General features: G+C 47.1%; 1 protein-coding gene across 1 annotated transcript; it reads right to left on the bottom strand.

Annotated features, from left to right (window-relative positions):
• Positions 1 to 38319: 38319 nt before the first annotated feature.
• Positions 38320 to 49231, bottom strand: R3HDML (R3H domain containing like). The gene is made up of 5 exons (XM_032767402.2): positions 48971 to 49231; positions 44138 to 44256; positions 42485 to 42617; positions 39774 to 39889; positions 38320 to 38585 (listed from the first exon to the last, which is right to left on the bottom strand). Exons 1-5 carry the CDS (start codon positions 49229 to 49231, stop codon positions 38453 to 38455), a joined length of 762 nt encoding a protein of 253 aa, XP_032623293.1. The 3' UTR covers positions 38320 to 38452.
• Positions 49232 to 72089: the final 22858 nt, after the last annotated feature.

The raw sequence follows: 72089 nt of genomic DNA, 5'->3' as shown, positions 1-72089 counted from the left end.
TTTGACTGACACACTGACCCATCCTGGGCTAAGCACATAGACCAGGTCCAGTGAATGGGTGGCCTGAGAGGGGACTCCTTAAAACATTATTTAATGGACCAATCTCTTCCTTTTTATGCTGATTTGAATTTTTCTGCCCCACTTAGCAGATGTTTCCCTTTTAGTACCAGTCAGAGGGAGGGACAAATTCTGATCTCACTGGTAAAAATCCAGAGCAAATCCACTGACTTCAGAGAAGTAACCCCACACTAGGGCTGACACAATGCCCTTTGAAGTCACAGGAAATATTCTCATCAACTTCAATGGGTCCAGGATCAGGACCATTGACACCAGTGCAGCTGAGAGGAGAATATGGCCCAGTTTTAGCAAGTAGCAGCAGCTGGAGGAAAGAAGGCAGAAACTATGGAGGGTTTAAGGGTGGAAACCGGGCTGGACAATGGGTCTCTCCATGTTCTGTCCTGATGATGAGAGTCCCGGTGAATGGCAGCTCCACATGCACTGAGCAGAGCCCCAGACAGAATCCAGTTGGTTAGGGAAACTTCCTCCTACCACCCCATCAATCTTTTTCTCCACCTGGCTTCTCAGCACTTCATACTATGTGAGACAGCTGTAATAGGAAACTGTTAGAGTTCCAGGAACTGAGGTACCCTGCGCATGGGGCAATCATTTGATTTTATCAGAGAGCAGTAAATTCTCCTGCATTTTTCCTCTTAGAAAGGTGACATGAAACTAATCCTGCCCCATATACAGGCTGACAAGCTTGGCAATTTCTCTAAGAGGAAAGGAGATTCCCAGCAAATAAGACACACACCTCATTAAATGAGGAGCAGGATACAGGGCAATTAATAAACATGCAGGGGAAGGATATAATCCTCCTGTGTGCATAGAGACAGAGAGAGACACACTCAGAGAGACACAGGAGCGGTCTGTCTGTACCACTTGCACAGAGCCACTGAAGTTATAACATGGCTGTCTGCTGATCCAGTTACAATTTATAATGTGAACACGAGAAGAGTTGAACACAGATGATACCTGTCCACACTGCAGATTGTAACTGGGTCACTTGGCCTGCTTATATGTGTGGTGTGGCTGAGCCCAAAATCTATAACAGGCATAGACTGACAATTTTAAATTGTTACTTCTATTACAAATAAATGTAACATCCCCCTTCTAAATTGCAAGGAAGAATAAGTTTGGAAGAAGGGTAAGGGATGCAGAACTATCTTCACAGTCAGTGGAAGTGGCAACCCATTGAATTCAATGGAGTTATACCAGCAGAGAACTTGGCCCCAGCCGTATAACCCCCACTGCCCGATGACTAACGTGGAAACCTCTTTTGTGCAGATATTCAGGGACATGACCTTTGGCAGCATTTGCATATATTGTCCTGTTAATGGAGTTATTGAAAGTGGGTTGAAAAATCATTGTTGTTCTTTAGGGAGAAAGGAAAACCCCAGTAACTTCTTAAAACACAATCGGTCACCATTTGGAAGCCATAGCTAGATGGGAGGCATGAGAAGCAGTGTCCTTGTAGTGAGAGCAATGAATTGGGCATTAGGACTCCCATTCTGCTGGCTTACTCTGTGACTTTGAGCAAGTCACTTCACCTCTGTGCTTTGATTTATCATCTGTAAAACAGACAAAGGCTGAAATAATTAATGTTTGTAAACTCTCTGAGACCATTGGCTGATTGAAGGTATTTGCTGATAGACATGCAAGGCAGTTTATTATCCAGTAAGCGCTATCAGTAACAGCAAAGAATGCAGGGGAAGCAATTCTTCAGGCCTCTCTTTCCATTCAGCATGGAGATGGCCTTCCTCACATCCAGGAAGCCTGAGGCATGTAGTAAGCAGAAGCGTTTGGAAGCAGAAAATGATATGGCAGAATAATTTTGTGAGGAATATTGGCTCAAAAGCACTGCATTGAGGCTCCATAATCTGTTGAAAATAGGATTCCAAAGGTGATCTTTGATTCCCCAGAAACCGAAGACAGATACTCTGTCCTGCACTCCCTACAGAACCCAATGGCCATCCCAAGGCACCCTGTTCATTTGCAAGGTTTCCATGCAGAGTCAGATTAGCAGACCAGAAAAAGTGAAGCTTTGTGCTGCTTCAGGAGAGCTAGGTGAAGAGGCATCAGAAAAAGACCAAGGCAAGAGTTACTGCTCTGGGCTGCTGAAAGTAGTGGTAGACATGATGAGTGTTTGCTTCCCCAGTCCCACAATTGGAGAGGGAGATGGGTGAGTCCATGAAATCACTCAGCACAGGACCAAAGAGCCCTCAGAAAAGTGTGTCCTCAAGCTGTCAGTTGCATAGCTTGCAGGGGCGGCTCTAGGCATTTTGCAGCCCCAAGCACGGCAGGCAGGCTGCCTTCGGTGACTTGCCTGCAGAGGGTCCACTGGTCCCACGGCTTCGGCGGACCCTCCACAGGCAAGCCGCTGAAGGCAGCCTGCCGGCAACCCTTGCGGAGACCAGCAGAGAGCACCTGGTGGCTTGCCGCCTCAGGCACGCACTTGACGTGCTGGGGCCTGGAGCCACACCTGATTGCTTGTACCTAAAGCAGACCCTGGATCAGAAAGACCTAGAACACTGGTTCCCAAACTTTTTGGCATCAAGCCCCCTTTTTAATTTTTGAGAAACCTTCATGCCCCTCACCTCTCCTTTAGCATCATCCAACCACCCTTTTAACTAATTCAATTCATAATTTAAAATTAAAAATAAATGCAGAAAGTTGGTATACAATATTTTATTTAAAATGAAAAATAAGCACAAATAGTTTTTCTTGGCACAAAAGTTTAATAAAAATGTAATTTAAAATAACGTATAGCATAAAAAAACAATTTTAATGTGAAGGATGATGCTGTATTTTCTTCACGAGTTGGGAAATTCTAGTTTTGAAAGATGAAAGTGTGCAATGCAAATCGTTTTTGACATCCAGTCGATTCCTTTGGTTCGTTTTTATTATGACTAAACTTGAAAAGCTTTATTCACAGAGGTACGTCGACGAAAATGTTAGAATAATACGTAGCAATTCTTCCCCAACTTTCGGGTAAATTGGGAAATATTTTATTCAAAATTCTTCCAGGCTTAAGTTTTCGAAAATATCTTTTGCACTTGAATTGTATTTCATTTTGAGTGCTTGTTCTTGCAGTACTTCTGGCAATGAATTGACATCAACGTTGAACAGATTACATGCTAATTTATGAATGAGTTTGCCAGAAAAGTTGTTTGGAAAATAGCGGATAAATTCGTCAGCAAGGCAGTCCACATGAAACACAATTTTGTTCTTCTCATCCTCTTTACAAAATTCTTGGAACCGTCATTTTCAGCGAATGATGAAAATGTTGGAAAAGATGAAAAGTTAAGTGTCTGAGCTTGCGTTTGATGTTTCCAAAGCTTGATTCTTTTCCGTAAATGCTTTGATGGCACCGTGGTGCACTATAATGTTTGCAGTGTTGTTTTTTTGCAGCTTCAAATTAAGATTGTTCAAAGATTAAAAAATGTCCATGAGGTATGCCATTGAAAGTTGAAACGTTTGGTCCATAAATGCATGTAAAACTCTTCTTTTTTCTGTTGCTTGAGGAAAATTTTCACTTCGTCTTTCAGTTCGAATAATCTTGAAAGCATGTTCCCTTTGGAAAGCCTTCATACCTTCATGTGAAACAAAAGAATTTTATGATCCACTGTCAAATCTGTGCAAAGAGCTGCAAAAAGTCTCATATTTAAAGTGCTGTTCTTCACAAAATTGACAACTTTGATGGCCAAATTCAATGATTCATGTAGGTCATCTGGAAGGGTTTTAGTAGCCAATGCTTGTCTGTGTATGACGCAGTGAGTCGTGGTTCCGGCTGGACTTTTTTTCTTTTTCCAATGTCACAAATACAGAGCAAGAGCCAAACATCGCTGGAACACCATCTGTGCATACACCAACCAGTTTTCCCCATGAAAGTCCGTTTTCTTCAAAAAAGTCGGAAACCATTTTCATAACATCAGAAGCCTTTGATGTGCTCATCAATGCCTTCAAAAAAAGCAGTTCTTCTTTCACAGTTCCATCATAAATATATCAAATGTAGACAAGCAACTGACAGCATTGTGCTACATCAGTGGTATCGTTGCACTGAATTGTGAAAAAAGGAGACGTTTTAACTGCCTCCACAACTTGAAGTTTCAGATCTTTCACCATGTCATCGATGTGATGTTTCATGGAATTGTTGAAAGCGAAATTTCTGATATTTTTTTCTTACTTTTGGTACCAAGTGCAATGTCAGCTGCTTTCAGCAAGCAAGGTTTCGCAAGAGTTTCTCCTATTACGTGCGCTTTCTTGGCTTAAGTGATGAGCAATGACAGTTCATAAGATGCTTCTACCACTTTGGCCAACGCTTGATGAAAAGTGCCGGTAGTATCCAGCTTCATGCGTTTTAAATTTTGAAGTTTAGCAGCAAAAAACTCTTTTGGTTTGTCTTTCAAAGCCCTGTGGTTCCTTGTCAAGTGTGGCTCAGGATGACTAGGTCTCAAGGCATCACTGCTGAGAACTGCATGGCATATTATGCATTGAGTACGATCAATCCCGTTTTTTTTCCATGACGTTGAAACCGTACTTAATGTAGTCTTCATCGTACCTCCTGTTCTTAATTGTGGCCATAACATACTGATAAAAATATCTATAAAATATTTTTTCTGATTTGTGAATAATAATGGATGCAAGTTAATTTGAGTTATCGCAAACATTTATTTACCACTACTATTACGTACGGATGCGTGCTGCCCTATATATACCCCACCACCAGTCCGGCAAGTAGCCTGTCTTGTGCGGTGAGTGGTGGAGGTAACCACTCCCATGACAGAACAGTTCTCTAACACTCTCGCTAGCAAGCTAAGAAGTTTTTAAAAGTTCCATTGCTTTCTACATCGTTCTTTGGCCTCCCCACCAACCGAAACGGTACTCCTACATGTTGAAAGGCAAAAAAATAAAAAATATTTGCATTTCGTGGTATGAAATTTGAAAACATTGCGGTTATATACTTTTATTTGTAGTTGTATTTTTATTGTTATTGTACTTTATGTTATACCTTTATTCTTGTCTACGTATATTCATAATCAAAAATGAGAAGATTGTTCATTCTTGATTGTAGTTAAATAATATAAGTCTGTAATTGGACAATTTTCTGAATAATTGTTATTATGTATACAGAATATGTATAATTTATTGTCTGTTGGTCTATTAAATAAATAAGTAACATAAATAAATAAATAAATTTGACGCTGATAAAACAAATATTTTATGAACATTTCACAGCCTCGCGCCCCCTTTGGAATTTCTTCATGCCCCCCGCCAGGGGGGCGCACCTCCCAGTTTGGGAACCGATGACCTAGAATAAACATTCCTAAGATCCCTGGTGAAGTTTTGCCAAAGCAGCAGGTAGGGCTGCAGCCACATGGCTTGGAGTAAGTAGTACCTGGAACATTGCATCTCAAACACATACAAGTTTCCAGTAATCATCCATGCTTCACCTTCAAGATCTGTTTTTCAGCTGGGCCTCCCCTGGCTTCTAGGTTTTCATGCACAATGTTGTACCCACAACAAATTTCAAGCCCAAATGGCAATAACTGGATATCTAAGATCCTGAATTACACCTTCAGGTCTAGAGCTAGATATCTAGTTGCTACAATTTGCAGGAATAATTCATAGCTGGTGCAAATGTAGAGGCCATTTCTAAACATTTCGGCCTACATCCTCCAGGCCTCCACTGAGAGCAAAGTGGCTTTGTCATGAATGTATGTAAACCAGAGCTGGGTTCAAACCCAAAATGCTGGCTCTGAACCCACCCCAAATTTTGGAAAAATTCTGTACTGGATCTGTACTGTGAAAGTTTTGTACTGTGAAGCTGGGACATGTGTATATTGCCACACTGAATGTCATCAACAAACCTCTCTCTCTCTCTGTCTGATCTTTCAGTCTCTCATTCACCAAATGAGCTGAGGGAGAAGCGCAAACCGCCTGAGTTACAAGCTAAAGAACAAAAGTCCTGGGGAAATAACGTCAGCATAGTCATCTCCACACCCTGAAAGGTCCCTTCTGCTTTTCTCCCTTTGAAATTTCAAATTCCAGTTTGTGGACAAAGTCCTGTCTATCTGAGAATATAGATCTCCGACCACTGACCAAACTCCATTCCAAGCAACTACCTAGTTATGCTTTTTCCCTGCCTCGCAGTCTCTTCTGTTCACTTGCTGGATCTGCTGGGATCGTACTGAAACTCTCACCAGAATGGTTGTGCACATACAAAGTGGATTTCCACATTTTCATCTTAATCTAACAGCTTCCTTTCAAAGTTGGGAATGGGGAAGAAGATGCTGATCATCTGTAATAAACCAGGTAGGACCCTTATCACCTGCAATTCCAGTGTGCAGCCATTATGAACAGAAAAAGAGAAGAGAAAACAAGGGCTCCCATTGTGCTTATTCTAGCCATTGTAGGTCATTACTTAAATTTAAAAAAAGTCTATTTAAAAGGGTACAGAAAGCAACAGGCAGAATTAGCCCTTGGAAGCAGAAGCACTTCATGTGGTTAACTGATAACTCCAGCTAGCCTCCTCACTCTCTCATTTCCCCAATTTGGCTGAACTTACTTGCATGCTAATCATTTCTCAGCCTGTTTATCCTGCATTAAAAAATTAACAGAGAATAGTTTACTGCATGACTTGCTCACACACAAACCCTGCAAGCTAGCAGGCAGGCTTTAAACCCTTATGCAAGACTTTGGGGTCCACAGCTGAATCTGGGCATCTAGAGAGATTATTTTTTTAAAGAACAGTTTTTCTAAAGTCAATATAAATTCCCCCCCCTTCTGTGCCCTGAGTATATTTGCTCTGTGGCTGTTTCCAAATGGGAAAGATAAAGCCAAGGGCTTGTATTTTGTCATACTTTTTGTAAACAGGGATATTTTGGCTACTTTGTCAAATCCCATTTGCCTTTTGTTGGAATTTGTCCCATAAACAATTACAGAGCAGAGTTTTCTGTGTGTTAATAAGCAGCTCTGAGGAATTTGGCTGGAGTCAGTCCGGGGCGCAGAGAGCTATATAGTTCTCTAACCAATTGAAACAAGCATCAGATAAAGAGCTGGTGTAGATCTAGGGTGACCAGACAGCAAGTGTGAAACATCGGGATGAGGGTGGAGGGTAATAGGTAAAAATATAAGAAAAAACTCCAAAAATCGGGACTGTCCCTGTAAAATCAGAACATCTGGTCATCCTATGTAGATCAACTGACATACAGCAGCTGAGGCTCTGGCCCAGTAACATTTCCTGGAAATATTCTTGACAGGTGGGAGAAGTCTCCAGGGAGCTGTAAGGTTCAGCAGGATTAATTAGGGGTCTATTGTCCCCTTGATCCCCTCACATAACTCACACTAGGACATATACATATGTGGCATCGTGAGGAGGATAAACTGACCTCTAAGGCATAATCTGAAAGCTACATAGTCTGTGAAGTGGTGAATGTGATGAGTAAGGACAACAACAGACTCCAACTCCTAGAGTAGCCCCAGTATTTAAATTCCTAGGAATTATCTATAGATCTGGTCTTGGAACCTGGGCTGGTTGGTTCTGGGGGCTGGTGTTTACAGGAGATGATGCCATGCCTGCATCGCCTGGGGATGGCATATGGCACGTAAAGGCAGCCAAGTCAAACTGGTTGCTGGGCCCCTTGGTGGCCCACGCGTGGTGGCAGATATGTCATTACTTGTGCATTTTGTGACATGTTGCCTGCTAACAGGAATTTGGGGCTTGATCAGGGCATAACAAACTAAACGCACTGCAAGGTGCTTCAATCAACCTCAGGCTAGTTCACCACTGCAGACAAGAGGAGTTCTCTGAAAATGTCCAAGCCCAGGAAAAATCAGTCAGACTTGTCCATAAAATGTGCTCTGCTGCCAAGGATCCACTGGAATGGAATGGGTTAGAGTATCGAGTATTCCAAAGCACTTGGAACATGCGGAATAAGACATGCTTGGGAGTAGGGAAAAGATTCTACTATATCTCTATCCACATATTTGAACTGGAAGCTGCAAAGGACACTCTCAGACAGCCTGAGTTAATTAAAGGAACCATAATAAACAGCTGAAATGCAAAACAGATAGGGAAAGAGAACTGTCAATGCTTAGACACACAGACCGTTTAAACATATCCCACTGTAAGATTAACCCTTACAGTGCCTTTCATCCCAGGATCTCAAAGGGCTTTATTAATGCTGACAAAGCCTCCAAACACCCCCAGGAAGTAATTATTGTTACTGCCATTTTTTTTGTTTGGTTGGTTGGTTTGAATTTTAATAGGACTGTTAACATAGAGAGGCTAAGGCCCAGGTTTTCAGAATTGCATACAACTGCACTCACAGCAATGCCAGTGCAATTGCACATCTAATCTATATGCACAGTCACTGAGTCTGCATCACAGTCATGGTAACTGCATGTGCAAAAGACAGTTATATGTGTTTGTGCACACAATTCCATGTGTGCTGCTTTGAATATCTGGGCTGAAATGATTCACTCAAGATTGTGCAGTGAGTCACTGGCGCAGCTGGGAAGAGAACTGAAAAGTTCCATGTAGTGATTGGGCAACAAAATGGCAAATGAAATTTAATGTGGATAAATGTAAAGTAATGCACATTGGAAAAAATAACCCCAACTATACATACGATATAATGGGGGCTAATTTAGCTACAAACAAGTCAGGAAAAAGATCTTGGCATCATCGTGCATAGTTCTCTGAAGATGTCCATGCAGTGTGCAGAGGCGATCAAAAAGCAACCAAGATGTTAGGAATCATTAAAAAGGGGATAGAGAATAAGACTGAGAAACATTATGCTCTTATATAATCCATGGTACGCCCACATCTCGAATACTGTGTACAGATGTGGTCTCCTCATCTCAAAAAAAGATATTCTAGCATCTAGAAAAGGTTCAGAAAGGGCAACTAAATGATTAGGGGTTGGAGAGGTCCCATACGAGGAAAGATAAAGAGGCTAGGCCTCTTTAGCTGGAAAAGAGGAGATAAGGGGGATACGATAGAGGTAATATAAATCATGAGTGATGTGGAGAAAGTGGATAAGGAAAATTATTTACTTATCCCATAATCAAGAACTAGGTCACCAAATTAAATTAATAGGTAGCAGTTTAAAAAATAAAAGGAAGTTCTTCACACACAGCGACAGTCAACTTGTGAAACTCCTTACCTGAGGAGGTATGAAGGCTAGGAACTAACAATGTTTAAACGGGAACTGGATAAATTCATGGTGGCTAAGTCCATAAATGGCTATTAGCCAGGAAGGGTAAAGAATGGTGTCCCTAGCCTCTGTTCATCAGAGGATGGAGATGGATGGCAGGAGAGAGATCACTTGATCATTGCCTGTTAGCTTCATTCCCTTTGGGGCACCTGCCATTGGCCACTGTCAGTAGACAGATACTGGGCTAGATGGACCTTTGGTCTGACTTGGTATGACCGTTCTTATGTTCTTATGTTACCTTTATACAGAGGCCCCCAGCTTGGCTAAACACTGCAGACTCCATTTCATGTTTTATTTTAATATTGCAAATGAGCTTATTTTTGCTCCCAAATGCACCACATTTTGTGAATATTTCATTAAAAACTCGATTGCAGTGAAAATGAGCCTATTCTGGAGCAAAGCAAGGGCCAATCTTGAGGGGAAAGGTGGTTTCGAAATGAAACATTCAAAATACAGTATATACATTTTGGCAGATTTTCACTTTCAAAATGACCATTTCATCCTCTTTAGTGGAAACAGTTTTGAGGAGAACAAAAGGGCCAGAATAAAGTGGTGCAAGTTTGGAGCCAGATTCTTCCAAGAGCTCTGCACCCAGCAGAAAACACTTTTCTCCTCCCCATGGGAGCTACAGAGTGCTGAATGCACAAAAATCTAGTCCTTTATTGTGCAAAATTCAGCAAAAAAAAGCATCTCCTGGTTGAGCTCTGGTTCCAAGGTCTGAAATGACCCTAGCAGTAATACCCTTCACTGAACAGCAGGTGTGTGAGCTGTGGGACTCCTGTTGGGAGATAAATGCCAGCCATTCTGACTCAGGGAATCGCTGCAGCTCTGCAATGCAGGGATCCCTGCTTAGCATACAGCTCAGCAGACACAGGGACGGCCTTACCACTAGTCCCTGCAGGCCATTTGCAGTTCATTTAGGTTTTATTTGCTTATACTTCATGTTCATTATACACACATGAAAAAGCTCCTGGATAATTCCAGCCAGTGGAGCGATACCCAGAATCGCTGGTGTCAGAGGAGGAGAATTGCCAAAATCAACAAAGGTTACAAAGCATTTTTTTTTGTTTTTTTTGCAAAACAATTCCTCAGAATGACCTGCCTGAGTCACTGTTGGTACCATTTGCATCATCCACTGCCAAGACTGGGAAATGGACAGATGGGGCTAATTGCAAGGGACCATAAGAGATGGTAGACAGCTCCAAAACCCAAATGGATTAGGAGCTGGGGCTGTGTGGGAAAGTAGGGGATCCACTGACCACTATGTTCTGCTGAGAATCTCAGTCCTAGCATGGACAAGGAAAGAGTAGATAAAGTCACTGTTTAGATAGTAGATTTCCCAAAGGACAAAAACCATCTTCCTCAAACAAAAGCCTTCGTGATGGATGTCCCACACAGCATAGCATGCCAGACCTCTTCTGAGCATTGGGCCGTTCACTCTAGACCTGTCAAATGGAGTTAATCCATTAGTGGAGTCCCTCATCTGGGGCCCAAAAATGCTTTGGATGTCTCCTACATCTTCACACAACTGAGACTAAAAAATGAGACCTCCATGGTTCATAGACAGCGGCCGCAATAGCAGCTCACCCAGTTGAACTAAACATCAGCCTCTCCCTGTCTGAGCCAATAAGGAGCTGTAATGAATTGGCTTCAGCTGGAAGAGCCTCTTTGCTCATGCAAGAGGAAGGTTGGTCTTGTGGTGGTGGTGGTGGGTGTTCTGGACAGGGATTCAGGAGAGCTAGGTTCAATTCCTGGCACTACATGGACCCCCGGTATAACTTTGGGAAAGTCACTTAATCTCTCTGTGCCTCAGTTCCCCATCTGTAAGACTTAATTTAAAATGTGTGCGGTACTCAGGTACTTCAGGGGTGGGGCCACTCAGAAGGACAGATCGATCTGACACATTCCACCACACGACTCCATGGGGCCACAACCACAAACGCCTTTCTTAACTACAGTTTCTGCCTTGAACCATAATTTATCCTGCTAGTGTAATGCCATGCCCTGGGTGGGTTGTTGGCAATGTGGATCAAACCTGTGACTTCTGGGTCATAAGTATGAACTTCTCTGCCTGAGCTAAAAGACCCAGCTCTAGTCTATTGACGGCCTCCCAGTACTGGGTAACATCTGCCACATTTGTTTTCATGTTGTTTCTTGTTTATGTGAGACAATCTTTTAGCTATCCTGGGCCCAGGCCATGGAGCACCTTGAAGATAGGGACCAAGACCTGGAACTTGATGTCGAATTCTATGGGAAGCAGGGCCGGCTCCAGGGTTTTTGCCGCCCCAAGCACAAAAACCCCCCAAAAGCTGTGATTGCGATCTGCAGGTCTACCGCCACTGCTTCAGTCTTCGGCAGCAATTCGGCGGCTGGTCCTTCGCTCCCAGAAGGAGTAAGGGACCCACCGCCGAAGACTCGGACCTGCCACCCCTCACGATTGGCTGCCCCAAGCAGCTGCTTGCTGGGCTGGTGCCTGGAGCCGGCCCTGATGGGAAGCCAATGTAAGAAATAGAGGACAGAAAAGTTATATATGCTATGGTAGCCTGTATCTATGAGATGTGCTCCGGCGTTCTGTACTGCTCTTTCTATTATCCAAGATGGCAGCAGGCTTATCAAACTCTGTCTGTGGCCCAAACATGACTACAGGTGAACAGAGCCCCCACTGAGTGAGCCTAGGTTACACTAGGACCATGATACTGAACAATATTTCACCTCTTAACACCGCATGCATCTTCTCCAACAGTTCCCAGCAGAAATGACTTTGTGCTATTTGCTGTTCAAAGCTTCTTGTATTAGTTTGACGCCAAAAACACCTGAAGATTTCTTGTGCAGTTTGGGGGCATCCCAATACAAGATACAGTGATGGGGAAATTGTAAAGGATCCAAAAAAGAGCAAAAGCAGCAGAGAATCCTGTGGCACCTTATAGACTAACAGACGTTTTGGAGCATGAGCTTTCATGGGTGAATACCCACTTCGTCAGATGCATGTAGTGGAAATTTCCAGGGGCAGTCATATATATGCTAGCAAGCAAGCTAGAGATAACGAGGTTAGTTCAATCAGAGAGGATGAGGCCCTGTTCTAGCAGCTGAGGTGTGATCAGGTGGTTCCTCAGTTTCTTTGATAGAGTATGGCATAATCTCTCACTGTGGTCTGTATAGTATGTAGATAGCAGTGGATTTTTTACCTTTAGTCCATTTGGTATGATGTCCATCCATTTGCCTTTGGAAAGGAAGATGATATCTGTCTGTATTTGTGCAAGTTTCTTCATGAGGTTGATGGATTTCCACTCCATACGGCTAAATGCAGTGCCTTGCATGGTGTCAAGTATCAGAGGGGTAGCAGAAAGGGTCTGATGGGAACTGAGAACTGTTCAGAGATATTTGAAGGGTATCAGTATCAAGGAGGGAGCAGAATTGTGTAGAAGGAGTAGATTGACAGAATCAGAGCAAAAGGGAAAATCAGCCTGGACATTAAAAAAAAAGTCTCAGAAGTGAGATTCTGGGATAATCCTGGTTTCTGGAATGGGTAAAAAATAGACAATGCCCCAAGCACTCTCCCACATAGGCAGATTCACTAGATGACCTCATATTTCCTGCCCCTAATATTTATGATTCTCTCATTGGAGAAAGATGTCATCTATGTAATGTTAGGGCACAAGATTCATCAATAATTCCATCACACGAGAGGTTTATAATCCAAACAGTCACATTAACAACACAGATGTGGATGCTGTAGCGCCATCTGGCTAACTTCCAAGATAACGCACGTCACCACAAATCATTAGTTCCCCTTTAAGCTGAACCCGGAACTCAAAGGCAGAATAACATTATTATTTATCACAATTGGTTCCCCCAGCACCCTGGGCTAATGGCCTTTTCTGTCATAAAAGCATTAAAATATATTATGACCATAAACTGCATAAATTGAGTCAACTAAATGTTTCAAACACCGAAGCCATGAACTTTTCTAAATCAATCATCAACAGATAAAAAATGCAATGATTAACTGGGTATAACTCCCAGTACAAGTGCCCCCAAAGCAGGTTTAATCAAAGCATGCTGGCAGAGGATGACTTTATCTAGAGAGATGGCTGACAGGGCACAGACCTGGCTGTTTCTCGGAAGCAGCAGCATGTGTCAGAAGAAGAAACAAGATGGGACTGTTTTACAAAAACACATCCCTCCATAATGTCTTTCTCTCTTGTTTAATTTAAATAGATTTTAGTGCCACTGAAAAGGGGGACACTGCTAGCTCTGCAGACTGGAACCCTTTAGCCAAAGGACAGGCGCAAAACTAAACATGAGCTGCAGCTGCAGTGCGGGCAATGTAGGCAACCCTGACCTGATAGACTGCCTCTATGGAGAGTGGGGAGTTCAATCTCCATGCCCCATTCAATCCTCAGCCTCACTCCTGAGGGTGCCAACAAACCAGGAATTGCACTGTAGACTACCAACCCATCTCACCAAAGGCATCAAAAATTATTTGATGGCAGTGACTACAGAACCATATCTTTATCAGGTGTTGTGGAGATCGATCGATCTATCCTAATCTAAGAATTTACACCATGTGCAATGGCCTAATGTCAGTCTTGGGTTCATGCGCCTTGCGGTCTACAAAATATCAGAATTAAATTCCGGGATGTTGCTAGGAAATGTTGTTGGCAGGAGGAGTGCAGTGCCCCAGCCTGGGATTTACCTAGCACTGTCTGGAGGAAAACTATTTTTTCCCTAGTGAGCTATGAGTGAAAACACAGGGAGTCCTAGGCTAGTTAGTTCAGACTTGGCTAGCTAGGAGTTTGTGTATGTGGCACTCACCAGGCTTCCTGACTGTAGGACTGTCCCTGGGCAGCTTGCATAGGGTGTAAAGGGCTACTAAAAATAATCCCATATCACCTACTTTGTTTCTGACTTCAGAACGGATTTGGCCAGTTTCAACCTATGAAGTTTGCATCTGAAGAGTCTGATATTCCCTAGACTAAGAGCGCCCAACTTGGTTCCTAAAAAGTCTGTCTCTGCTCCATATGGATAGAGCTAGAGGGGATTTGAGTGCATGTGGTGGTAGTGGCATGGCTTAGCAGAGCAGGGAGACACTGAGAATGGAGCAGCACTTTACACTGATGTCAGGATAAAGAAAGAATTAGATGCCACCCAGTGACTTGCAGGTGAAGGGTAGAAGCTTTGTCTCTCAGAACATGATGCCAGGCTTCAATAAAGGTACATCAGCCAGGAGAACAGGGCGTGGCTCTGTTGAGGGATAGTTTCCCAGTAGCTTCAGTGGGAGTTTGTATGGGTCCTAAATGAGGACTGAGCTCTAGAGTTCTCCTCTGTCTCAGCTGGAACTGGGTGCCCTCTGCTTTCCATCCTGGGCCTATAGGGGTACGTCTACGTTGCAGCTTGGAGCGAGCCTCCCAGCCCGGGTAGACGGACTCATGCTAACGAGGCTCGAGGCAGCACACTAAAATTAGCAGTGTGGATGTTGCAGCTCAGGCTGCAGCTTGAGCTTTCGACCTCCCCAACCTCCTGCCCAAGCCACAACAGCCACACAGCTATTTTTAGTAAGTTAGCTCAAGCCCTGCTAGCACAAGTTTATCCACCCAGTGCACATACCATGGGAGACTGACTAGAGGTTACCCCTTTGATTGCATTGATTTGACCCTCCCCCATAGTCCTGTGGGTTGTTTGCCTTCCTCTGCCCACCAGCTTCTGGGCCTGGAGTTCTGTGTAGGGTTTAGCCCAGAGTGAGTGCAAGGTTCCTGACCCCAAGTCATCGGTAGACAGGAAGAATGTTCTGGCGACAAGGGGAGGTGTGTAGGTGAGGAGACCTGAGCAAACGACCAGGAGGATTGCTAAGTCTCAATTCAAAGGTGAGTTTCACTTCAACTACGTTCCCGTCTTCTTCCCTTTCAGTGGACATCCCAGCCCATGGGCATTATAGAGGGAGTGTGACGGAGTCTCTCAGGCCTTCTCCACCCCTGCTGGAGATGTTTGCACCCTAACAACGCTCCGCTCAAGATGAACCCACGGACTCAGACTGGGCTACCAACAAAACTTAGTGGTCCAGTGGCCTAGAAGGGCCAGGAGGAAATGCTGACCAATCAGGAGCCAGCAGACCAGTTAAGAAGGCTTGCCTGCTGCTTCTCAGGACAAGTGTGGGGTAAGACTGGGACAGAGGAAGAGCACTCAGTGCTAACCCAAAATGCCAGGGCCAGGTCATATCCTTGTTTTCAAGTGCTGCAACCAAGCATAAACCTTTGATGTTTGTTTATGAACATACAGGCAGCCAAATTCTGTGTTTGTAACTGCGTAGGGCCTGACGCTGAATTGACGGCCCATGCTGCCCTGCTCCGAGCAGGCAGCCACAACTCGTGAGAGAAGGCAGGGAGAGTCTGCAGTACCAGGCCTGGCCCAACAAGGCATGCTGTGGAGCTGCCACACCTGTGAAAAAGAGTCTCACTTCACAGGTGCATTTTCCACTCAGTAAGCGGGGATTGAATTCTGCAGCCTTGGGTTGGTTGAAAAGCGAGCAGCTTCCAGTTTACACCATGTTCCTGTAACTTCTGTGCCTCTCGGGTTGGTGTGAGGATGTTTTCCCATGCACCCGGGCAGAAGAGGCCGCTTGTTACTCAAATACATTCTCCTAAGAAAATGCCACCTTATATGAGGAGATGCTGTGATTATACACATCATGGTATATCACCTTGAAACGATGTTTCACATGTTCATCTGAAATGGGAGACCCACTTGGCAGGACTTGTGATGTTCAAGTAGAGTCCCCGGTTTCCGCTATGCAGAAAGGGAATCCTAACAAGTCCCTTCTTGGCTGACCAAGATCCTTGGTGGTTTGATACCTTTCTATTGCTATTCCTAGCAGTCCTGTCATTCCAGAGGAGCAGAGACATCACAGTCACCACAATTTAGCCCAGGATCTCACTGCACAGTTCACCCTCAAGAGGCAAAATGCATCGCAGAGTAATCAGGGACTTCTTTGCCTACACTGCAGCTGCCAGTGAATCATCAAGCCTGGCCAGACAGACTTGCACTAGTGGGGCTTGAGAAAGCAGGCTAAAAATAGCTGTGTGCAGCAGAGACTTGGGCTAAAGACCAGAGCTTGAGCCTAGGGGATCTGGTGCCTAGTCCAAGTCACTGCCAGAGTGGTAATGCATGCTAGCTCAAACCCTGCTAGCATGAGTCTGTCTACGTGGGCTGGCAGGTTCACGTCCAGCTGCAGTGTAGACATACCTTTGCAGGCCTGAGATAAGATCAGTAACACGGAGGTGAATTCTCTGAGGTCCTAAACCTATTTTTCAGTCACTTTACATAAGGGAGAATGCCTTAGTCTCAGGTACTCCAGACGAGTAGGAAATGCAGAGTCCTTCTGGCTGGTGGCAGGGGGACCTCCAAGGGACAGACAATTCCATACAAGTTCCAGGCAGTAGCCTAGTGACTGGGATAACAGGGCTGTGGCACTAGATTCAGGTCCTGACCCAGAGACTTCAGGGTAAGAGAGAATTCAGTGCTGGCTGCCAGCAGTTCTGGTCACCCAGAAACAGCTGGCAAAATAGAAAGGGCAGATGAGGGCTGAGGAGAAATGTTGGTTTGGGAGAGTCTTAAACCGGAACAGTGCCATGATAGTTACACACGAGGTACCTGAGATGCAGAACCCCCCTGCCTAGCCCTAAAGGATCCCTTACTGTGCTGACCCCGAGGGATGTTTTCCCAAAGCCACTGCCCAGGAGCTTTCTTGGTGCTCTCCTGTTCTCTCTGGTGGGGGTTTCAGAGCAGTCAGACATGTGGACAGCAGATGTGGGGGAGGGTTATTAGCACAGCTCTGGTGACTTCATCTGGATGAACTTTCACAACACCTGCTATGAAAATACCATTCTTTCCCCACTCGGCTGACTGTAAAGTTAAACACCTAGTATCAGTACCTGGTGTCTCCTGGAGCAAGTTATAGCTGCTGCCATTCATTTTCCAGAGGATCCGTTGGGCCCCAGGAAGAAGCTAGAGAAGTCTCACCCCCAGACAGGGATTTCTACCCAGCAAACACCACAAAGGCTGTGAACAAGGAGCCATGTTCAGCGCAAGTAACCGGGAGGCCAGCCGGAGTGTGGGCTGCAGGGATAAGCTAATCTCTTAATGCTGGTCACAATGAGATTTGATTGGAAGCAGGAGTTCATGCAATGGAGTTACAGCTTTTAAAGAGTACTGACAAATGCTCCAAAATGAATTATAAGGTGGCCCGAGCTCTGCACCCTGCGACCATGACCCTAGAGGTGCCCTGTGCCTTCTGGGCCACCTTTTCAAAGTCTCCTAACCCTGGCCTCTGATCTGGCACCTACGTATCTGCACACACGCAGCTGCAGCTTTTGGGGGTGCACAACCACGTGTGCAAATGCAGAGGCTGCTTATGAAAACATGCCACATTGCGTTTAGCAAAATGACTCGGTGTGAGTCTGTCTCTGCAAGGTAAGGGGGAAGCGAAAGGCCTCTATTAGAAAATATGTCTGTACAAACACCCATAATAAAATACCTTGATACAACAACCTGCGCTTGAATCTCCTGTGCTACATAGAGGGGCACAAGTTCCACAGTCCTAGGGTGACCAGATGTCCCGATTTTATAGGGACAGTCCCGATTTTTGGGTCTTTTTCTTATATAGGCTCCTATTACCTCCCACCCCCTGTCCCGATTTTTCACCTTTGCTGTCTGGTCACCCTACACAGTTCCCATTACAAAAGGATAGGGAGTGATGTAATAATGGAATGCACTGGGCTGCAGAGTACTCTCTGTATAGGCAGTGTTACTAGCACGATTACTGTCAGTGCATGAGAGCATGCTTGATATGTAGCTTTCCATCTTTAGCTGTACCTAATAAGCTCACCTTTGGGACCTCCTATGGGCTATACAGTCCTGGTCTCGTTATAGTGGCAGTGCACTCTATATGGGGCTACTACAGAAAGCTACACACGCTGCAGCTCAGCGCTGCTAGCCAGATGGCGAATGTTTCACTGAACGGGTTTCTTCTTGTTCACTCGCAAGTGTCATATGAAGTGCTGATATTGACCTAGGAAGCCATACGTGGCCGTGGCTACCTGCACTGTTGTAACAGGTGAAATCAGCAGGGTAACCTAGGCTAAGAATCCCTGCAACCAAACATCTCCAGATGGGTGAGTCAGGGAGCTCTTCAGGGTGGGGGGGTCACCTTTTGTTCTGGAATTAGCCCTTTGCTTCAGCACAACCTGCCAGGTGCACAGAATAAGGCTCCTTTATTTACGCAGGCTGCTCGCTGACGGGTTGTATTTATTGTGGGCTGGGATTCTTATCGGGTTGACATTTGACGGCAAGTTCCTTGCATTGGTTTAACCACCAGCCTCTTCCCTAGTGAATCTTTCAGAGGTGATGGTGGAACTGAAATCCAGCTCCTTCAACATGCAACACAATCAAGAGCTTTCAGCTGGAGTGATCACAGGCTGTTCCTGCCCCAGGGACCCTTTGTGGTATGGCATGCAGGAGAGACAGGCATGGTCAGGTCTGGTGGCAAATAAGGGGATTTTCTGGCTGGCAAAGCAGAACAAGACCTTGAGAGAGCCATTGCCAGCCTTATCTCAGGAACCGGGGTGCCGTGGCCTCTATTGATCTTTCTATTCCTGTCTGGCGGCAGTGCTCCTATGACCTTTCCATGCTGGCGGCTTTGTGCAGTGGGACACAGCAGAAAATGCTGAGTTCTGACACTCCACTGCCTAAGCTGTTTGTGTGGTGGGGAGATCCTGATCCCCAGGGCCGGCTCCAGGATCTAGCTAAGGAAGCAGGTACTTGGAGCAGCAAATACTAAGGGGTGGCACTCCGGCCGTTAGTGGGGCGGCACGTCCGGGTCTTTGATGGCAATTCGGCAGCGGGTCCCTCAGTCCTTGTCGGAACAAAGGACCTGCTGCCAAATTGCTGCCGAATTGAGGAGCGGCACAATCACGCTGTCACGGCTTTTTTTTTTTTTTTTTTTGCTTGGGGCGGCAGAAAACCTGGAGGAAGGAGAGATGACGCAAGAGAGAGAGGCAGCAGGGCAGCTCTTCAGTGAAGTCACCCAGACCCCTGATGGGCAATGGTGTTTCATACCCAAAAGCTGTTGTAACGTCCCTGTATTCAGCATGATCCCGGGGCTGGGGCTGCTGGAAATGCCCCACTCCGGGACAAACCTAGACCATGCTTCCTTCTGAGGAGGTCTCCAGAGCACTCGCTTCTACACTTGCTGAGCCTGCTAATCTCCTCCTGGTGGCCAGTCACTGAATCTGAGCAGTCACATCCTTGTGCATGGGGATTTCAGAGCCCAGGTAAAGAGGCTTCCCTGTTACTAGAACCCACTGAAACCCAGTCTGCAGGCTCAGGAGCTCCAAACCTCTCCCTTCTCCACTCATCCCCCACCCCACAGGAATCTTGCCTGCTCTCCTGGATTTCATCACAAATGCCAAACTAAGAGCAGCTTCCCAGAGAGGATCCCTGAGATTCACAGACCTGGGGCTGTTTGACAGTTCTGTGCCCTGATCAAACAGAATCCACAGTATCAGTGTGAAACCAGATGGATTTTGAGATCTGGAAGGTACAAGAAACACAGGGCAAAGAGGGGCCAATTGTACCCATCAGGACAGAAGCCAAAGGACACGCTTGTCACACCAACCTCTGGGGAGTGAAAGACCTACTCTGCTCCTGACACCTATACCAGGACCAGAACAGGACCCGGAGCAACCTCATCCCCATGACTCAGGCTGATTAAAGCTTAGCAGAGACGGGCTGGCTTCCCATGGCTCCTGCATCACTGTTCCTGGAGCACGGCCCATTGCTATTGCCTCCTGCAGCAATATAACCTGGTCTTTCCTTTGCCAGTCTTTCAATGCCTCACAAGAGTGCCCTGCTCAATCCCACGGGGCCAATGCAATGGCCTTTCGCAGGGGTGACGTGCAAGAGACATGGGGGTCACTCTCCTGATGGAGGGCCCTATGGGGCTAGGCCAGGCCAGTCCCTGCCCCCAGGAGCTCCCTAGGTTCTGTGATAAATACAGATGTTGTGATCCAGAAAAAGAGACAATGTCAGGGGAATGGTATATGGGGCTAATGTGCCTGGGGAGTTGGGGCTGAGCAAAGTATTTCGCTTGTGTGCCTATAGAAAGTGCTGCGTCCTCATGCTCAGCATAGCTGAAGGCGAAAACAGAGGTGGATCTTGGAGCTTGTTGGAGCAGCAGTAAAGACTCTCTACTTTAAAACGGTCCTCTAGGAGACAGTCTGCCCCCTAGGATCCCTGGAGCATGTTGCACTCCTGCTTTACTCCCCTCCTCACCCCTGATCACGACCTGCGCAAAGGAGAGGAGAAGCAGCTGGCTTAGAGCTGTCCTGGAGCACCCAGGCCAACTCCTGGGTTTGTCTGCCATCTCCCCTAGCTCCTGCCTCTGTTTCGTGTTCCCTCATCCTGTCTCTCTGGTTGGACCTGTAGCTCTTTGGGGCAGGGTCCAGGGCTTTGTCCAGTTCTGGAATGTCTAGTAGCACTTTTGGGATAAACAGCAAGGACCAATGATAAATCCCAGCCCAGCCCTGCGGTCAGTCCCCAGAACTGTTCTCTCCCGCACCCCTGTGAGCCCAGCTCTGGGCTGTGTACTCTGAGGGGGCCTGCTCGGCTCTTGGACTGATCATTGCCACACTCCGCTCTGTTACGCTCCTTTGTCCTGCTGGGGTGGGATGGACGAATGCATCAGCATTCCTGTATGGCATTGAGGAGGGCCCCAGATGTGAACTCAACTTAGCTTTGTGAAAGCGCCTTCCCCCTTGTGTTCTGCACTGAAATGTAATGCCTGGCCCCTAGATCAACAGAGAGTTCTCTGGACAGGCTCAAATGCTGCACACCCACAGCAAGTCCTGAGCCAGTGGAACTGCTCCCAGGTGCACAGACCAGGCAGCTGGGAGTTATGGGGCTGTAATTCCACAGAGAGCTTAGTGACCTCAGAAACAACTAGAGTGGAGCCTGAGGCACCATCCGGAGAGGAATTAGAGCCCCACCATTCAGTGTGTGTTGCAGGGGATCTGTGCCCAGGGTTCATGCTGTCACTCCCTCTCCAGCTTCATCTTCCACTCCTACCTTGACACTGCCTCTGTCTGCAGCAACAACCACTCCCCTCCTTGCTCTCACTATGCCACTGATCTCAGGTTGCTTCCTGTTGTTGCTACCCAACCATCACAGACAGCTCCAGCTAGGGTGACCAGATGTCCCGATTTTATAGGGATGGTCCTGATTTTTGGGTCTTTTTCTTAAATAGGCTCCTATTACCCTCAACCTCCTGTCCTGATTTTTTACACTTGCTGTCCAGTGACCCTAGCTCCAGCTGAGACCTCCTCCACGATCCCTTGCCTGTGGTGGAGAGGGAATGGCATTTCTACTGCTCTCCTAACTTCTCCTTCACGGCACACCCAGCTGCACAGAACCCCAAGACCCAGGGTCCCACTGGTGGGTTTGCTCCTATCCCCCATCAGCACTGTGGGCCCAGCATCAAGCTGGGCAGCTGCTTTTTCAGTGTCCACTGCCTGAGTGGTGACTGTTGCCAGCAGCCAACCCCAATCTCTAGTATTAACACTCCCTGCCCCCACCAGCTGAGTGGGGGTAAGTGAAGTTAACCTGAATGGAATCCATTTCCTGGGCTGGGGCATTTATTTCAGGAGGTGGCTGAGATTCATCCCCAGGAACATTACTGATTTGGGGCAGATCTCACTCAGCGAGCCGGAAACCAGGGGCGTGACACTTGCTGTTGGTAGCAAGCACTGGCACACCCAATTTCACATGCCATGCTCTGACCACACCTCCCATGACTGGGGGTGGGAGTGGGGGGCAGCCCAGGCTGCTTATCAGTGCACTTGGGTTGCAGTGGAACAAACACCCTTTTAAGCTTTTAAGAGCATATGGTGGAGAGGCTGCAAACTGGTGATTTGAGAGCCGCAGTAAAGCAAGATGTGGAAGTAGGTACCTGGGCTCTGCGAACTCCATTAAAGACTCCAGGCCTTGAGTCATAAACCTCGGGAAACCCTGTGTGGTGGATGTAGTTTATGTGTCGGTAAACACTCTGAGTGGGCCTGACTATTGATTCTGAACATATAAAAGAATGTCGTGCCACTTGTTCAGGTTTGCACAGGTTTTACAGCTCTTGTTCTGAGAAGTGCCCATGTGTTTGGTTTTTGCCTTCTTCCTCTAGGCCTTCTGTTGACACTGGCTCTGCTGAGCAAAGTGTCAATGCCATGCCAGAAGCTGAATTTGTGGCTCTCCCAACACCTTCCCCTTGCCTGGAGGCTATAAAATCTGTGACACACCCATTTTCAGGCACAGGAGGTTTTCTGTGCAGAAGGCAGGTGAAAGATACCTGCCACCTGCAAGCAGGCAGTGTCAGAGAGTGAAGGCTAAAAGGGACCAGGAGATCTGTCTAGTCTAGTCTAGTCTAGTCTGAATATCACAAGCCAGCACCAACATCCAGGACCCTCACACTGACCCCAACGACGGAAATGAGACCAAAGCATTACAGCCTTCAGGAGACTCGACTGTTATGTGCCACAGGCAGAGAATTGGTGGGGCTGAGGTGCCCCAGTGTCCGAGGTCCCCCCAGTGGCAGGGAAATGAAAAGATCCACCCAGATAATCCTGGCAAGTGACCTGCACCCACACACTGCAGAGGAAGGTGAAACCCCCTAAGGTCACTGCCCATCTGACCTGGGGGAAAATTACTTCCCTTATATAGCGATTGGTTAGACCCCCAGCATGTGAGCATAAACCAGCCAGCCAAGCACTGCAGACAGGAAATATTTGGTGCCACCTCAGAGCCCTGGCCCCCCTGGCCAATGTCCCATCTCCAGCCATGGCCATCCCTGATCAGAGGTGCTGGAACTAGGGGTGCTGGGGGTGTTGCCGCACCCCCTGACTTAAAGTGGTTTCCATAATATACAGGATTTACAGTTTGGTTCAGTGGCTTTCCACACCCCCTACTACCAAAATTGTTCCAAGATCTCTATCCCTGATGCTTCAGAGGAAGGAGATTTAAAAAAAAAACCTTCCCAAAATACACTGGCGGGAGGGGAATCAATTTCTGACCCTTGTAGGTCGCCAGCTGAAACCCTGATGCATGAGCTTTTAGGAACAGAAGACATAAACTGGAAGTGAGCCCCAGGGCTGCTAAGCCCTGCCCTTTTCTGTCCCTTTCCCATCCCAAGCAACCTCATCATGCAGTCGCACTCACAGATTTGTCCAGCTGTCTCTGAAATCTAATTAAGTTTTTTGCACCCACAACTCCTAGCAAATCTCACCCTCTGATAGTTATGGTATATCTACACTTCAACCCCTACAGCAGCACAGCTGCGCTGCTGTGGCACTTCAGTGTAGACACAAACCCAAGCTGATGGGCTGGGTAACTAGCCTTTGGGGTGAAGATTTAGTGTAGCTGCTCACGCCATCAGGGTATTTCCACAGACGTGTCAGGTGTGCCCCGGCACGTGCATGGTTCTTAACGTCTGGGCCTCACCGACCTCTTGGTTATTTTCGTCTCCCCTAGAACAGAGTCACCTCCTGCTTCTTTGCACTGCTGTTGACACTGTGTTAGGCTCACTGGATTACCAAGTGCTATAAAGTGTAAGTCCTTCCTGTGCCATTTGTGTATGTATTCATGGATTAACCTGAAGCAGGCACTATGCAACAATATTTACAGCTGCCTCAGAAGAACCTCGCTTACACAATGCTCAGGTGGGAGGGGAGAAGGACATTTCTAATCCCCATCCCATTGTGATGCTGGGAGGAGATGCTGTTCATAACCACCTCAAAAGAACAGTGGGTCCTGCTGAGAGGTCTGGCTGCTGTGGATGTGGGGAGATTGTGTGTATTAGAAAGGAGCCTCTCCTCCTGTCTCTCTGGGATTGTTTTCTACTCCTAGATGTAACCTGACCCACCCTAGCACAGCATGGCTCATTGTACCCCTCTAATGGCTACACCAATCACAGAGGTTTCCTAATCCAGCAGAGGCTCATGATTTTATATACAGAGCTGCTGGGTCCATTCCCCGCAGATGGCCCTTTACATAGCAACTAGCACTAAATCAATCATTTTGCATGGAGTCACTTCCCTTAATCTTTGCAAATTATCCAAAAGTAGATCACAGGTTTTTTAAGTTTCTTCATTACTGAAGTGGTTTGCTGAATACTTTCTGTGGCTAATTCTTGATCTGAAGCTTATGCATAAGCAGTTCCCCGAGAAGAGTTAATACTCAAAATTTCAGCTGGTTTGATTGGACATGTAGGTGACAGGGTATTGTTTCGAATCAAGTTTCTGGTGCAATCACAAACCTTAAATTTGCCTTCCGTGAATATTCTACAACATTCACTGTTTCCACAGACATTCTTGCCAGGAAACTTGTTTGCTAGCATATTTGAGGAAAGAAAACACAACAGGAGCCTGAACAAAAATATTCACTCTTTTTTTCCCTAGTACTTGCCCAGTTCTGAGTGTGGCAGCGGTTGACAGAGACACACACTGAGAGGTGCCTATCGGGATATTCACAGCACCAACACAAAGACAGCGCGGATGTGGCAGGACACCAGGCAGCACAACCTGGTCCAGCTGCTGAGCTTTGTTTAGAGACCTCAGACCACAGCTGGGCTGCCAGTAATGCAGGTTGAAGTCCTCTGTCATGCCACAAAATAAGCAGGGCTAAGCAGCAGCAGTGTGAGCTTCCTTTGTGCCACCCTGAGAATGTGCCCCCCACTAGGATCCACTGGGACCACCAGAGGAGAGTTTTGTCTCCCTGATCATTCAGTCCTTGGGCTTGCAGCAGACTAGCTGCCAGCTTGTGTGTGACAAGTAGGGCCACAAGCACCGTCAGTGGCATTGTTGGGTTTTTTCAGCCATATGCCCACTAGAGGCAGGACATGAGCTCCCAGATGATCTCAAACAGGCCACTGAACTGACTTTCAGTCACTGTCAGCCTTGGCTGGATCAGGACTGACATTGGTGACTTATGGGGGAGACCTTTGTACTCAATTCCCAATATCCCGAACCACCCAAACTCCTTAATAACTTACAGAGTGTGATTCTGTTCCCCATTAGTGCCTGGACACATGGAGGCTGAGGGAGCTTTCCTACATACTGGATATGAGTGCAGACTAGAGACTCATCATTTAAAGGCAGAAGGAAACAGAATAGATGGGTTCCATCCACCCACCCACCAGTGTCAGCAATGATAAGCGTCCCAGAATAGATGAGCTGCTGGCTACTGCCAGCATTTAGCACCCTGTTGATTAGGCCTGCTCTGAACAGGGTTACATGAAAGTGGCAAGTGGGGATCCTGCTGTACTAGAGCTCTCAGCATTGCTAACATGAATGGTGCTGAGCAGGTGTCTCCTGTGGTGAGGCATTTGTAGAAAAAGTCCCTAGTGTAGATAGGGCCTGCAGTCCAAGCAAGGCCTATCAGTGGGAGCCAGACAGTCACGAAGGTTATAGGGAAATGTTATTGTTAGGAGGCAAAAATATTTGCAATACAAATTTCCGCTCTGCTGTTGTGCCTTATGCTGTTCTGTGTCCCGGAGGTGGGCTGCATTTCATGGGGGCTCTGTTTATAGATTGTAAAGTGCACTGAGAGACCACCATTCTGGAAGATGCTGGGAGATATTCAGTTTATATTTAAAAAGCTATTTGACTAGGACTTCCAGCAGCATGCCACGTTGTCCACCCACTTAGTGCTGTTGCTTCCAAACTCACTGATACTTAGGCTTGTCTACACTTACCATGGATTGATGCTGTGGTGAGTGATTCACCAGGGTCAATTTAGTGGGTCTAGTGAAGACACACTAAAGCAACTGCAGATCACTCTCCCCTCGACTCTGGTACTCCACCGGAAAGAGAAGTGTAAGATAAGTCGATGGGAGAGTTTCTGCTGTGTACCCAGCATGGTGTAGACACCGCAATAGGTTGACCTAAGCTACGTTGACTCTAGCTACATTATTCACGTAGCTGGAGTTGTGTACCTTGGGTTGATTTAACCCCGCAGTGCAGACCTGCCCTTAAAAACAGACACTGGTGGAATAAAAGATATTGCTTCGGATTCAGGGTGAGATCCTCTTTTGTCTATGCTATGTGGGAAAGTCGATCTAATCTACGCAATTTGAGTTATGTTAGTAGTGTAACTCAAGTCAATGTAGCTTAGATCTACTTAGGGTCTACACTATGCTATGTCGGTGGGAGACGCTCTCCCGTTGACTCTCCTTACTCTTCTTGTTCAGGTGAAGTATAGGAGTTGACGGGAGAGTGAGCTGATCACTGAATCAACCACCACTGCATCGATCGCTACATGTCGAACCCCCAGTAAGTGTAGACAAGAAGACCTCAAAGTAGGCTTGAAATGGGACTTTAGATGCTGCACAGGCCTCATGCAGTACATGGGTACATTTTACCATCTATGACAGGATACTTTGCTCTTTCACCCCCTTATAAAAATGCCATGGAGTTGTGCAGAACTAGCTCAGAACATGGCAGTCTCACTATTGTCAGCTGCATTGCTGCAAAACTGCACACAACCTGCCTTTCATCTCAAGATCTCCACAACGCCTACAAATGCAGTAAACGAGTTCTTCTTGTGTCCCTGTACAGAGGCACTGCATGTTCTCGGCTTCATCTCCCAGGCATTTCCTTATACAGTGTGGATGTTTTCATGAATAAAGAGCCTCTGAGCTCCAAAGGACAGCACGGTAGCTATGTAAAGAACTATCCTTTGTTTAGTGTTTAAGTAGCTTTGCTTATTCCTTGATGTAGTAAGCCACCCTGATCAGCTGTTTTCTGGCAGGTAAATCCTGCCCCAGACAGTCACAAATCTAATGCTTTGGGGTGCTCATTCCCAGTTTGACAGCTGACTTTTTGGAATGAAAATAGAAACTGATCGTAAGCAATCTGGAGCAGGAAGCATATCCACACCTATATTTGTATAGCACCTGATGGTCCAGATCTTCATCATGACCTCAGGGCACTACCATAATGTCACTCATGCACTCAATCAATCATAATCATAGTAGTCATTTTTTTTTAATTTAGGTGTTCAACTTCATGTGCGATTGTTTGCCTAATCTGTGTGCACAGTTACTGATTCAGCACCTGCAGATGAGGTAATTGCCAACATCATTAGTACTTTGTTATTCCTCTCTCCCACTGTGGTACAAGGAAAAGAAAACCCTTGACACAACTGTCAATCCTAATAATATTAGCACTTCTCTAGCACCTCTCCCATAAGGATCTCCCAGTCTTTCACTTAGCATTACACACAGATTACAGATGGGCATGGCCAAGTTCAATAGTGGCAATATCAGTAACAGACCCCAAGCCTCCTGACTTCTGCTGCAGATCCCTGCTCTAACCACTAGCCCTCACTGACTCTCAGGACAGAGAAATGCTGCAATAACAGTTACTGCCATGTGTGGAAAACTAGCGTGCTCTGCTCTGTGAGAAGTCAGGAGATGCCTTGCCAGTCCCCCCTCAAACAGCCCCCAAACAAAGGCACCAGGGCATCATTGGAGTCTTTTAAATACAGCTAGGCAGAAACCAGATTTTCCATTTTGCGGGAAATTCTCCAATTTCGAATTTTTTGCCATTGCAAAATGGAAAGGAAACAAACAAACCTTCGAATTCTCCTACAAAATGAAATTCGGGAGTGGGGGTGGGAAATAATTTGGAATTGATTGAAATATTTTGTTTATGTAAAACCAAAACATTTTGTCCCAGTTTTGGCCTTTTAAAACATTTTTTTAAATTGAATTTTGGTACAACAAGTCATTTTGAAATGAAAAATCAAAACTCTCCATTTTGAGAAGATTGAACCAGATGTTTTGATGTTATCGGAACACTTTGCTTTGGGATTTTTCCTCAGTTCCATTGCAACTGACAAAAGAAAGGGAGCACAGGGTCTGAGTTACCCATGGAGGCTGAACCCACCTCTCGTCCTGCAGGACATTGCTTCAAGATGTGGGGAGCGATTCGGTGCATATTGGTGCACATGGCTGCTGTCAATGCTGCCCATGTTCTGGGGATGAATGGGATCAAGGCTGTGGATGAGGCACCTTTCAACAGCCTGAAAATGTCTCCAAAAAGATCTCCAGATCTCCACTGAATGAAAACTCCCCTAGGATAATGTGGAGGGTGGGCTGCCGGAAAGCTGGCTGTGGCTCCCAGATCCTGCACCACCCTGCTAAGAAACAGCCCCAACTTATACTGGTGGCCAAGTTGAGCCAGCACAGACTCAGTGTAGCACACTCCGTTTTGTTGCATCCCCTCCAACATGCCCATTTCCTCACCAGCTAAGCCACCTTCACCAGTTTTGTAGTGGGAAAGAGTTCCCCTGCCCAGGGGCACTGCTTCTGTGGCTATGTCTGGCCAGTACACCACGTGCACATCTCTCTCTATCTATCTATCATAAAGGCTAGCCTGAAACTTCATTTGAAGTGTGTCCATGCAGGATTAAGACTCCAGCTTTCATCTGAAGAATCCTTTCCCCAAACTCCATTTCATGCCAGACACTCCCTGGGTCCCTGCTCTCAGCCAAACCTTCCTCCGCTTGTATTTGGATAACTTTTTAACCTAACGGTGTATGAGGGGTCCCCTCCTTCTGCCAGCATTCAGTGGCTCCTCTTGCTTTGGTCTCGGAGGCTTCTTTTTTTGTTGTTATTTCAAAGGCCTTGGACTCAGCTAGACTTGGCAGGTCTTTCCCGCGACAGACTTTCAAACAGCGAGTGTCTGCTGTGAGATCTCCTTTGTTTATCCATGAAACAGATGGGCAGACCAACCCTGCAGGTGGGATGTGGAGCTATTCTTCCCAAGTCTAGCTGATATGGCAGCATTCTCCTCCGACATATGTCCTGCATGCAACCTACCCGCTCTTCTTGGCCTCTCGTTTGCCCTTGATCGGGGCTGGATTCTAGGAGAAAATTAGCTACAGCAATATTTGACTCTGCTTGATTAAAAGTTCTCAGAAAATCTTCTATATGTTGAGCCTGGCAAACAGCTGTCCATGTTAAAGCCAGATGCAAGGGGACACAGTGACTTTATCAATAAGTGATGCAACAGCTCATTCAGCCGTTTGCAATACTATCAGCCAAGCAGGGCTGAAGGCAAAGACTTGCTCATTACGGGGTGGGAGAGAGCTCCAAACCCCAAGTCAAACAAGTAAACATTTTGAATGCAGGAAGACCCAAACAGGGGATATCTTGCACCTCCAAGCTTCCCAGACAGGCCGTCATGGGAGAATCACTCTAATCCTTTCTGTTCTGCAGCTAGACATACACAGCTTGAGCCCTGCTAGATAAAACAGATTGGGGGATCCATTCGTGAGGAGCAGGTGGCAGGAGAAAATTGCCTGAATCATTGAAAACTAGCATGGATAAAGCTGCATTGGCAGATGCGCAAGGGGAGTGATCATGCATTAGCCAGGGGGAGTGAGGGGGGGCAATGAGATGGTCATACCAGGAGGGCATCCAACCAGCTTCTAGCACTGCAGCCGCTTTCTGCAGCTACTACAAGCTCCGTCATCGTGCTCAGCTTGCCCCCACCCCAGCGCTTCCTACCTACGTTATGAATTGTTGTTGCAGTAGGACCTAGAGGTGGGTACATAGTAACAGACCTGCCCCTGCCCGAAGGGTTTAAATGGACAAGACAGACCCAGGACATGTTATCACCTTGTTTCCTTTGTGCCATCCACCCTTCACTCCTAGCTGCTCCTTTTGCTTCCTTCAACCACTCTCATCTTTGCAGCTTTCCCGCTTGCTGCTCTTGTGCCTGAAACACCCTGCTTCTCCCCAGGCACCTCTGTCTCCTGCCTCCTCAAACATACCGGCCATGTCAAGCCTTTCAATGATAACCCCTCTGAGATTCCAGCACAGACCTTGGCCTGTGCCATCCCCCTATGGGGCCAGCATTTCTGCATGTGTCTGAGCCTGGGTGGAAACTCCTCGGAAGAAGGGGCCATGTCTCCAGAGGTGTTTGGGGGGCACTGAGTGTTCTGTGTGCCCAGCAAGAATCATTATGAGCTCGGGCCTGATCCTGCAGGGTGCTCAGTGCTCTCTTCCCCTCTTGAGGTCAATAGGATCCTTACAGGATCAGCCCCTTTGTGCACATTGTTTCTGGAGGTTTCAGGATTTGTTTGAGCTGCTCACAGAACAGACCTGGTTACTGAACATCCCATGACCCTATCTGCCTATGCAGCGAGACTGGGAACACAAAAACAGGGCTTACCAGCAAAATACTGTTTGTGCAAAACTGATCACCCAATTTAGCGCTCACTTTTACCCAGAAGATCCTTTCCCTCCTTTGACTTCTATGGCTCTGTGAAATCAGCTGGGCTTTTTAGCCATTGAAAACTGTAGCTGCACAGACCAAGGCGCACACAGGATACTCACAGATGGACAAGCTGACCAGCCACCCTAAATGTACTTTATGAGATGTCTTCAGTTCTCCTACTCCACCAGATCTCACTGAGGGTGTTTAACTTATCCCAGCAGCAGTATAGCAATAGGCCAGATCCTCAGGTGATGTAAACTGGCATAGCTCCATGAAGCAAATGGAGTGACAGGGATTTGCACCGACTCAGGACTTGGTCCAATAAGAAGGTCCTGGAGAGATGTCTGTGCATGTCTAGAGAAAATCTATCTGGAGAATATTTAAGTGATCATCTTCTCATCCAGTTCCAGGCTGGTCAAAAGAGTGCGATCGAAATCCCACCTGGATAAATAGCTTGCAGGTGTTTGTGAGCATATGGGCGTGCGCTGGTTCTTTGTTCCTACTAGTGACTGTAGAGTAGGCACAAGATGTCAGACTGAACAGCTCTGGAGGCTTCTGTTTTTCCACAGAACAGGGACAAACTGGAAAGTGACAGACCCAGTGTCCAGCTAGTGCCAGGCCAGAGGACCAGCCTTTAGTGCCACGATCCTTGTGTATGCATGGAACCACAAGGAACAGGCAGGATGGCTGGATGGACAGGCTCAACTGGCAGTCAGCTGGTTGTTTCAGCCTCCTTGGCCCTGGCAACTTTGCCAAAGAAGCATTGGTTCCCTTAGGCCCTTCTGCGGTACAAATGAATAATGTTAAACCTCGTGGAAGCTGGTGAGTGTAACAGTTGTTTTGTATTCAGGATAAATGTAAAAAATCAATTGAGCTCCTTTGTATATAACTGAGCTAATAGGATCCTCCATCCAAAACAAGTCTTGCGTAGAAGCTGAATCATGTGGCCCAAGAGGTTGCCCCAGAAATGAATATAGCAAACACAGGTGCTGCGGCATTGACTGGTAGTGCTGTGAGTGTCTCTATGTGTGAGAGAAGCAGCAAGAAAAAACAGGGAAGCTGAGAGGAGGAGCAGAAAGCCAAAGACACAGTCAATCGGCCAGAGAAGCCCTGGGAGCAGGATCCTGAGAAACAGCTAAGAGAGAGAAGAGCTTTTGGGCAGAGTGCTGGCTTAGACCTGAGGCTTGGAACTGTGAGTAAAGAAACTGTCTTCTCTTGTTTGGCTCCTGCTGTGTTCTGGGTAACAGAACTTTGTACATTCTTTGTAAATAAACAGGTTTGCACCGAAGAAATACCTGCTTCTGTCATCAACTTCTTCTCCTAATGGAAACAATCCACAGGACTCTGAATTTTAGCTACACCGCTTGGGTCAAAAACGGGTAGTAATAATAATGACACCAGCATCCAAAGGAGGAAAGTGACCATCCCCCTCTAGTTAAAGTGAAACTCTAGGCATTTAGCATTTGGCAAAGCAAAACAGTCTTCTGGCGCTGGGGACAGTGCGGAATTGCTCATTCTTAACTGTTCTGTGTGCACAAGAAGGGTCACACCCTCCCGGCCATGCAGGGACAGTGCGGGGCCTTCTTGGCACCTCCTGCGGAACCCAGGTGTTCCTAACCAATAACACACCTTCTGGTGTGTGCCTCGTTCAGGCCATTTTCTGCTTGTGGACTAAGCCCACAGCCTGGAATCCGTTCACTAGGCAATACCAACAAACCAGCCCCTCTCAATGGTCAGCCATCTCTGCCTGTTATCAGGGAAACCAGGCCTTGTTGTGATGAAAGCCTGTTTGTTACTGACCTGCCGCACGCCACCCGAGCACTGCATGACCCACAACAGGGCCCGGCTTTCACTTTGATTTGTTCTCCCACTGGTGAAATGAATACGTCACATCAACAGGGCTTGCAGGCAGAAACCCAGTCCCTGTCCCGCGCACGCCAAGGTTTTGTGAGGGAGGGGACATCTCCGGCGGCGCTGCGCTGCACTGCTCCGAGCGCGACAATGGCACAGATTCCTCCTGCCTCATGCAAAGCAAAGTGAAGAGACTTGCAGCAAGAACCCCGCTTCTCTTCCCCTTGCCAGTTTCCAGGCTCGGAGACCTTCCCCTATCCCCTAAATCCTGGTCCACAAAGGCCCAAATCCTGAGGGTCCTCACTCAGGCAAAACTCCTCCTCAAGTCAGTGGGAGTTTGCCTGAGCAGGGCCCTATGGATCGGGCCCCAGAAGTGTAACTGCCACACACACACTGCCAGCCCAGAGCCTCCTACCTTCCCTGACATTTGTTCCCACCAGCAACAACTGCCCGGAGCCAAGAGTTACAGTAAGGAAGATGGTAACCCACATACTCACCGTACAAAGCCTCCATCTTAGCGCTTAGCTGGGCGATTACATTGACCATGTCTCGCCGACTAATTCTATAGGACCCTCAGAGCAGAAAACAGAGAATGTGTAAAATAATAAATATATGTACAAGGAGCTAGGTGAAGGCAGGAGGGGTTGTGGAGAGGGAGGGCGAGGAAACCTGCCTCTCCTGTTATCTTATTGATTCACTTAATCAGGGCTAATGTGGGTGGAGATGTTAAATAGTAACCAAGCTCTTATGGAAACCAATCTGCAAGGTGCTGCCGCTGTAGCTATAGTAACTGCTGCCAAGCTAGAAACTCAAACATGGCTTTTATTGCTCATTTTTGGGGCTCCCACTCCCGCCAGGCTGACCCCAGCTCCAGGGCCGTTCTCTCAGTACTCTCCCCGGCAGTGATGGAAAAGTAGGCTGATGGCAGAGCCCTGCTGGCTGGGAGCTGTGAAAGGGGAAGTGGGGGAGAACCAACCCAATCTCCCAGCTCTGAGATACAGCTCTTTTTATTGCCATTGACAAACAAAGAGCGAAAACAAAGGCTCTGTGTCTGTGTACATGGGTGAGACCGGTGCACGCCACACGCATGTGTGCCCAGGGACACAAACCTAGGCATGTATGTGTTGGGGCAGAGGGTGCATATGCCTGTGTGTACAGGTGTGTGTGTAAATGTGTGTTTGCACGTGTGCAGGGGTGAATGTGTGTATGCACATAAGTGCATTTATGGGAGGGGGGTGCAAGACGTGTGTCCTATGTGTGTCCTGTGTATGAGGGTGTGTTTAAACATGGCTGTGTTTATAGGCAGGTGTGTGCAAATCAAATCACATCTACCACAGAACTATCCCATGAGCCAGTTACCTCAGGGCAGGGAAATGTGGAACTCTATTTGGGGAGAGACTGACTTACAGAATCAGGGACCACCAATTAGAAGTAGAAACTGGAGGTAAAAATCCCAGTTCAACCCCAGAGAAGAGCGACTGTGTGCTTAGTGTGACAGAGGGACACCCTCTGCTGGCCGCCATCCCAGTATGGGGTGGTTCTAGCTAAGGTAAGCCTGCCTATGGCTTTTACACAACTGTGGGGGTTCCTCAATGGGCTCTGCGTTGGCGCCCGTGGGTATTCACCTCTCTCCCGCCCCCCAGAAAAGCCACCAGGACAAAGTAGGATTCTGGAAGGAATCACAGAAAAGGGTTAAAGCCCCAGACACCCTCCCTTTCCTTGCTGCCTGCTTCCAGCATCTCAGACTTCCTGCTGGGCAGGCAGTCGATACATCCCCCCCAGGGACCAGGAAGTTCACCTACCTTGCAGCAGTTTGTAGTTCTCACTGTTGCTGCTGAAACACATTGGACCTTGGGCTACACCTTGTAACCAGTTGCTGGGCACCTTGTCATCTGGCTTGTGCGCAGTATCTGTGGGTTCCTAGCAGACTTGGGATACGTCCCACACAGGAGCACCTTGCTTGACAGCTGGGAAGGTGCAGTCCAGTGTTCTGCACCCAAGTTATCTTGCATGGATGCATCACCCTGGCAGGGCTGTGTTTGCTGCACAAATACACCCAGGCTTGGTGCTGCTGCATGGTAGATGCTGGTGGTGGTGGTGGTGAGATGATGTGGAGAGATCGGGAGTTCAGGCTTGGGTTAAGAAAGCAATCAGCTTGCAAATAAAGGGCTGAGTCCATACCCGCCCAAGTGTCAAATGGCAGGCCAGAGTGGCAAGTGCTCGCCCCACGGAAAACAACAGCATGATCTCTGATCTGTACATACCGCCAGCATCTTTCTGCTCATCCGTGTGTCCCCTGCAGTCCAGACTGCTACAGCCCCACAGCCGCCCCGTGCCAGGAGCCAAGCACCAAGAATCACCATGGGATTCGTTCCCTGCTTCTATGCTTTGGTAGCCACAGCTTTGAGCTGACCGATGGTGATGACCCGGAGAGTTCGGCAGGGGGCCATCAGGATGAGGAGAGGCCAGAGAGGGGAAACTCAGGCTGTTCCGAGCATAGTTATGTCCAGCGCCAGCTGACTGGGAGGGGACATGCAGCTTGGGGCAAGGTGTGGGGGAGGGGCCGAAACTGCCAGTTTGGGGGATGGGGTGTCAGAGGTCGGGGCATCTGAAGTTTGAGGCCGGGGGAAGGATAGAAGGGGCTTCTGAGTTTGAGGCAGGAGTGTCTGATACTCTGGAGGCCTGTGGAGGCGGGGGTGGGTGATGTGGAGTGGTTCCATCTATTGGGAGAGAGGGTTCTACCCAGATCCTATGGGCTGGGCTGGGATAGAGCATCTCCTGCAGCTTGGGGCTGGGCTGTGTGATATTCAGACCCCCACAATATGGGGTTGGGGTGTGATATGGAGGATGTGGGACTTCAGATTAGGGGGACAGGGCTGATACAATGACTCTGAGTTCTTTTACTTTCTTTGCTTTACATTATTGTCCCCCTTCCCTTTCTTCAGGGTGGCAGCAATTGGGGGGCAAAGGGTGTGTGTGTGGCCAGAAATGCTCTTGCTGGGCTTTCCCGGTCCAGTGGAGAGAAGGGAAAAGCAGATGCTCTGCTCCATCCATGGGACCAGGGCTGGCTTTAGGCACCGCAGAGCCTGATTTGAAGGAGCTGCCGCTGAAGTCCTGCTGCCTTCTTCGGCGGCAGCTCAATTGCTGCTGCAGAGGAAGGTCCTTCTGCTGAAATGCCGCCGAAGACATTGGCAATGATTGAGCTGCTGCTGACGACAGTGGCGGGACTTCAGCAGCAGCTCCTTCGAGATGTTGCAGGGCCCTCTTAGGGGCTAGGGGCCCAATTCCAGGGAATTCTCTGAATCACCCTAAAGCCGGCCCTGCATGGGACCTGGCTTGTCTGCCTTTCACTAGACAGTGAGATAGAAGGGTTTCCCCACAGCCTCCAGAGTAAGCCAAACTCTACTGAGCGCCAAGTGGCTGGGCTGAATCCTCCCATTGTCAGTGCAGATAAGAGAGGTACCATCCTCTGTTTGCTGCTTAGCACAGGGAATCAGCATTATCTTCCCCTCAGTGGCCACTGCCCAGACACTGTTCCTTAGGCCTGAAGTTGTTGTGCAGCAACTCCGAGGCGATTCACTCGCCACTAGCCATGTGTCTTCATAGAGGAGAGACCTTGATTTGAGCTGGCTGAGACCCACCACTCTCATTTCACTCATGACCTAGGATTTGCTCTCACATTCCCAGGTGGATAGCCCAGCGGGTTCATGCAATGTGCCACTGGATTCCCTCCTACCATTGCCCTGCCGTGGCCTTCATGCTGCACAGCACACCTCCATGTGCCCAGATCTCAGATGTTTGAGCCCATTCTCGCTTCCAGGTGAAGGGAACTATTCCAGCTACTAGCCTGTGCTGGACTGGCTCCCTCACCCCCACCCACAGACTCACAGAAATGCAGGGCTGGAAGGGACCTTGAGAAATCAGCAAGTCCAGCCCCCTGTGCTGAGGCAGGACCAGGTAAACCTAGATCATCCCTGACAGGAGTTTGTCCATCCTGTTCTTAAAACGTCCTGTGACAGGGATTCCACAACCTCCCTTGGAAGCCTATTCCAGAGCTTAAACAATCTGAATAGTTAGAAAGTTTTTCTTAATACCTAACCTAAACCTCCCTTCCTGCAGATTACTGCTTGTCCTACCTTCAGCAGACACAGAAAACAATTGATCACTGTCCTCTTTATAACAGCCCTTAACATATGTGAAGATCGTTATCAAGTCCCCACTCAGTCTAAGTGCCTTCAAGACGAAACATGCCCAATTTTTTTAACCTTTCCTCAAAGGTCAGGTTTTTTTAAACCTTTTTATCACTTTCGTTTCTCTCCTATGGACTCTCTTCAATTTGTCCATATCTTTCCTGAAGTGTGGCACTCAGAACTGGACAGAGCATTCCAGCTGAGATCTCACCACTGCCGGATAGAGAGGGACAGTTACCTCCCAGGTCTTACACCCGACACTCCTATTAATACACCCCCAGAATGATATTTGCCTTTTTGGCAACATAGTTGGCTTATATGCAATATGTGATCCACTGTAACCCCCAGATCCTTTTCAGCAGTGCTGCCACCTGCCCAGTTATCCCTCCGTTTGAAATTGTACAGTTGATGTTTCCTTCCTAACCGTAGTCTACTACTTTGCACTTGTCTTTATTGAATTTCATCTTGTTGAGTTCAGACCAATCCGCTGATTTGTCAATTCCAATCCTGTCCCCCAACGAGCTTGCAGCCCCTCCCCGCACCACATGTTTCTCTGCTTGCATTCCACCTGAAGAGTAAGGAAACCTCCCTGACCCAGCCAAATGGGCAGATTGGCCTTTGGGTCAGATAAGTTCATTGGCAAGGCAGAGGGAGGTACGCCAGCCTGAAAGAAACTACTCCTGCTCTGTGTGGACTTCCTGGGCTCTCAAATTGGCCCCCTTCCCAGCAGAGCAGCTCCTTATCCTCTCCCCCATCCAGCTGTAGTAGCCCAATGAGAGACTTCATGAAAGAATCTCACTTTTGCTACACGGCTGAATCGACCTCGCTGCAATACCCTCCTTCCCCCACAAGGTGGAGTAAATTACACAAGCATCTCCACCTGGGCGCTGCACCAGTTACCTTTGAAAATAGAGCTGGTGGGGGTTAGCAAAAGGAATCGGTGGTTGGGTTCCCCTCTTGTGTGTAGCTGGAGATTCTCTGCCCCGGCTCCCCAGCCCTCCCCTCATGGAGGAATAGCTGTATCTCTGCCAGGGCTGCCAGCACCATCTGTACTACGATAAATGGTGTCTCGGTCCAAAGAGGAAGACGAAGCCGAGGGGTTGCTCTGTGTTGCAAGGGCGCATTCCCCGGGGATGGGCCAGCAGCAGAGACAGGCACAAACACTTTGGTCCCAAGACTTTTATTGTAAAGTTCTGACAAAGAGGCTTATTGTTACGTTGGGGGAGGATGAATGTGGAGCCACTGACAAGGGAGGCCGTGGATGCGCAGAGTCCTCCTCACTGCTTGCTCAGCCCTTCCAGCTCCGCCCTGGACCATCAGTTATGGGGGATGCTCAGAAGAGCATTATTGACAACGATCACCTGCCTTACATGTGAGCTGGGGGGAGGGGCACCACAGAGCTGGGAAGAGGACAGACATCCCACTATGACTGCTCCCTCGGCACTCTGCTACCCTAGGAACCTAACCGCACCTACTGCTCTCAGAGGAACACCACCCTTTGCACTCCCTCGGGAGCTGTGTAACACCGAGACAAAGTGACAGCACAGCCATTCCCTCCACAGCGTTAGGGGAGGGGGCTACAGACAAGATACAACAGAATAACCATAGAGAAAGATCCTGCCAGCTCTTTAGAGTAGTTACTGACTAACGCTTCCTAAATGCAGCTGGGGGGGCGGGGTAGGGGGAAGCAGCCTGGAATGTCACTGTTATAAATAATTCTCCTAGTTTACACAACATTGTATATGGCATTTCCCACGGTCTCCTGTCGCCAGCCACAGCTCTGCTTCTCCAGCCGCCAGGAAGAGCTCTCGGCGGCTCAGAACCAGCTCACTTTGTTGGATTCGAGTCCCATGGAGCACATGTTGTTGCTGCAGACGCCACTGTAACTGGGTGGGCAGGCCGAGCACGGTCTCCCCACTTTGTAAGGAGCTTCTCCTATCCAGTTGCCCCTGGAAAGGAAGGCACGGCACGGGAGTCGCAGCACGCTTTGGATTGTGCTTGTTTGTCCTCAGAGAATGTGTGTGTGTGTGTGTGTGTGTGTGTGCGCGCGCGCGCGCACATGCCACACTGCCCCTGCTGGATAGAATCACACCTGTTCAACAGAGTCTGACCATGTTGCCCACTAGTGCTGCCGATGACAGGTGCGATGAACTGTAATACCATTGCAGCCCAGGGAGATTTCACCATCTCAGATGGGAGAGGTCTGTACTTCTGAAGCACAAGAATCCTGGGCTCTGTATCCTCAGTGAGCAGCCAGGAAGACTGTGCAGCTAGTGATGTATGTGACAAAACCAGTGACTGCAAACAGCACTTGTTACAATAAATTACTTCCCAGTTGGGGGTGCTATGGTCTGATGGAATGCTTTTCTGTAGGGTAACTCCATTTTCAGGGAGTGCTTGATGGGAGAGGACAATACACATGGAGGAAGGAATAAAACCTGAATGTTGCACGGTCTTGGCTCTCTCTGTAATAGAGTCCTAAACAAGCATCACAATGCTTGCAACTCTGCCTCTCCCCAGAGGAACTCTGTATGCAGGTACTTGCTAAGCCCCTTTGAGGCAAAGGAAAACACTCTCTTGGGCTAATCCAGGCACCAAAGGAGAGGCCAGACTGAGCAAAGGCTGAGAGCAATAAAGGTGGGGGGAGGGGAGGGGAGGAGAGGGATAGTTCAGTGGTTTGAACATTGGCCTGCTAAACCCAGGGTTGTGAGTTTGAGGGGGCCATTTGGGGAAAAAATCTGTCTGGGGATTGGTCCTGTTTTGAGCAGGGGGTTGGACTAGATGACCTCCTGAGGTTCCTTCCAACCCTAATATTCTATGATACACTATCTCCTGGATGGGCTGGGGCAACTCAATTGCTTCTAAGCCAGGATGTTCAATGTGCTGTGTTTGTGAGCACACAGGTACAGCTGAGAGAATTCCCAGCTTCCATTTTGCCTCCACTCCTGTCAGGGGTCCCTCAGGCAAACCAAGATCAGGCTGAGATGGAACCTGGTCCACAGGACAAGTTCCTTATGTGAACGGCAAAATCAGGCAGGTGTGTGGGGAGAGGGGAGGGGGCGCTCACTAACCCCCAGCTCCCATTCTCTCTCTGAAGTTGCCTTTGGTCAGGGGAAGCCTTTCCTTCGCTCACTTACTTGATGGCATAGTTGCACACTAAGTACACCGCCTGCCGCCAGGTGCTGCCCCACACGTTCATGTTGGTGCAGGTGTTGATGGCACAGCCAATTCTGTTGGAGGACGCCCACACCATCTGCATCAGAGACAGTCAAACAGTAGCTATCAGGATTGTGTGGCATACCCCAAATCACAAGCATCAGAGGTGGAGAACCAGGGAGCCTGCCAAGCAGAGGCCAATGGACCTCTGTTTATTCTAGTCGGGAATCTCCCCTTCCAGGAGACAGAGAATAAAAACACCCCTCGCTGATTGTCTTGGTGGATACCTACTGCTGCATCTGCCTTGTGCTTTGCTGACCGATTGAAGGCCAGTTTTCCAGTCAAATGACTTCCCTTCTGTGGGCACAATTCATGCCTGCAAAATCGATACCTGCCTTGTCACACCTTAGCTTGAAATGAGCTGCTCAAATCTGAGTATTTGCTCCCCGAATTACCTGATTGTGGGTACACATCAAACAGAAGAGCAAGGACTTGGCAATGCCCGCACTGCAGGATTGCACCCACAAAAAAGGGACCAGCCTCAGCTCTTTCAAATATGTATCCCATTGGGAGATCCTTGAGGTGGACATCTTCACACACTGACCAGAACTAGAAAACCATCCAACTTGCTCAGGTCATTGAATTGAACTCTTCATAAAAAGCGGTTGTTATTTTTCTAGTTCACTCTCAGATTCCCTAAAGCCACTATCCAGACAGTGCTTAGGTCACAACAATAACAACAGCTGCACTGGGACTGAGACATATTCAAGCCTTCAGACAAGTCAGAAGGAAAGGGGATGAAAAGTCTATGTAAGTGGCAGACGCCCTTGGAAATACTGGCCTGGGGATTGCCAGGGGCCAAGCAGACTCAGCAGAGCAGTGGAGCCATGCAGCACACTGTTAATTAAAGGGTAGAAATGCTTTGCCACAAACCATGGAAGTAAAGGAACATTTTCCACCTTGTGCTGGCGGCGCTCCTCATGGATGTGCTCTGGGGGATGAGGGGGCTGTATTTAATGAGCAGCCAGACATTTCTGCACACTAAATAGCCGCTCTGTTGTGAAGGAGCTGATTCATGATCAGCAAGGCAGGAAGGGGCTTCCCCTCCCCCTTTTGGAGACTTCGAGGTGCTACTGGTGTAAAGAGGGGAAACTGAGGCCAAATAAAAAAGGAGCATTCCAGGCAATTGGCTAAAATCTTAGAATCATAGAATATTAGGGTTGAAAGGGAACTCAGGAGGTCATCTAGTCCAATGTCCTGCTCAAAGCAAGACCAATTCCCAACTAAAGCATCCAGCCAGGGCTTTGTCAAGCCTGACCTTAAAAACCTTTAAGGAAGGAGATTCCACCACCTCCTTAGGTAACCCATTCCAGTGCTTCACCACCCTCCTAGTGAAAAAGTTTTTCCTAATCTCCAACCTAAACCTCCCCCACTGCAACTTGAGACCATTATTCCTTGTTCTGTCATCTGGTATCACTGAGAACAGTCTAGATCCATCCTCTTTGGAACCCCCTTTCAGGTAGTTGAAAGCAGCTATCAAATCCCCCCTTCACTCTTCTCTTCTGCAGACTAAACAATCCCAGTTCCCTCAGCCTCTCCTCATAAGTCACGTGATCCAGCACACTGATCATTTTTGTTGGATCTTCCATCTGTGCTCCAGAATGTGGAGAGAAACCTCTCTGCAGATACAGCCACAGCTCTTTGATGTAAACAAACTGATCCACCTAAAAGCAATGTGTGTGTTACAGGGCAGCAGCTCTGTGAATAGCTGCCTCTTATGCTCATGCTGGCAAATGCTCTGCAAAGTATCTCAGGACAATGGATACTGCCGAGGGCAGGCAGCCTGTCAGAACTGCTAACTCCTGCCTTCCTTTGTCTTTGTCTTTATGATTTAAACCAGACATCCTCCCAGAGTTGGTCCTCCTCCTTCCCTCCAGCTAGCTCAGCCACGACAGACAACAGCTCACCAGCCGGCAGATGGAGCAATGGAAAATGCAGCCACTGCTGCTAGGAAAAGAGCTGGTGTTTGGATGGTGCTTTTTTAATGTGCTTGTTTGCAATGAATGTAGTGGTGGCAAAGGGGGCCAGACTGACAGCCCTGGCAAGGGACAGATCAGGGGGCTCTCTGCTGGTTTCTTTAGGTGATATGACTCATTGCTCTAAGAAGCTGCAGCGGCAGGACAATGCCACTGATGCTCACTGAGTCCCCGTCCAAGTGCACTACAGAGGGCTCAGCAACGCCTGAACCTGCCTTCCCCAGGCCTCTCGTCCTCTGCCACAAAACACAAACCTTGGTCAGGCAGAAGGACTGGCTTCCCAGGAGGTCTGCTGGGATTTTTTGCTAAATTTCACTGCATTTTATCAGCTTGTGCCTCTGCATCAGACTCATGAAAAGCTTGGCCTCTTGCCCCATGGGAAAGTCTTTATTCCCTTGGTTGCCACAATTAGAATTATTATTATTTATGCTTTGTGTTATTGTAGCGACTAGGAGCCCTCGTCATGGGCCAGGACCCCATTGTGTTAGAGTTGCAGGGCATTGTATCCTGCCAGCACAAAAGAGGATTGCCCAGACCTCCCACAGTGCAATGGAAACTGGTCTGATCCTGGTACATTACCAACTAGCTCTGGTTTGGGCAGGTCAGCATACTTAGTAATACCACTACCCTGGCCCCACGTGACTCTGGCTTCATACCTGGGTGTAATGGCTGCAGACAGAACCACTACATTTGGAGGGGCAGCTGGGGTTGCAGTCACGAGGGTAGGGGAAGGAGTAATGCTGTTTCTCATAATACCAAGATTTCACAAGATCCACGACTGACCGATACCTGTGGAAGATTACACATGTTATCCCTGTTATTCCTCCACATTACCCAGGACCAGGAAGCAAACCCCAAGGAGAACTGCCAGGGCAGGCCTGTGAGAGACTTGCCCCCAGGTGCACTCATGTGTGTTTGCTAGAAAGGTGCTTTCTCTTAGCTATGTTGGAGCCATGCGAGCATGTGCCTGCCTTGCTCCCTCAAGGACCAAGAATGGAACTGAGTTCCCAAGTGGGGGAGGCAACATCAGAGAGTGGAGGAGGTGGAGGAGGACCCTTTGTGCTCATAGTGAGTGAAACAGGGAACAGAGCAAGAGGGACAGGGGTTTGAAATGTGAGTGGAAGTTCCCCTGGGTCTCTCCAGGTGCTAAGGATTCTGGGGCAGCATAATTTTGCTCTCCTGCATTGTGAGCTGTGTGCATGCATGCCAGGGGCATGTACAACAGTGATTCTATACATCTGGCCCTCTCTGGCTGCATTAAATCACTCCTTACTCCCATTAAATCCCCCTGTGTGTTGTCAGTGCAAGAAAAACGGGGACTTTTCCCAGCAAGGAGAAATCTTCTCAACTGATCCAACTCACACATCAACTCATTTATCTCCAGATGCTTTCATCTCCATTTCTTGCACATTCGCTAATTTACCCAAAGTGTTTTGTTTTTGAACCAGGGCTTTTCTCCTTCACGACCCATCCTCTGCTCCAGTTGCATCCTGCAGTGGCGCTCTAAATACAAACCTCTTCACTAACGCCAACAGGAACATAGCTCTGGTCCAGTGGGTTTCTCTGTATATTAATGGTCTCTTCCTGCTACCGACAGCTGAGTGGCTCAAGGTCTGCAGATCAAGCTGAGACATGCCCTTCAGCTTCCAATCTGTGGTAAGTCACACTCCTCCCCAAACAAATGTGGAGCGTTTTCCCTAGGCTGTGACTCAGACTCACTGTTGGTGCAATGGGTTCAGCTGCATCTCCTCAGAGCAACAGTGAACCTGGCCCAGATTCATTTTGGCTCTCCTGGGCTTGTCCCTTGCTCCCTTGGGACAGCACCTCACTCGCCCAGGGGTCCTGCTGCTTTCTTTCATTTAGCTCACAGTGGAGGAAGGTGCTACTGAGTGTGAGTTAGGGGTGACAACCAGGCCCTAAGTAATGAAGCTGCTAATAATGAAGTCCATGGAACTAGATCAGGGTTCTCAAACTGGAGGCCATGACTCCTCAGGGGGTTGCGAGGTTATTACATGGGGGGCGCAAGCTGTCAGTCTCCATCCCCAAACTCCTCTTTGCCTCCAGCATTTATAATAGTGTTAAATATAGAAAGGTGGGTTTTGATTTATACTGGGGGGTTGCACTCAGAGGCTTGCTATGTGAAAGGGATCACCAGTGCAAAAAATTTAGAATCACTGAACTAGATCAAATTCTGTTCTAGGCGGGGTTCTAACCAGACTCCCCAGTTCCTCCTGTATCTGCAAAGAATGAGGACTTTGACCTCATTTGATGCAACATGCAAGATCAGAGCATGGCTGTGGATCGCTTACCTGCCAGAGTGAACGGAGAGGTTCTGACCAACGTATCTCATCAGCTGGGGTGGCCCATGGTCCCATATGCACTGTACAGCCCAGGCTTCAGCAGACTTGGCCAGTCTCTCATCCCACACCTAGTTGAGGAAAAAAGAGATGGCGCAACAACATATGTCATTAGGCTACAGCCCAGAGCAAGAAAGAATGACTCATTCCCCTGCAGAATGAAAGGAAAACATTTACCCATGACGTGTACAGAAGAATCGCCTCAGAATCCAGGAACCCTTAGGTTCCTGCATTATGCAAGGCACTTTCCTACATCATTCCCACCTGTGTTTGTACTCACTCGGAGAGGAGCAGTGGTCTCGTGGCTAAAGCACAGAACTAGGCATCAGGAGACCTGGCCTCTGCTCTGCCATTGACACACCGAGTGACATTGAGTGAATCATTTTCCACTATGTGCCTCACTTGCTTTATCTGTCAAATGGGCCTGGAGATACTGAGCAGGGCAACTGTGAGACTAAACTCACTAGTGTTTGGAAGTTGCCTTGAGATCCTGAAATGGACGTCACTGTAGAAAGGCAAAGTATTATCTTTATATTGTTATGATCACCATCTCTCCCAGCCTTTCTGCTTCAGCCACCTCCTTTATTGTCTCTCCTAAGACTTAATCACCTCTCAGGTTGAAAATGTTTCCTAGCATCCATCACAAAGTGTCAGGTGCCCCATCTTATCTGAGAGCATGAAATACAGGCCAAGCAGTGTCTGCATCAGGCCTAATGTGGAGACCTGGTGACCCTTCAGCTGTGCTGGGCTCTGTGGCACATGGGACAGGAGGTCAGGTCGCTTCCCACCCCCACTGAGCTTTGGGATTGGAGCCTCTGAATTTCACCTCTCTTTCTATATAATGGGCTAGGTTTGGGGTACTTTTCAGCAAACCCTGCCTGATGTTCAATTGTGGGCAAAACCAAAGGACGGAGGTTTTCTCAAAACCAGCTGGTCAGAAAGACATAGGGTGTGTCTACACTGCAATGTAAGGCCAGGGTTCGAACTCAGGCTCAAGCCCAACCCCCTTCCATCTACACACAAATTGCACTAACCCAGGGCTCAGATCCAGGGTCCCAGGAGCCCCCCACCCATGGAGAGTCCAAGCATTAGTCAAGCCAGCACCTAGCGTTCAATTCCTATTGCTTTGCAGTGAAGACACAGCCACACTGGACTCATACTCTGGAAGCCTGCCAATACTATTCCACAATCCCACTAGCTGACTTTCTTTGTCCTCTGGACAGTCAAGTTTTCCCACATTACACCATGAGCAAAGGGCTAGAACAGCCTTATTTTGGGAGGCACTTGGAAGTCTGGGATATGGGTGGTTGGACTTGGGCCCACATAAGGTAGTATAGATGCTGGAGCCCCAGGTTGGAACCCAGAATTCAACTATTCCTAACCCAGAGTTACAAATGAATGTAGATGCTCAAGAACTTGGTTAACAAACCTAAGGTCTGCTACCTCAAGTTGTACTAACTCTGGGCTTACATTGCAGTGTTGACATATTCAGACACTCCAGCTCATGCAGCCTTTCTCATGGGTTCTGCCCTATAGGCCGTTTTCTAGTGTCTTGTCCAGCCAACTTTTAAGAGTCCCAGGGAGACCGTGCCACAGCCCAATACATCTCGCACCTGTAGTTTGGTCCAGGGGAAATTCAGCTGTTATGAACCATTATGAACATTTCATTAATTCAGAGGCAATAAGCCCATGAAAGCCCCCACACCATTGCTGGATGGGCACTGAATGGAGACTCAGCAATTTTAACAGTGGAACCCTTGCTCTTCTCTCTGCTCTGTGATGCAGGCTGCAGCAATGGTTCCAGCTTCGTTTCCTATCATTGCTTCCATAACACGTGTGGACAGCTGAAAATCCAGGACCCAGCATAGGGGGCTTACAAGTTATGGCACATGGGTTCTCCTGTCTGGAAGCAGGGAAGCCAACTCCAAAAGGAGAAAAGATGGGAGTGACAGGAAATACTGAACTTATAGTTTATGCTAGACAAAAGAAGGGAAGACTCCTGTTTCACCCATTGTCCTCAGACATCTCAGAATCACCATTAGGATCACAGGGCTGAGGCTACAGAGTGATCCAATTGTGGCCACCACTGGCCAACAGATTCCCAATAGGCCAATTCTGGATTTCACTGGGTAGAGGATACCGTGGGTTGATTCTGGGTGTCACTAGATGGGTGACACACAAAGGGTCAGCTCTCAGTGCCAGGGGGTAAAGGACATAAGTTGGCTCTACCAGGAAGGGTGCACTATGGGTTGTTTCTAGATGTTGATACATAAGGGATACACAATAGTTCTGCTTGCATGGTGCTCAGATTGGATCAAATTTGGCCTAAATAGGTAGCTTCCAAAATCAGACCAGCGCCTTCCCTTTTCTCTCCCAGGCATGACTGGGGCTTGTCTCCAAAGCAGTTCAGGGTGGGTGAGGACAAAGGAAATAGCTGCTCCAAGCGGTTAGACTAACAAAGGGACTGTGACTGCAATACTGGTAGTAGCTGATGGATGCTGTTACACACTTACAGCAGGACGCTCTAGCTCTGGAACTGGATGTGAGATGCCTTTGATCTCTGTAACTCTGACCCCCCATTGCACCTTCAGAAAATGGGGCCTAATTCTCAGAAGTGCTGATGTCAATTGGAGTTGGAGGTGCTTCAGCACCTTTGCAAATTAGGCCTGTAGTTATCTCCAGGCATCACTTGCTGGGTCAGACCTGCATGGATGGAGTGTGGATTAGACTGAAAGCCTCCGGAGGCTGAGGCCAGGTCTTCTTCTGTGTACATACAGCACCAATCATGCTGTTAGCACTCAACAAACATTAACAGTAGCAAAGCCGAGTGGGAGTAGAAATGACCAACAATTGCTTTGCCAGGCCTCCGGGGAGAAGATGGCACATTTCCACATGGGGCAGGTCCCCCAGCAGACAGCGCTGTTGTTTGAGCAACGCTGGTGGAAGTGGCCCAGGGCAGATCTCCCAGGCGCCCACAGACAGGGCTGCTCTTTGCGCCTTAGGGGGATATGTCTGTTCCTGGTTTGCAGCAGATGACGTTTAGTTTTGCCAGGATTCTAGAGTGGGACCAAGCACAGGCCTGGTCATGGGAGGTGCTGACTCCCACTGACTTCAGAGGGTTAAAGATGTCAGCGCTTTGCAGAATCAGGCCCATAGGGAGGTGTCTTTTCTGTCTGTTGTTGACGATTTTCCAGCAGATCCCCAGTGCCCATTTCCAGAGCCTTGAATGGAATCTAGAGCTTGGCGCTTTCCCTACAGAGTATCTGTCAGTAGCTGGCATTTCCCAAGCAAACACAGCTGCATTTTTCTCCTCAAGGGCCTAATCCAAAGCCCGCTGAAGTCAGTGGACAGCCACCCCCTGGGCAGACTTCAATGGGCTTTGGATCAGAACCTTGGTTATTTTTTATTCCTGCATTTTGATTACTACAGGTTTCTACTCTGACCTTTTTGGACACATGAATTAGAAAAGAAAAGACACAAACCCAACAGACTCAGCAGTTAGCATTAGCTACTGAATTAGCAATCAGTGTGCCAGGAACTGCATAAGGAAAGGAAGCCAGGGCTTCCCAGAAGATGCTGTGAGATATCAGTTACCTTCATTGGACTCACCACCTCCCCAGCCCCAACCACTGCACTCAGAGCTGCTAACTGGGGAAGTCAATGTGATGCATCAGGCTTCCATCTTCTCTGCTGGCAGCAAAAAGCAGCTACTACAATTATCATGAACAAAGAACTCACTGAGTTCAGAAAGGCTGTCTCCAAGGGGCTCTGCAGGTTGCACGGTACTGGCCAATGCAGAGCTCAACCACTCACACAGGGATCCCTCCCTTAGCTTTTCACTTGGTCCTTTGTGAAATAAGCTCTAAACCAAGTGGGACCCTCCCTATCTGCAGGTCAAAAACCTCCCCCAGGTGCCCAAAAACCTCCCCCAGCATGGTGGAAATAGCTGACTAATTAGGGCTTGTCTGAACACAGAGGTTGCATTGGTTTTACTAAAAGGAGGATGCTAACCTGGCATAACGCTGCGCGAACGTAAGCTGAACTGATATAAACCAATATCATAGTGTTCACACACAGAGTTGCATCGCTTTAGCATCACACCCTTAGTTAAATGGATGCAACATTGTGTATACCAAAGGGAGAAATATACTAAGAGCTGGAACTTCTATTAACAAACTGCCCCAGAGGGCATTGCTAGTACTGGGGGCTAATGCTGGCATACACTGTACTGAACCTATGGGCACTGCCTGGCTGGGTGTAACATATATACAGGAAAGCTCTGTACTCATTAAAGGGCTTTAGATCCCCCTTTCCTTTCCTCATTTAGGTCCTTCCCAGAAACTCTGCTGTTTCACAAGAAGAAATCATAGAAAACAAATGAAACCTAGCTTAATAGCACCCAGTGTGGGTTTATCGTTAACTTCCCTGCACCCTCTCCCCTCCCCACACCTGGTTAGGCTCTTTATGACCCTTGCTTGTGTCACGTTTGACTTTGGGTAGGACGCACATTGGGACTGGGGCTGTGACTCTGCACGTTGCTGCACAGTGCTTAGCACACAGCTTGTAGCTGAGAAATAATAGATCACAATCATAACATTGCCAGTGCCTGAGCATGGCGCTGCTGTGCTGATGTAATGGGCACTGCCAGTCCAGCTGGGCTCCATTCTGCAGCACTGCAGTTTTGCCTTTGTACCTGCTTCCTCAGCAGATGGTGCTAAGGCATTAAACCTGCCCTTGACCCCACTATCATCCCTTCTCCCTTCAGGAAGCATGGCAAAAACTCACCATATATTCCATGTTGGCCGCTGGTGGAGACACCTGCGCCCGCACTTGGTTGTGGTAGTCCAAAAGAACACTCATGTCCCGCGGAGAGATGTATCGCTTCCGGCGACTCCTTGGCACCCCGAGGCCGGACACCAAGCCAGCCTGCATGTTGCTGGAGGGGTACAGGAGCTCGGTGGCATTGGGCAGCACAAAAGAGCTTGATTTCGGTATCATCCAGAAGACCAAGCCAGTGAAATGCAGGTGCATGTGCAGTAAAGTCATTTTAGGTGTTGTTTTGTTTATTTTATTTTCTTTGCAACTGTCTACTTTCAAATAAAACAAAACAAAAAGAAATGAAAAAATAAGGCAAATCTTCCTTCTGATTGTGTATCTAAAAAGGGAGACAATAGAGGCACAGTTTATTTTTGCATTTCACATGAAAATTCTACCTCCTCAAAGATCTTGGAAATATTTTTTCCAGGTTGAAAAACAAAGCAAAAATTAAACACCGACAGATGCTTTCCCCCAAACAAACTAAATTAAAAAAGAAGATATCTTTCATGAGCTGGATTTCCTGCTCATATATAAGAGAAAATCCCCTGGGACCAGCTGTGAAATCTGTAGAAAGTTGGGGTTTTTTTCAATTTGAGTGCAAAAACTTCCTCAAATTTTTCACAAACCCCAGCTAATTAATTACATTATGTTACATAATGTTACATTAGCTTAAGGTTCCAGCCCCTCTGATTTCACAGACTTTTGATACGTTGAGCAAATCCCTAAAAAAACCCTGAAATCTTACTCAGATAAAGAAACAAACGGCAAGTTCTAAAAGGATCACTGAGAGAGTCTAAATAATCTTTTTCTTTGGGGAAGCAAAATCAACCACTTCAAAACCAAGTTTTAAAAAAATCTCTTTCTTTTTTTTAGTAGATGCACCTTCTAATATCAGTGAAAGACATTCCCCAAAGAAGCTGAGAGGACATTTCCCAGACTACATACCTTGAGGACTGAGCCAAGAACAGCTGAGAAATGTTAGCTGCTGCAGCAACAGCCTGGGAGCTTGACCTTTGCAAACAACCTGCTCAGGCACATGTGGCAGAGAGATTTAACCTAGCCAAGTTCTAGGAGCCTTTGATAGCATCTGACGCAAAATCTACATCTTAACTCTTCCTCCGGGGAATGTTCTAAAGTTTGAAAAATGCTCTGCTAGGCAGTTTATGGCCTTTTCCCTGTGTACACACAGCCCAGCTCTGCCGAGTTCTCTGCTTGTTGTGAGTGGTGTGTATTATGAACCTGGTAAGGCTGCAAACAGTATAAAATTAATATACTGGAGCCTATTTGATCAGAGTCAAACACAGCTTCTCTTTAGCTGCAATATGCATGTGGGACCCTTGCACTGTGCTTGTGAGACATCTAATAATAGACACTTCCAGAGACCTCACCTTCCTCTAAAGGACTTTGGTAGTAAATTTGCTTTAATTTTGAAAGGCGTAGGGGGCACGTGTTTTGCCCTGGTGAGTTGACCCTGTTGACAACTCTCTGGGAATCTGAGGGCTCCTCCTAACTGGTGTGAAATAGAGCTGAATGCAGCATTCTGTCCTCACTCCTGTGGAAGGGTGCCCAGAAGAGACTGAGTTCCAGCCTGCAACACTCCAGCTTGAATTGAGCAAATGGGCATCCCAATCTACCACTTTGGCAAACCACGTCTCCCTATGAGTGACAGAGCCATGCTGGAGAACAGCTTTCCTGGGCTGTTCTCTGGCCACCCTGGTGTTCAGAGCAGCCGCTTCCTAGGTACTGATCAGGGTGTATTATAGATTTCAGGTAGGATGAAAATGAATCCATGCCAATGACAATGGCCTAATCACGGTGTCCCAGGTGGAAGGGAAAGGGCCTTTTTCTGCAGAACCCTGACATTCATCCAGAGCAGCTTAACAGAAGTTTAGATCTCCAGCTCAGTTAGATGAAACCACTGCATAAATCAGGTCGGAGAGCCTCACACATGCTTTCCTATAACAGAGCGAATGGTAACAGTTCCTTGTGACTGAATAAACTACTACAGGCCAGGAAAGTTTGACGTGCTTTCTTCCCCTTCTCTTAATACAGAATCAGGCTGTATTTTATGAACTGTGTTGAGATTTGTTGCTATTATTTCACACAGCGTTGGCTTTACCAGACAGCGCAGTACATATTGTATGGGGACTCCATGCACAGCCAGCTTTGCACGTAGAATTGAATGGGCCCACCAAACTAGACATGCAGCCCGTTTTATTGCATGACTTTGGCATCTGCACAGCTATGACGTGCACACACCTACAGGTCTGTGCACACAAACAGGACAGGAGGGAGTGCCCCGATTTGCAGGTGCACATGCAGAAGTGAGGGTGAAAAACAGAAGTTGGGACTGAAAATTTGGCCCATACAGTGCAGGGAGAAATGGCTTACCTGTGGGATCTGTACAAGCTCCATTGCTTGAGACATTGAAGCCTGGACTCAGGCATGCACATAAGAGCATACTGTCCCCTGGGATACACTAAATGAACCCCAATAGTGCTTCCTCAGGGGGGCATGAATCAGTGTTCATGTTACACTCCATCAGTACCCAGACCAAGCCAGGGAGGCAAATGATCCAACCAGTGGACCAAATTCGGTGATGAATCCTGGCCATATGCCACCTGAGGCACATTGCACATACACTTCCTCAGCTCTAACTTCAATGATTCTATGACACCACTGGATTTCTACAGAGCATATCTAAGGTACCCAGTCATCCTAAGTCCCCAGGGGTGCAGTACATAAATTAATAATGCTTCAAAATCTCATCAAAGGAGCTACATCCTCTCCTTTCTTCAGTCAGCCAGAGTCACCAAGACTTGAGAAGGGACCAGGTACAGGTGGATATTGGTGCAGAGGTTTCAGAAACTCATTTAAGCAAAGGCATACACAAAAAGCTGGCTGTCGCCGTACAGATGGCACCAGGTTTCTGGCAGCAGAAGTGAATCTCACTGCAGTGGGCCATCCAAGGAGGCTCTGTCTCCAGTCCCCAACAGTTGATCCCAAAGGCTATGCAATATCACATGCCTCCAAGTAATGGGTAATAATTCAGGTCTTTCAATATGGCAGGGGTAGCCGAAGTGCAGCCTGCAGCTAAATGTGTCCCACAGAACTTTACAATGCACCTCACAGACATCCTTGGCTTCCCCATGGAAGATGTAGCCCATGTAGCCCACATTTCCCAGCATGCACTACTCCATCTTGATCTCTCCCACATAGTCCCACTAGATGCTGGGACTTGTAGTCTTCAAGGGCCTACATCTCAGAATGGAAGATGAGGGCAGCTTCATTCTGCACATATTGGGTTCTGGGTAAGAGACCATTGGGTGCAACCAGACATTGGGCAAAGTCAAAGCACCCCTGCAAGATAAGATGGTCTAAGCCCTACCAGAATCAATGATGACATCTCTGCTTGGACTGGAGCCAGCTAGTCTGAAGGAAGATGGTGGTAAATGGCTGACTGGAGTGAAAACAGCAACAGAAATTAAGTGGGGAAGAGAGCCCCTAACAAACCCACAGCCCCACTTAAGTTAAACAGCAGCCAGGAGGAAGGGGCATGGGACATGGAGCCTAATGATGCCCCAAAAGTGGGTCTGATGTGTGAAGGAAATGCAGCCCTCCTTTCCAGCCCCCCAAATCCTCCTGTGTGACTCCATCTAATGAAATTGTCCCCTGAGACTTTTCCTGGCATCTGGTCCGGTGAAAAGTGAACTCAGCTGCCTGGCGTTCCTGGGGAGTGGACGGAGAGCACCAGTGACATGAGGTGGATGGGCTGTCCACACCACACACTCCTGTTTGCTCCTTGAACAGCAGATGGAATAAAGAGGTAACCAGTGAGACAGCAGAAAAGCCTTCCCCCATGAGCTTCTCCTCCTCCTTGGGGCTAATGTCATATTTCGACTTCATCCTCCAGATCAGTTCCAGACACAGAGGAAATGTCTCTGGAAACCTCCTTGCAGTTGAGTTTAGTATCTAGACCAGGAGTGTTCAGCGTGTGGCCAAAGAGGCAAACAGAGCCCACAAACCCAGGGTCACCCAGAGGATTCAGGGGTCCTGGGGCAGGGCCGGGTCTTGGGTGGCAATTCAGTGGCAGGTCCTTCTCGGAGGGAAGGACCTGTCGCCGAATGCAGCCAAAGAATGTAGCGGCGACAGTAGAGCAGCCTAAGTGCTGCTGATTGTGGCCTTTTTTTTCCCCTCGCTGCTTGCGGTGCTTGTACTCGCCGGGCAGCACTCCGAGGCTTCGGCAGCACTTCCGTGGCGGGTCCTTCACTAGCTCCGAGTCTTCCACTGCACTGAAGGACCCGCCGCTGAAGACCCGGAGCGAGTGAAGGGCCCACCGCCGAAGAGCTGCCGAAAACCTGGAGTGGCTCGCGGGGCCCCTGCAGGGCCTGGGGCAAATTGCCCCACTTGCCGCCTCCCCGTCGCCCCAGACGGCCCTGCACAAACCTTGTATAATGCAGCCTGAAGCACTCAGTTGCTGCAAACACCGGGTGAGATTAATAATAATCAGCTGCAGGTTTTTCCTTGCTGGTGATCTCAAGCAGCAGGAAGATGCAAGTCCCAGCAAAGACTGTGCTTGGCATTTTGATGATAAATGGGTACGTAAACACACAGTCACAATTAAGCCTTAGCCCCTCCCCAGCCAATGTGACCCTCCTTATCTCCACAGTTTGGGCACGACTCCTGCTCTCCTTTGAAATCCCTCATGGACGAGAGCTATGAGCAGGGAAGCAATGCTGCATCCAGCTTCATTAGGTGACAGGAGGAGAGGGTGGCCTGGCTGTGCGTACTCTAGGTACAGGTATTGCAGTGGCTTTTTTGTTTCAGTGTGCTCAACTCTAGATTGGAGCTACCTGTTTGGTAATATGAACTAGCCATGCCCTCCTTGGGCATTGGAGGTACTGCTGTTTATGGGTGAGACCATATTTTTCAGTCCCCAGTCTCTGAAATGAGGGACAGCGACCCCTCAACATGAGCAACAGGGAGGCAAGAAGTGAACAGCTTGGAGGCATGAACTGGGCAAGCTGGGGACATGGACTGGGCAGACTGGCAGAAGCAGCCAGCAGAGTATTTGTAAGTAGATTTGGCATACAGAGAAAATACTGATACATAGTAGGGTAGTGGGTATTAGTGTTTTCTTTGAAGAGTTCCCCCTCCCACCGCCTAGGGACCAAACCCCCATCTGACACTGTGAAAGGCAAACTTTTGCATTTGAGAAAATCGTTTTGTGTCTCCCAGTTTGACATTTGACAGATTGAATGGGTTGGAGAAAGTGTACCAGCTGCAGCTCCCACTGCCATAAAGTGAGCTAATGGTGAAAGAATCCCGTGCTCACAGACAGTTACAGGTTTTTTTCTTGAGTTCAGACTGAAAGTGCTGCTTAATCAGCACTCTGATAGACAATTTAAATTCCAGGAACTGGTAGGGTTTTGTGTCCCTGCCAGGGGTAATATCCTGCAGCCTAGACTGTCCTGTCTGCCAAAGCATACGGTATCTGCAGAGAGGACCTCACGGAGAGCCAAAACGCACACACATTCAACTGGATTCAGCAGCCACTCCAATGAATTCTCAATTTAATGAGCATGGAGGGAAAGAAAGAACCTAGTGATTTATCACCTCTAACAGCATTGTCTCAGACGAGATGTGCACCAATGGTTTAAATGCTGACACACATAGCAACTCGCTACATAATAATACACAATGGAGTTTGATTATCTAATGACTTTATGAGCCACTGATCCCCATGCTACCCAAGGGCCAGATTGTGACATGGCACTGTGCAATGCTTATCCTTGGTCTGTGGGACTGCCGGGGAGGCTCCATCTCAGGCATCCTCTGAGGCCAAAACTGCCCTGGTGTAAGAGGATGAAGTCAGTGGAGTTGATCTGCCCACACCAGGGCTGAATTTGGCCCCTCTCCTCAAAGTGAAGAGCCGCCAGTGAAAGGTACCGGTGCCAGTTCTGGAAAATGTATATCTCCAAAGCATATAAAACCTCAGCCACAGCAGCTCTGGCTTCCCCCAGTAATGTGCCCATTGGGCAATAGAGGGAACTTGGGCTCCAAGGCCCAGTCAATTCATAGCTCTGCTCTGCTCTGACAACAAGAGTGCAGAGGAGGTGGCAGTTCTGAGATTCATAGATTCATAGACTAGGACTGGAAGGGACCTCGAGAGGTCATCGAGTCCAGTCCCCTGCCCTCATGGAAGGACCAAATATTGTCTAGACCATCCCTGATAGACATTTATCTAACCTACTCTTAAATATCTCCAGAGATGGAGATTCCACAACCTCCCTAGGCAATTTATTCCAGTGTTTAACTACCCTGACAGTTAGGAACTTTTTCCTAATGTCCAACCTAAATACTCCCTTGCTACAGTTTTAATGCCCATTGCTTCTTTTCTATCATTCTAGAGGTTAAGGTGAAAACGTTTCTCCCCGCTCCTGATCGACACCCTTAGATACCTGAAAACTCTATCATGGCCCCTCTCAGTCTCTCTCTTTTCCAAACTAAATAACCCAATTCTTTCAGCATCCGTTCATAGGTCATTTCTCAAGACCTTTAATCACATTCTTGTTGCTCTTCTCCGGATCCTCTCCAATTTCTCCACATCTTTCTTTGAAATGGCGGGGCCCAGAACCGGAACACATATCCAGTTGAGACCTAACCAGCACGAGTAAGGGCGGAAGAATGACTCTCTCGTGTCTTTTTTACAACAGCCTGTTAATGCATCCAGAATCACGTTTGCTTTCTTTGCAACAGTTATCACACTATTGAACCATATTTAGCTTGTGGTCCACTATGACCCCTACGATCTCTTTCCTGCATACTCCTTCCTAGCACAGTCTCTTCCATTCTGTTGGTGCAAACTGATTGTTTCCTTCCTAAGTGGAGCACTTGCATGCGTCTTTATTGAACTTCATCCAGTTTACTCTCAGACCATTTTCTCAATTGTTCCAGATCATTTTGACTTTTGACCTGTCCTCCAAAGCAGTTGCAATCTCTCCAGTTTTAGTATCGTCCGTCAACTTAATAAGTGTACTTTCCTATGCCAACAGTCTAAGTCGTTGATGAAGATAGATAGCAGAGCCAGTCCAAAACAGAACCCTGCGGAATCCCATTTGTTATCCCTTGTTCAGCAGGATTGGAGCAGTCGTTATGCACCCACTTATAGTAGCCCCATCTAATTGTATTTGCCTAGTTTATGATAGGACTATCATCGGCGAGACCGTATCAAAATGCCTTACATAAAATCGAGGTATACCAATCCACCGTTCGCCTTTATCCACAGGCTCGTTACCCTTATCAACAGAAAGCTATCAGATGGTTTTCAGACCACGATTTGTTTCTTTAGCAATCGCATGCTGGCTATTCCTTCAACTTACCACCTTTCCAAGTGTTTGCCGATGAATTTTTATTACTGCTCCATTATCTTCCTGGCACAAGAAGGAACTTCTGGTCTGTAGTTCTCCTGGTTGTTTTTATTTCCTTTTTTTATAGATGGGCACATATTTGCCCTTTCGCCGTCTTCTGGAATCTCTCCATCTCCCTGACTGTCCAAAGATAATACGCTAGAGGTTTCAGATAACGCCTCTATTAACTCCTTGTATTGCTAGGATGCATTTCACTCGGGCCTGGTGAACTTGCAGGATCTAACTTTCTCGTGATTTTTTACACTTGCTCTTTTTTTATTTTACTTCTAAACCTACCCCTTCCATAAGCATTCACTATGAGACATTCCTTCAGACTCTCAGTGAGACAAAAACAAAGAAAGTCATTAAGCATCTCTGCATTTCCAAGTCTCTGTCACTGTTTCTCCTCCTCACTAGCATGGGCCTACCCTGTCCTGGTCTCCTCTTGCTTCTAATGTACTTGATAAAAAAGTCTTCTGGTTTCCCGTTTATTCCCATAGCTAGTTTGAGCCTTATTTTGTGCCTTTGCTTCTAAGCTGCCCCTGCATTCCGTGTTGTTTGCCCTATATTCATCCATTGTAATCTGACTAGTTTCCTTTTTTTATATGACTCTTTTTATTTTGAGGTCATGCAAGATCCGTGGTAGCCAGTGGTCTTTTGCCACATTTTCTATCTTTCCTACCCTCAGAATAGCTGCTTTTGTCCGTTAATAGGTGTCCTTGAAAAACTGCCAACTCTCTCATTGTTTTTTTCCCTCAGTCTGATTCCATGGGACCTTACTATCAGCTCTCTGGCTTACAAAATCCGCCTCCTGAAATCATGGTCTCTATTTTGCTGTACTCCTCTACCCTTCCTTAGAATGCAAATCTCTATGATTTCATGATCACTTTCACCCAAGCTTCCTTCTGACTTCAAATTCTCACGAGTTTCTCCCTGTTGTTAAAATCAGGTTAGAACAGCTTCCCCCAGTAGCTTTTTAACCTTCTGAATAGAAAAAAAAAAAAAAAAAAATGTGTCTGCAAATGCAGTCCAGGAAACTTATTGGATAGTCTGTGCCCCGCGTGTTATTTTTCCCACATAATTCTGGATAGTTTAGTTCCAATCACACCAAATCTTGGGCTTGGATGATTTGTTAGTTGTTTAAAAAAAGCCTCATCCACCTCTTCCACTGGCTTAGGTGGCCTGTAGAGACTCCTAGCACAGCACACCCTTGTTTTTTACCCCTTTTATCTAACCAGAGACTTCTCAACACTTTCCGTCTCCTATGTCATTCCACCTCAGTCCAAGTGTGTACATTTTAATATATAAGCGCAACACCTCCTCCCTTTTCCCGCGTCTCGTCTTCCGAGCAAACTATACCCATCCACACCAACATTCCAATCATGTGTATTATCCCACCAAGTTTCAGTGATGCCAACAATGTCATAGTTGTATTTATTTATTAGCACTTCCAGTTCTTCCTGCTTATTACCCATACTTCTCACATTTGTATATAGGCATCTAAGATACTGGTTTGATCTTGCCTCCCAGTTTTGCCCTGACCCTCCTATCTCTCTGCCATTATAGCCCAGGCTCCCTCTTGTTTCTGACCCATCTCCCAGGTCTTCATGTTCCCCACTTACCTGTGGGCTTTGCTTACCTGTCCCCATCGAACCTAGTTTAAAGCCCTCCTCAGATAGGATGCTGCTTCCTATCTCACTAGTAACCAGATGATGGCGACTAGCCCACTCATTTCAGGCAGGTCATTAAGCAGCCACCAGGTCACAGCATCTTCCAGTCACTACCACTCTGGACTACCTTGTTCCTCCAGAATTTCTGGGTATGTCTTCTGAGTGGGCAGTTCCAGGTACATTTGTTTACGTGCTGCCCTACACCAGCTGAAAGCTCGAGAGACCATTACTAGGAACCTGATCTAAAGCCCAATCAAATCAATGGAAATTATTATTACTCTTCGTTTGGATTATGGTATCACTGAAGAACACCAATCAAGGAACCAGGCCCCATGGTGCTAGGCACTGCACAGACAAATAGCAAAGGCAACAGTATCTGACCTCGAGAGCTCACAATCTGCATGTCAGACAGGATGCAACTGGTGGCTGAGACAAACTCCCATTGGAGTGGATGAGATGGACTCCTATTTAATTCAATGGGCTTTGGATCAGATCCTGGAGCAGCCTTACCTAGGTCTCTGACATGTGAGAGTGAAAAGGAAACATCTCAGGCTCCCCTTTGTTACTTCCACACCATTGCTCCTAGTTCTGCTGATTTCAGACCTTCATGAGAAGCCCCAGTGACAGGAAAGTAGCAATTTCAGTAATCACCAGATCTCTTCTGTTTACTGTGAGACAAAGGGGAGAGGTGAGGGGGAAGGAATATTTCTTTTTGGTTGGGTAAAACAATACACCCTTTTTTGATTAGACCTCTTTGCCCAGGAAGTGTTAAAATTCTGTGTCTCTATTAAAATCCTGCCAACTGGAAAAATGGTTCATTTTGATGTGAACCCTGATAGTAACTCCAGCTCCAGTGACATGAAGGAAGGAAAGTAAGATTTATTTGATTCTGAAGAGTTTTTTTCCTTCTAGAACCCTCCAGTGGTCTAAAATTTCAAGTGCAATGGATTAAAGCAAGGTTCTTTCTCTCAGAACACCAGGGATGTTTGCTGACAGTGGGGCAAAATCTCGGTGAATGCCAGCAGTTACCAGAGTTCCGTAATGTGAGGTCATTTAGATTTAACTAATTTAAAGTAATGTTTGAACAGTTCTGGAATAAGACACACACAGTTATGTTGAAATCCAGCCAGCTTCTATGCGTAATCACCTGTCTTAAGTGGCTCCTTTAAAGTACCCCCAAAGTTTGTTCAACATTTGGCTAAAATGCAGCCTCCATTAGGTGACCTTTTTTTGCAGGTGTAGCCTTGGATACATTTCACTATACATATTTCACCCCAAATCAGTGAAATTAGAAATGGAAAACATTGGGTACTGGTGACTATGGGTAACACCTAGGGTGAAACCCAGCTGAAATGAAGTCAATTGCAAAACTCCAATTGACTTCAGCAGAACCAGGATTTTACCCTTAACAGTTCAAGGATTTAACATAGGTCACAGGAATTGCTAGACTGGATCAGACACCAGGTCCATCTAGTCCTGTGTCCTATCTAATGACAGTGGCCAGCAATGGATGCTTCAGAAGAATGGTTAAGAATCCCCATAGACATGGGTAAAGGATGATCTGCCTCCCCTGTTAGGTCTCATCCTGATCTTCAGTGATTAGAGATTGGCTTAGGCCCTGAAGCTTGAGGTTAAATAGCCCTTCCAAACTTGTTAGCATTAATTTGGAAAACTCTGAATATTCTTGATATTCCTGTCAATGCCCAATCCCTTTTTCAAATCTTAGTCTAAAGGAAGTGGTGTAAAAAACTCAGGCTAAAGCTTATGCTGGAGAGGCAACAGCCAATAATGTTTTAACCACAGTATGAAATCGTACACTGGTATGATACAGAGATCTTCCCTCTGAAACTGAGTATATATCTTTTACATTCAGAAATTCACATTGATTCATGTAAATGGTGATTTGCATTTCTAACTGTTTACTTTGCATGTGCAAATTTGGCATGTACAAACAAATGACTATTCAGATTTTAGATGCTGGTTTGAAAATTTTGCCCAAAATATTAAAAATAAGTAATACATGTTAGATAATTCTGCTTGCAAGTCTACTATTCTCAGATTTAATTGGCTAACTTTAAACATAGTTATAACACATTATTGTTACCACAAAATCAGTGTGTGCAGTACAGGGCAATAGGTAAAACATGCCATACAGATACCAGAGTTCCTGCCTTGAAGTGCTTATGAGCTATAGATAAAACTGGCTCAGACTAATGAGTAAGCGATCTCGTATCTTGTTGTCCCCTAAAGCTTCCCATGGGGTCATCATTTTATGCCCTGTCCAGTTTATAAACACATTTCCTCATTAGTTCCCAAGACTTTTTTGTGAAATACCTTTGAGTAAAAATCAAATCCCTTCAATCCTTTCCCAGATAAATAAATGTCCTGGGGATGCAGGCTGATGGAACTCAGATATCACAGTGGGACAAAAAACTATTGAAGTACAAATGGAGGTCTCACAGACTGAGGCCTGTCTCTCCTGCAACAGTTGGTGACTGTGTCATAAATTGAGACACTCCAGACTTTCCTGGAGCCTTTGGAGTGAGTGTGAGCCAAGATGTCCTGAGCAGGTTTGCCAGAGCTTGCAGGATTATTTATTCAGGATTCATTTATTGATTTGCACTGAATTTTCGGACCCCCCACCACATTCCAAAGCCTGTTAGTGGTCGCTGCCTCCTCACCCTTTCGGACAAGAATGATGTTTCCTGGCTGACATTTCTGCTGCTCATAGCCAGCTGGCAGAGACAGATGAGGGTCTGGTTGTATGCTCTCAGATCGTTGGGGAGTGAACATTTCACCTCTGCGGTGTCTGTAACTCCTGGAGGTTGGGAAGCAAAGAATGTCAAAACTTGGCCAGGCTAGAGAGGAAGGTTTATGGGACATATGCTATGCTGTCACAGAGACTCAAGTCTGGGACACCACATTCCAGACAAAGGGGCTACCACAGCAAACTAAGCCATATATCATGCAAGCCACAGCATGGTGCCCAACGCCAGCCATAGATTTTGAGAAAGCCCCTTCTAGATTCACGGTCTGACTCAGAGAAGGGAAGGCAGGGCTGTCATTAGGTTATTCTATTTAGCACCATGCCCAGGCAATCACTAGACAGAAGAGGAAGGTTTGCATTAAATAGGGCAAGCTGGCTGGGTCGCAGGTCACAGAGGCATGTCTTCTCCCAGTACAGAGTCCCTGCTCCCTGTCTCTCATGCACCTGCTTCCCCCCTCCGCCCCGACCCAATCTGGCAGACACCAAACCCTCACTGCCCTGGGCTTTAGAAACTGGTGGATGACGACAGGGGTGATTATGGGGGCCAACTCTGTGAGGTTCTATTGCTGCTGGTGCATTTGATATGGCTTCCTAGGGTTGCCAACCTCCTATTTGCAGAAAGCTGAACACCCTTGCCACCAGCCCTGCCCAGTCCCTTCTTTAAGACTATTCCCACACTCCCTCCATTCCCCCCTCCCTCTGTTGCTCACTCTCCCCCACCCTCGCTCACTTCCTCATTTTCACCAGGCTGGGGCAGGGGATTGGGTGTGGGAGGGGGAGAAGGCTCTGGCTGGGGGTACAGGCTCTGGGGTGGGGCCAGGGATGAGGGGTTCGGCGTGCAAGAGAGGGCTCTGGCTGGGGCAGGGGATTGGGGTGTGGGAGGGGTTTTGAGGTGCAGGCTCTGGGTGATGCTTACCTCAGGCAACTCCTGGGAAGCTGCCGGCATCTCCTTCCTGCTCCTAGGCGGAGGCGTGACCACATGGCTCTGCGCACTGCCTGCGCCTACAGGCACCGTCCCCTCAGCTCCCATTAGCTGCAGTTCCTGGCCAATGGGAGCTGCTGACCTGGTGCTGGGGATGGAGGCAGCGCTCAGAGGCCTGGTGGTCATCCCTCTGCCAGAGGGACATGCTGGCAGCATCCTGGGAGTTGTACAGACCTGGGTTGGGAGCCTGCCTGTGCTGCCAACCAGACTTTTAATGGCCTGGTCAGTGGTACTGACCAGAGCTGCCAGGGTCCCTTTCTGACCATGGGTGGCAGCCCTTGCCCCAGGTTAGCACCCCCATCCCCAGAGCCCTGGGAGAGAGAGTGGGAGGGCAGCACTCCTGCAGCTCCACCAGCCCTGGAATGCCAGGACGGAGGGCAGCACTGATGCAGGGCCTCCCTCCCCCGCCAGGCCCAGAGCACTGGGACGGTGAGTGCCACGTCCGCAGCTTTCCCAAACCGGGAGTACCGTGAGGGCAGGTGGCATGGCCCCAGACCCTGGAGCCAGCCCACAGAGCAATAGCAGGGGGACTAGAGGTGGTGTGCGGGCAGGGCCATGCCTGGCTGTTTTGAGAGGCACAGCCTTCCCCAGCCTATGGGACCCAGTGCCCATGACCAGCGTCAGCAGCTGCTTTCCCTATGAGGGAACAATAGAGGCCTGCCTGGGAAATGGCCTGTATTCTTTTTTTTTTCCTGTATTTTTTTCAGGCTGTCAGGCACCTTCTGAGTGGACTCTGGAACCAAGTAAAAAGAAGGGTGGGTTCAGTGTATAGGGCACTAATCTAGGACTTGGGAGACCCACGGTCAGCTCCCTACTACACCACAGACTTCCAGTGGGACCTCAGGGGAGTAACTTAGGCCCAGCTTTTTAAAGGAATCGAGGTGTTGCAGCACTCAGTATTGCAAGGCCTAACTGATTTAGGAGCCTAAGTATCATTGTCAAAAGGGATTTAGGCATTTATGAACCAAATCCCCATAGAAAGCTAATGTGATTTAGGCTCCTAAGTGCTTAAATTCCTTTTGGCAATGAGGTTTAGGTTTCTAAATCAGGGTCATTCCCATCACTTACTTGTACAATTTTGTGAGAAACTTGCCGCTAATTTTTCTTTCCTCATCAGTTTGATTCTTTTCCATTTGGTAATTTCCGTTGAGGTTTTAATAACACTTAATCCAAAGGGCTCCTTTTTGTTCACCGCCTGGTTAGTACACCGCCCCTGAGATTTCAGCAGCAATGGACACAGTTCTGGAATCAGTATGTGAAACTGAGCTGCAAAGACCCGGGGACTGTCTTGCGGTTCTGTGGCTGTACAGTGCCTAGCACAATGGTGTCCTAGTTCATGACAGAGGTTCCTGGGTACTGTGATCATACAAATAAATTATAATAATACTAATAAATAGGCTCCTATCAGCTTTTAATTTATTAATATTATGTCTAGGGCATCTCACGACTTTCACATGTCTAGAAGGTTCATAGCACCACCTCTTTGCCTAGTTCCTTAGGAAAAAAAGGGGGCACCTCCCCAAAAGTCACTCAGAGGGAAAAAAATCCAAAAGCTCTTTCTGCTATCTGAGCCCACTCTTGGCTCCAGGACTGAAAGGATTTGAAATCACCTCCTCTATGGTCATGCTCTCCGCAGCTCTGTCTGCTTCCTGGTGCCATTTTATGCACTGGAGTCAGTCAGTAATTCATGCTCGCCGGGAAACACTTTGTTGACCTTGCTGCCAAGTGTGGTAGTTCATAGTTACACTGCTGAATTCCAGGTGTCCTGGCACAGAATGAGGGCATCTGCCCTGAAAGTACTTATTATCCTTTATTCTCTACTCAAGCCAACTCCATGGAGTGTGTTTATTTTGGTGTACAGCATTTACTTATTTCCCTCAGTGCTTCTCGTTGGACCAAATAGATGTTGAAGAATATGCATGTTATAATGAGTGGTATGAGCTATTCAGGCACCTTCGGCACCAAGATTTCACCCAGCTCTGTGAGATATACATGAAGGGGTGTAGAAACAGAGCGGGCACTAGAAGGAAAATTCCTGTTTTACGTAGTGAAACAAAACTTCAGAATCAAGGAAAACAGCTGAGATACTGACTAACTAGGAGCACGGGGACTTGAACAGGCTGCAAAAGAGAAGACGGCCTTGAGCTTGGTCTAGACTTGTCTAGGAGATGTCTAGGCTTTAACTGAACCAGTTTAACACATTAAAAGTACACTGCCTTGTCTCCACTAGGCTGTTAACATGTGTTAGTTAATATATGCTAGCCAGCACCTTCCAAATCCTAGTCTAGATAAGGCTTGGATAATGTGTTCCTCAAACCTCAAGGGGTTTTGTTAAATGAAGAAAGGATCAGGTGTATCTAGTAACTGAGGGTAATTACGTGAATAAATTAATAATACTTTGCTATTGTCTGCTGTTTCTTCATCTAAGGGTCTGAAAGCATTTACTAATGTTTCTGAGCTAAGACTCTCCACACCTAATGAAATTAATGATGTTACCATATCAAAAGCCCAGGCCATAGTTGTTACCATAAAAACAGATATGAGAGCTGTGCATTGTTGCCAGTGCCAGAGGCAGGATATTGGACTGGAGGGACCAAATGCTCGGATCCTGTGTTGCAAATCCCACATTTCTAGAGCCATTTTTGCATGCCTTTGGAGTGGCTCAGGAAACTGCTACTGCCTCTAAGAGCAGGTAAAACGTCCTCCTGTAACCATGTCATTTCTGCTCACATATTTGCTAGAGGATGAGAAAACCTAAAAATAAATGTGAGAAAGTCCTTTTCTGGTTTACAGTTAGTGCTGCCATTGAGGACTCTGCAGTGATTCCAAGTGCAGGGCGTTTGTGTGTGTGTTTATGGACACCAGAGGCGGGCTTGATGAGAACTTCACAAAGGGGTTTTGGAGCTCTCTTGTGTTTGCACAGAGCTTGGCTACCAAAGCCGTTCTCAAGGACAGAGCTGGCACCCAAGTACTGAAAATGTTTCCTTCTGTTCCTCTGATCTTGCACTAGACCAGCTCCTGGCTTGAGTTCTGGCCTGTAAAGGGATGAATACTCTCAACTGCCACTGAGCTCAGTGGAACTTCATTTGAGGGTGCTCAGCACCTTTCAAGATTGGGGCCTTGGTGAAATAAAGCAACAACCACTGAGTTTGGGATTCTTACTGCAGCAAAGGGGCCAAACGTTGCCAATCTTAGTCACAATACTCCCAATCTGCCAGAATCCCAAGGGATCCATCTGCTTTACATAATTTAGATGTGATTTTAATACAGGGGCTAGTTTGTGGAAATGGAGCAGGTTCCACGCAATGTTCTGACTCTGGGCAACGTGGATCAGATCAAGAGGAAGCACAGCATGCTGGGTATTGTAGTCTCCATAAGCCATATTTTTGTATCAAGGAGGCTGTGGAGCATATTGTATCCAACCAGGCACTAAGATATAATTGGAAGCTTTGAAGGGTGAGAAATTTTTCTGAGGTTTCAAGAAATAAATGTCTGTGAGGATGGAACGTCATGGACTGTAGTTTCTTTAAAGATATTTTTTATGGTAGCAAGACTACATTTAGGAATTCTTTTCATAAATAACATGGGAGTTACTCACAACACAAGTCATAAGAGTCAATCGTCCATTTACTATTTGCTAACAATTTACGTTTTTAGCCCAGTGACTTTGATTTGCGATGATCTCAGTGCATTCTGCCAACATAAGAAGAATCTAACAGGTACGTGAAAACAAGAATCCACCAGTCCATAAATCACACCAGAAAACAGAGAGAACTCACTCCTAACACATCCCTCTTCCCTACCAGCACATACACCAGACACCCATAAACCACTCATATCTATGATTTACATGCACCACACTCCAATAACCACTGCACACATACTTATAGAACACAATCACACCACACAGTTATATACTGTCCCCATTGCACCCCCCAAACAATAACACACCCATACACGCCCAAAAACCACACACAGACACATTTGCACCCCTCACAAGCTTTATGGAATAGGTCAACCTCAAAAACAGAGCTTGTCAGTCTACGTGTACGCATTTTTAGAATGCTCATCCTCTAATATCTAAGCCAGTGGCTCTCAGCCCGCAGCCTGTGGGCTGCTTGTGGCCCAATCAGCAAACAGCTGCGATCCATGTGACATCCTCAGAACCACACAGGTAGTTTATATATTGTGTGAGTGCGACCCATATAACACATAGGGAGCTGCATATGTGTCCCACAATGGTAAATAGATTGAGGACCGCTGATATAAGCACTTAAAATTTCAGCTTCTGCAGAATGAAATTAGTTAATCCTTTTGGATGGGGATAAGATTTTCTTATTGCCACATCCATTGCCTCAATTTATGTATCAAAACCTCTGGCACAAAGATGAAATACCTAACATTTTTGTGCATTCCCAGTGCCCTGCATTCCCATGGTCACACCACTACAACTACCAGCAATTTTCTGCTGGGGACTTCAACTCTGGTAGCTAAATGTATTGTTTCCAGTCCCACTGTGAAACTTTTGTGGCAGGAGGGAAGGCAATGGCAATAAGGAACAGGCTAGCATATCTGACCATTGTGGTACCTGTTGTATTTAGATTCTTAACATGACTATGCAGAAAGCCTCCCACCACAATAACAATTGCCCACCTTCTTTTGTGAAAATCTATCTCTAGATTATCGTGATGCCACCAGTACACTATTGGTTGTTCCCACAATAATGAACACTGAACAGGGTTCTGCAGTGTGCAAAAATGTGTGGTCAGTACTTACTTGAATTCAGTGTATATCCCCAGTTCATATCTGAGGACGCATGTGATCATCATTCTCAGGAGTTCTGATGCTGGTAACACTGCATGGGAGCTGTGCATTGATCACGAAAGGGGGCTGAAATTTGTGGTTCAGACAGGGGTGCTGGAACAATTTGTACAGTGGGGGTGCTGAGAGCTATTGAACCACACGGTAAATTCTATATATAATGGAAACCACTTAAAGCCAGGGGGTGCAGCTGCACCCCCAAGACCCCTAGTTCTAGCACCTATGGGTTGGGATAACATGTAGGATCAGCTACTGTTCTGAGGGCTCCTGATCAAAAGCTACCATGGACTGTAAAACCTAGACCCAGTGAAGTGAAATCAGGACACCCTGGCAGCTGTAATGTGTAATTTGCTTGCTTGGAGGGTGTGTGCCTCAGCTTCACTGTAGTTCCTGTGTATTTAATTTGCTCACTTTCTTTCCAAGTCCAAAACTAAGATAGAAATTGAGCGTCTGGCACCAGTTCACAGGCAGATTTTCACCACTTCACAGTAAGCTCTTGTTATCGTTGTTTCTCTTTTGGTTTCCCTTCACACCTTCACAGGCTCCCCTCTGCACTGTGAGTCCCTGCGCCTGGCTGCGCATTTGGCTAGGAATCAGCCAATGAAAAGGGATCCCAGTCAACAGGATCTGCCTTTTGACCTTCCCTGCAAAATGCAAGTTTCGCTTTCTTTAGCTGCGATATGGTTTTGCTGCAGAAAAGATTATTTATGTTTGTTTGTTTGTTCAGCTTGTAACAAAATTACATTGGGGATAAAAGAGATGTTTATGTCCCTGCCTGCCTGTGAGGAATAGGAACATGCTCTGTAATAATGTAATATTAACACTGCATGTTGGCCCGGTTATTGGTTTCTGTATGTGTATTTCATTCTAACTACTTCTCACTAGGAGTCTGTCTAGGATCTGCCAGGCAGCAAAGGTGAGCATCTTGAGCCATGTAATCCAGCAGCTGACATTTAAGAGCTACTAAGTGACAATGCCAGGACTATTAGCTCTGACAACTCTAGCTCAATCCTCTGCCAGGCCTATGGGGCTGCTTCAACCAGGAGAAGAAAAAGCCCTGCCAAGACTGACTGACAAAGAACTTGACAGGATTTTAAAAGACACAATCTTGGGAGTGCCGGGTGAGCCAGACGGGAACCAGACTCAGGCACTGGAACCAGCTGGAGGGTGTCTGGAGAGGAGAGGCTTGCCAAGGTCGTCATTATGGGGTGGTAGTACTTTAGGTAAGAAAGATGTGTGGTGACTGTTTGTTGTTTTAAAATCCTATTTTTTTCCTAACGCTTTTTTACTAAGTCCAATGGCAAAATCTGAATTTGTGTGGATCTTACACAACTCACTAAAAGAATGTACGGAGAAAGACACTTGCTTCCCACAGTTGACCAGACTTTAGCTCAGTTATCAGAAGCCAAAGTCTTCTCAGAAGTAAATGCTACAGCAGGCTTCTGGAAAATACTCTTTGCTAAGGAAGCTATACCATTAGCTACTTTCATCACCCCATTGGAAAGCACTGTTTCAGTTGTCTTCCATTCAGCGTATCTTCAGACCAGAACACTTCCAAAAGATAATATCCCAGATTGTGTCAAGTTTGCCTGGCATTGCTTGCCATGCTGATGGTGTGCTGGTATATGGCAGAGATAAAAATGAACATGCTGAGTGACTTTGTGCAGTTTTCAGATGCTTCCAGCAAGCCAGCCTCACTCTGAATGAGAAATGTGAATTTGGAAAGGAGCAGATAAAATTGGTAGTACACAGAATTAGCAAACAGGGAATTTAGCCAGATTCAGACAAACTGAAGCCATTACTTGCCTTATCTGAACCTAAGGATAGGTTTAAGAAGATCCCTGAGCATGACAAATCATTTTGGGAAACTCTTACCAAATTTAGCTCGTTTAACAAAACCCTTAAGAGTTTTCTCCTGAATGGTCACAATATGTGGATCTGAGGATATCATAAGCCTCTTTCCCAAATCTGGGCCTTAGCGTCCAAAATCTGGGTGCTTAGCATGAACCTCCAAGCTTAATTATCAGCTTGGATCTTATCTCGCTGCCACCAACCAGGAATCAGTGCCTGGTACACTTGAGCCCCCCAAAACCTTCCCTGGGGAACCCCCAAGACTCAGATGCTTTGAGTCTCCAACAAAGGGAAATAAACCACTTCCCTTCCTCCTTCCCTGCTCCCACCCAGACTTTTCCTCTCTGGGCTAACTCATGAGAGTAGTTGATGTAATCTCTTTAACACAAACCAGAAGCATTGTCTCCTTTAACTCCACAGACGAAACAAACCAAATACAAGAAACAGAATGATCCTATCTCTTCCCCCTCCCCACCAACTCCCCTGGTGCTGCAGAGCTACCCTCCGTAGATCTAACACAAAGAGAATTCCCTCCCCTTGTTCCTTAACCTACCAGAGAGAAAAACTCAACAAATTCTTACAATAGAAAACTTTTATATAAAAAGAAAGAAGAAAAGGACATAGATATAAACTCTGCACCAGATGACAATACAGGGTATTGCTTATAAGAAAATATGAATAAACAGTCTGGATCAAAAAGATAATCCAATTTGAAACATTTCAGCAGTTACCACATGTAAATACCCGCCAAAGCAACATAAAGCCTATATTGTTTTTCTACCCGCTTACTTACAAGTTGGGACAGAGAAGATTAGAAGAAGAAAGAAGCTTCTCATAGCTTGAGAGACAGACAAAAGACCCGAGTCCAAAAACTTCCCTCCCTGACTTTGAAAAATACGGTCTTCTGATTGGTCCTCTGGTCAGGTGTTTGGTTCCCTTTGTTAATCCTTTACAGGTAAAAGAAACATTAACCCTTAGCTATCTGTTTATGACAGGGGAGCATACAACAAAACACATTTAATACAATAATCGACATCTCCACCTGTTTTGGCACAATAGTCAATAACCAATCCAAGAACCATAGCAGCAGACTCATCTTTCTATGATTTAGGAGCAGGGCTCACACAAAAGCAGCCAGAAAGAGACCAGAGATCTGTTGCTTTCCTCAAGCAACCTCACAGAAATAGAGCAGCGGTATGCTCAAAAGAAATCTCTAGCAGTCAGGTGGGCCTGTGAATAGGTCAGTGCATATCTGTTTGGCTTGAATTTTAACACAGAAACAGATCACAAAGCCTTAGTGGCATTATTGAGTTCAAAACCACTGGATACCCTTCTGCTGAGGATTCAAAGATTTTGAATATGGTTGATGCGATTTTCGTTCTACATTGAACACATACAAAAGAGAGCACTCAGAGCAGCAGACACACTATCTAGATCCCCAGTTGTGCAGCCACCAATGGAAGAAGAAAAGGCTTTAGAGAAAGATGTCAAAATCTACACAGACCTTCTTCTGGCAGCAGTTCCAGCACCTGCCAGCTAACTTCTGCCACTTAGAAATGAACAACTAAAGGACAAGACTTGCCAGAAACTGGTTTAGCTCTGCCAAGGAGGGTGGGATCAATGGAATCAACTTCCAACAGACCTACTACCATATTGGCAGGACCAAAATGACCTTTCACATGGTCGGTGGCCTGTTTCTGAAAGGCTAGCACATTGTTAGCCCTTTGGTACTTCAGAAAGGGATGGTGTCCACAGTCCATGAGGGAAACAAAGATATAAATGAGTGCAGGGCACAAGCACAACACTCTGTGCAGTGGCCCAGTCTGAGGTGATAAATTCAGACCTTAGAAGAGGGCTGCGAAATACGTAACAAATTAAAAATAACAAAATAAATCATCTCCAGAGCCATTATTCTGTGCAAAACTACTTGACAAATCTTGGCAGTGGGTAGCCACAGATTTGTTTTTCTGGAAAGGACACACACACACTATTCTAGCTAATTACTTCTCCAGAGATATTGACTTGGCTATATTATACAGATTTCATTGGCACAGGTCATCCAGAAACTGAAGTCAATATTTGCAAGACACAGAGTTTCTGAAGTCCTTGTGTCTGCTAATGGGCCTCAATTTACCTCTGAACCATTCCTAGCATTTGCACAAGACTTTGATTTTGAACATCATACTATTCATCCACATTGCCCCCAGAGCAACGGAGAGGTGGAGAGAGCAGCACAGACTTTAAAAAGACTTTGCAAAAACCAGTGGACCCATATAAAGCACTCCTGGCATGTTGATCCACACCGCTTGTGTCTGTGCTATCACTAGCTGGACTTCTGATGGGAAGGCAACTAAGGACACCTTCACCTGGGTACTGATACAGCTTAAACCTATGAGGTCCAACCTGAAAGCATTTTCGCAAACAGGATGCTGAAATAAAATTTTGGCAACAACAAAATGTCAATGCACAGCACTATCTGCACTGAACCTAGGGAAAATGTTTGGCTTAGAAGCTCCCAGACATTTAGAAGTGTTCAGAGTTTGACAGAAATTCCCAGATCCTAGTGGAGGCTCCAGAAAGCCTTCTCTAGAGGAATGGGGGTCATCTTCAATATTTTCTAATGCAATGAAAAGAGGATCTGGGACCTGCTGGTACTTTGTCAGGAAGTGAGCTCCTTCCACAGGGACTTCCATAAATGAACTCAACTCAGTCTGGAAGAATTGATCAGACCCTCTCAAAGACTTGATCTTTAGAATACGGCTCAGGACTAATTATATGCAATTGAAAAAGGGACTGTAGCAGGGTTGCTTGCTCCATGAGCTGGAAAGCCTGGGGCTAACCCAACCTGATTGCAGAATGAGCCTCATCTGAGAGGAAATCAGGCAATTCCCCCATAAAGTGGGGAAAATGGCTGCTTTAAAAGAGGTAGAGTCAGGCTTGAGTGGTGATAAAGCCCAGCTGTGGCAGGAGCTGGAGGGAGAGCTAGATAGGAAGCTTGGAGAAGCAAGGAAAGCTGTCCAGGCAGGCAGGCAGGCAGGCGGGCGGGCGGAAACCCTGACTAACCAGGGAAGAGACTGGGAGAATGGAAGGGAACTTAAGAGGCTGAGTAGGAAATGGAGGAGGGAAAGACTGCACCACAGGTAAACGAGCAGACCTAGCTGTTCAGTACAGGGCTCTGGGCCAGAACCCAGAGCTGCAGGTGGGACTAGGTTCCCCTACCAGCCCCAAGGAAGGGAGTGTACAAGTCCATTGCAAGGGTTCTTGAGCCTGGTAGGGAGGCTGTAGACTATGCTGAAGAGTGAGTGAGGAAAAGTCCCTGAGAGAGGGGAAGGACTTTTTCTGTTGAAGATGTTTCTTGGACATTTAGTTTGTGACAGTGGGGACCCTGGCAGGGGTGGACTAAAGATGGTGAGCCAGCCAGAGGGCTGCGTTACCAGGCAGAGACATACCACAGCACTGGAGCGACCATTGGGAGGGGCTGCTAGCCAACTGAGAGCTGTGACTCCATGTCTGGCCACAAAGGGGATACCTAGTGGGGAATGAACTTGGTTACAGGGACATAGTAGTGTAAATAGTTTTAAGGATT

The sequence above is a fragment of the Chelonoidis abingdonii genome, chromosome 14, assembly GCF_003597395.2.
Source record: "Chelonoidis abingdonii isolate Lonesome George chromosome 14, CheloAbing_2.0, whole genome shotgun sequence".
NCBI lineage: Eukaryota > Metazoa > Chordata > Testudines > Testudinidae > Chelonoidis > Chelonoidis abingdonii.
This window is presented reverse-complemented; position numbering and strand designations above follow the sequence as displayed.

Bases quoted from the DNA above. Each gene is read 5' to 3' on its own strand.
- R3HDML (XM_032767402.2), bottom strand. From the start codon at position 49,231: ATGACTTTACTGCACATGCACCTGCATTTCACTGGCTTGGTCTTCTGG. The intron at 44,257-48,970 runs GTGAGTTTTTGC...TTCCTCAACTAG, and splicing joins CGGCCAACATGGAATATATG to GTGTGGGATGAGAGACTGGC. The intron at 39,890-42,484 runs GTATGAAGCCAG...TCTCTGATGCAG, and splicing joins TCTGCAGCCATTACACCCAG to ATGGTGTGGGCGTCCTCCAA.